The following is a 72,089-nucleotide window of genomic DNA, read 5'->3' as shown; positions in this document are numbered from 1 at the left end:
AGGAGAGCATGGTCAGTCGTCATCTTGGTGAGGACACGGAAATCTTGCCCGTTACCAGTCTGGCACGCATGGCTGACTTTATGTTACGCTGCCTTAACCGTGACCCTCGCGTTGTCAAAATGTTGGGTGACAGTCATTACTGGTTGGTGACACTTGTAGATCCCCGCTACAAGGAGAACTTTCACTCTCTTATTCCTGAGGTGGAGAGGTCTACAAAAATGGGGCAATACCAGAAGGCCCTTGCTGCAGAACTCTTAAAAAAATTCCCATCTGAACACGCTAGCGGCAGAGGTCACAGTTCGTTGCCCAACCAAGGCGTACAGACGAGAGAGATGCAACTCCAATCCAGCAGAGGCAGGGGAACACTGTCAACGTTCTGGGACAGTTTTCTGACACCCGCCCAGCTTACAGGCCCTGAGGCGCGGGGTACTCTCACAAGGAGTGGAAAGTTTCAAAAGATGGTGAGGGAGTACCTTGCCGATCGTACCAGCGTCCTCCGTGATTCCTCTGTGCCTTTTAATTATTGGGTATCCAAGCTGGACACTTGGAATGAACTCGCTCTGTACGCCTTGGAGGTCCTGGCCTGCACTGCCGCTAGCGTGTTATCGGAGCGTGTTTTTAGTGCCGCTGGGGGAATTATAACTGATAAGCGCACTCGCCTGTCAACTGACACTGCTGACAAGCTGACCCTTATCAAAATGAACAAGGGCTGGATTGGGCCATACTTCTCATCACCACCAAATGACAGCAGAGTAACATAAAGTCAAATCCACTGTGTTATTTCGGGAGGTGTATTCACATGCACCGCTTCACACCCACACATGGGTATACGCTTCCTCGTTTCGGCTGTTTAATCTTCTTCTCCTTATCCTCAGCCTCCACCACCACTATACCACCAGGGTGCCAGCATTGCAAGTTCCTCCGTCCTTATTTTTGGCAGCTTTTGCTTGCAAGACATAAGCAAATACTATGGGACACCCACTCCCCAATAATGGGACTTATGTTTGTGACGCACCCCCTGGGCCATATTCTTTTAGGGGGAATATCCGGAGCCGGATCAGATGGGGGTTGTAGTCTTCCGAGCGGCTGTGACCCGGTCCGTGCCCAGGGTGTCAAACTCAGTTGTATGTGGCAGTCCTACAGATGTTATTAAGTTCTTAATGTCGACTACGCCACCCGTTGTATTGCGGTCACTATGGCCGCCGCTGCAGCAGGGTCCGCTGAGGCTGATGGTGTAGGTGCAGCTTGTGATGGTATAACCCCCAACGGGTGGGGTATAGCCTCAGGGGGTCAGGTGCAGAGGATGGGGGTTGTGGTGGTGCAGCATAGGTGTTAAATGAAGACAGAGTCGGGTTGTGCAGTTTAGGGTGTTTACTCACTGCTGATGTTCCGGTCACTCCAGCTTCAAGTGACCACCCGAGCCGTGCTGCATCCACCAGGTCCTGGATCCAGCCAACCCCCAAGCGAGTCCGGAGCGTGACCCTGAGCTCTCCTTCTGTCCTTTCTCTGGCCGTCCCCACTATTGATCCACCCAGGTCCAGCTCCCTCGGGCCTTCTGTTGGGAAACCCTTGGCCTTGGGTTCCCTGACCCTCCACGTGGTATGCCTTCGGGGTGGATGTGGTGGGTGGCCGTGGCAGACGCTGCCCACGGCCTCCGGTCTCTGGCTAGGGTGTGTTTTTGCCCCCACCAGCTTGGGTTCCGGTACCCTGATGCCAACTCTTCACCCGCTGATGGACTTTGGGTTCTCAGAGTTCCTTTTCTGTTTCCCCCTCTGGGTCTTTCTTGCTTTCTCCTCTCTCTCTCTCTCTGGGACTGCTCTGCTCCTCTTCCTCTGACTTCTCTGCAAAGACTCACAGACTGACCCTGTTCTCTGATGGTGCCCACCTTATATACACCCTCTATGTGTGAGCTCAGGTGACCAGCACCCAATGAGCTCCTATCTTTACCCAGGCTGCTCCCCCTATCTGCCCCTACACTACTTGGGATGTTCCACCCCCCTCCCACTCCAGCCAGGAACAGACTCGGTCGTACCTGCACATTTCTAAGTGGGAGTACCGTCGGTCTGCTCCTCGGAAATGGGATGTGTGTAGTGCATGCAGCCTACCGAGCTCAGGTCCACACTCCATCCTTACCCGGGAGTGGAATATCACACCTCTGGGTTGAGGTGCAATACCCCTGTAGCAGCCGAATCCTCAGGGTGCTACATTTGTATTATGCTGTACTGCATGGCTCTTGTAAGGGGCATTGCAAGTTGCTCCGTCCTAATTTTTGGCAGCTTTTGCTTGGAAAGCATAAGCAAATACTATGGGACACCCACTCCCCAATAATGGGACTTATGTTTGTAATATGCTGTACTTCATGGCTCTTGTAAGGGGCATTGCAAGTTGCTCCGTCCTAATTTTTGGCAGCTTTTGCTGGGAAAGCATAAGCAAATACTATGGGACACCCACTCCCCAATAATGGGACTTATGTTTGTAATATGCTGTACTGCATGGCTCTTGTAAGGGGCATTGCAAGTTGCTCCATCCTAATTTTTGGCAGCTTTTGCTTGAAAAGCATAAGCAAATACCATGGGACACCCACTCCCCAATAATGGGACTTATGTTTGTAATATGCTGTACTGCATGTGACGCGCCCCCTGGGCCATGTGTACACGTGTGTGGGAAACCCGGTGCCAGGTCTCTGGGGTCTGTAGTCTCCGTGGCGGTGACCCGGTCCCGTGGCTCAGGCTGGTCAAACCAGTGGCAGTCTTTCTTAGGTTTTGAGGTTAATTGTCCGACTGCGCCACCCGTGGATTGCGGTCAGGGAGTACCACCGCTGCGAGGCAGACCGCTGAGGCTGGTGTTGTGTGCGCAGCATAGAATGGGATAACTCCCCTCGGGAGGAGTATAGCCTCAGGGCAGTGAGTGTGGATGATGGGGGTGATGGTGCACGAGCGCAGCAGGAATGACTCAGAGTCTTTGCAGTGCAGTTCAGGGTCTTTACTGATGATTATAAGGTAGACCCTCCCGGGAGTACTGGCTAGCATAAGAGGCCTGGTCAGTCTGTGAGCAAGCAGGAGTTCCCCTGGCCAGGTGGAGTTGTAGGCCTCCCCGTCTGTCTGCACTCTTCCTGGCTACCTTGCTGTAAGCGGGTAGAAGCAGCCCACGTCCCTGAGTGTACCGTGTAGTGCTCACCCGTATGGCTGGTGACTTGGGGCCTTCTGTTAGCCTCCGCTCCACGACGGCGGTGCTGGTCCCTTGCTTGTGACTGAGCCTCCGGGCTTCTATGGCCAGAGGACCTGAAATCCCCTGCCGGCTGGTTTCTGCTGCTGGATATATAAGTCCTCACAGCTTCGGACTCCTGTGTCCGGTTCCTATTGTCTTCTGCCAGGGCGAGCTCTGCTCAGCTTCCAGCCCCTGGTCTTTAGCTCCTAGCTCCTACAGAGCTCCTTGCTGTTACTTTCCCTTGCTCTCACTCTGACTCTGACTGTTCTCTGACTCACTCAACCCCGCCCTAGATCCAGTTTATAAGGGCAGAATTCTCCCCTCCCAGGATTGGGGCAGGAGGATGTTGCATGTTTAAGGGATTCTGACCAGGAAACCTCCCACTTGCTCTCCGACGTAATATCTCTATTACTGTGGTGACCAGACCCCTGGGGTGCCACACATGGCTCTTGTAAGGGGCATTGCAGTTCCTCATAATTTTTGGAAAGCCTTCCATTCACTGCTTCGGCCAACAGTGCACGGGAGACCCAGTTGCTATAAATGGAAAAAAAGGTTTAGTTAACGCCCTCTGACCTCCATGTCATTTCCAAGGGGCATTGGAGTGGCTCGAAATTTTTGGTAGGCATTGCACTCACTGTATGCCCTATAACTGTGTAGCCGAACCGCTCCTTTTGTTACAGAAACATATCCTACAAGACATATCTGGTTGACTGGCCTGATATTGATGTGAATGGTCCCTGTTCCTCCTGCTCTTTCTCCTTTGCCACTACCTCATCCATCATTTATCACCTGAAGCTTTGTTTTAACGGGAGTCATAGAACTTGGATAGTAGCAGGAAAACATCCAGCAATCCTCGGAGGAGGTAGGATATGCGCCAAAACGCTGACCACCTCAGGCCTAGCCGCTACTACATACATGCGCTTGCATTACAACAAAACAAAGCAGATGCTAACTTCTATCATCCTCATCATGCTCCTCACCTTGGCTCTCTCAACTCCCCTGATGGAGAAGCCAGGTCCCACCGGAGGAGTCTGATAGTCCGGTGGGCTCGGCCAATGCTGCCCTAAAGCAGGCCAGGCTAAGAAAAGTGTGGGAAAGGTTACCGGGACAAATAGGGGTGGCTGGGGACCGAGTATGGACACCCGGCCACCCCCTGGAGGCTGGGGAGCAAGCGGGGACACCCGGCCACCAGGCGGCTGGGGACTGAGTATGGATACCAGGCCGCCGACACAGCCATGGCGTGGTGGCCAGATTCCGCCTCCACATGCCTAAAAGGCCCAATTTAAAGTGCAAGCAAGCAAGCAGTATGGTATTGCAGCCTGGGGGTGGGTGGGTGGCAGGCTGCATACTTGCGCTTGCATTGCAAGGAATGGGAGAGGTACAATTGAACACTGCCTTGGTACAAGGACTTGAATGGGGATAGTTGCAAGTCTGCAACGACAGGTGCAAGGTGGGAGGCATCTTCGCATGTACCATGAACAGGGGTTTGGCATGCACACGCTACAGTGGAATAGGCTCTCCTTCCCACTAAATGCACTGGGGAGGGCTCAGGTAATGTTTTGGTATACACGCTTAATGTTATGTATAAGGCACACCAGGAGAAATATGGGCGGCTGGGGACTGAGTATGGATACCTCGCTGCCGAAGCAGCCATGAGGTAGTGGTCAGCTTCGGCCTCCTCCAAACTAAAAGGCCCCATTTCAAGTGCAAGCTAGCAGTATGGAATTGCAGTCTGGGGGTGGGTGGGTGGCAGGCTGCACACTTACACTTGCATTAAAAGAAAACATTACAGAGGCTAACTTCTGTCATCATCATCATGCTCCTCACCTTGGCTCTCTCAACTCCACCGATGGAGAAGTCAGGGCTAGTGTTGAGCCACCCCCGTAGTGTTCGAGTTCGGTTCGGTTCGTCGAACACCCGTGTGTTCGCCGAACTGTTCGTCGAACTGTTCGTCGAACACCGTTAAAACCAATGGCAGGCAAACAAAAACACATAGAAACACATAGAAAACACCTTCAAAGGTGTCCAAAAGCTGACAAACTGCTCAGAAGACATAACTAACACATGGAAAAGTGACAAGTACATATAGTCATGTGAAAATAAAAGAGGTGGAGGAGTAAAAGGAGGGGGAGACACAGATATAGGCATGTCATGCCCTTCTAAAATCCAAAAAGTAAGAAGCCGACACGGCCAGTCCGCTCCTGCCCGTGCCACCTCCGTGTCGCCGGGTTTGTGCCAGAGCCGCGGTGAACCCTGATGGCCAGCCCCCCTCTCCCAATACTGGTGCCTGTCCGCTGGTGGGTCGAGCGAGCCCCCCTGTGGTGGAGGCAGCTCTAAGCTTTTTAATTTAAATTGTCTCTCTAATTTGAATGAATACACTTTAAATCCATTTACAAGGATCTATTGGAGGGCAAGTCTCATGCCAGCAGCCGCGTAATTCCAGCTCCAGTAGCGTCCACTAAAGCTGCTGCAGTTAAAAAGCTTTTATAAGGATCGAGCTCGGCTGTCCACCGCAAGGCATCCTACTGCCAGTCCCAGCCCCTATGCCTTGGGGTGCCTCCTGATGCTCTTCACTGAGTATCCCATGGTCCCGAAGCATTTCCTTTGAAAAAATTAAGTGTCTAAACTACAGGTGGTGTAGCTTGCTTAACAGCCGGGATAATCCGCTGACTAGCAGACACTGCTACTAGGCACAAAGTATTTCCTGGGCTAGATGCAGTTAAAAATTTCTAATTAGATACTCTCGTTGGATGCTGAGAAAGCATTCCATAGAGTCTCCTGGCACGCCATATATGATTCTCTTAAAAAGCTTGGGGTAGGGGTCTAGGGGACCCTTTTATAGCCAAAATCACGGCCCTGTATCACAATACGTCACCTAGGCTGAAGATAAATGGAACTGTAGCACCCTGAGTGCTCAGTTGCTACAGAGGTATTGCACCTCACCCAGAGGTGTGATATCTCACTCTCAGGTAAGGATGGAGTGTGGATCAGGACCCGACACCTGCATGCATTACACCACATTGCCGTGGGGCAGGGCGACCAATATGCCTCTGAGATGGGTACGACAGTCCCTGTCCCTGGCTGGAGTGGGGGGAGGGAACACTGAGGAAGGGGAACCCTGTAGTGCAGGAGCAGGGAGAAAGCAGTTCCTGGGTGCATTGAGAAGGGAGTATAAAAGGTGGGCACCATCTTAGTTCAGTGCAGAGAAGTCTGAGCAGAAGTGGCAGGGAGCAGGGGCTCTGCATGAGCTCTGCTCCGGAGGCGGGCCTAGTAACAGAGGCCCAGGCCTGGAAGAGGGAGAAGGAAGGAAGAGGAGCGGAGAAGGCTCCAGGAACGAGGAATGAAGGGATCCCAGGGGTGCGGACGGGCTAGTCGCCACCGCACGCCCGAATCCACCTGCGTGGAGGGGTCAGGCCAAAGGGGGAGACCGGTCCCCGAAACTAGTGGAGGCAGGAAACGACCCTCAGCTAGAAACCGGAGGCTGTGACATTTTATGTGGCGCAGCCCCTCGCTACACCCGCTAGGAAGGCACCACATAGGGTCAGGGAAACTGGCACCAAGTTTACCAAGAGGAGGCCCGAGGCAGCCGGACAGAAGGGTTGGTAAGAAAGGCCAGACAAAGGACACACAAAGGGGGTCCTGTGAAGCGCTCCAAAGTTATCTGGGAGTTGTCTGAGCCCCTCACCTGGTGAGCACAGTACGACGTGGGCAGCCGTTACCTGCAGACGTGGTCTGGATAATAAGAACTGTGAGTAAAGGCCCTGGACTGCATCACTGACTCCGTATCGTTACTGCTGCTGACCTGCACCATCACCCCCATCCTCCGCATACACTGCCCTGAGGCTATACTCCTCCCGTGGGGAGTTATGCTACGCTCTGCTGCACCCACAACACCAGCCTCAGCGGTCTGCCCTGCAGCGGCGGTTCACTCTGACCGCAATCCACGGGTGGCGTAGTCGGACATTTAAACATCAAAACCACATAAATAGTTCCGCCACTGGTTTGACCACCCTGAGCCATGGAACCGGGTCGCCGCCACGAAGACTACAACCACCAGCATCCACCAAAAAGGGTCCGGCTCCGGGTGTCCCAAGGCCCAGGGGGTGCATCAGAACATTTTCATCACCTTTCACAATCACCAATGGGACAAGGCAGGGATGTCCTCTGTCCCCTCTCTTATACATCCTAGTGACGGAGCACCTGATCTCATCAATTCGCCATAACCCCAATATTAGGTGGATTGAGGTGGGAGGCACCGAGTACAAGTGCTCTCTATTTGCTGATGATGTCCTAGTATATATCACTCAATCACATATATCCATCCATGCTGTTATGGCTGAAATAGATCACTTTGTTACATGGTCAAATTTTAAAATCAATGCAGCGAAGTCTGAGGCCTTCGATGTCTCCCTCCCCAAATCCATATAGGATTCCATCCAGTCCAACTTTCCCTTTGCCTGGCCCTCACAGGGTATCAAATACTTAGGAATTCCTATTCATAGAGACCTCTCCCATCTATGTTATCTTAATTTTGGGCCCTTTATTGAACAACTCCATACAGACCACGGTTGGCAAGTTAGAACTGTAAGATTCACTACGTGAACCACTGGTGTTTTGTGGAAAAGCACATGTACACTGTGTTCCAAATTATTATGCAAAAAGTGTTTAGGAGTGATAAGGGAAGAATTTGTTTGTTTGTCAGTTAAACTCATTGATGGTGATGTGTGTCAGGGCTCTTTATATCACTGTAAGCAATTGCAGACACCTGTGCTAATTAGTTTGGCAGGTGTGTCCAATGAAAGGCAAGACTACTTAAGAAGGCTCTCTCACATTATTAAGCAGCCTACATTTTCTGCCAAAATGGGAAAGAAAAAGGATGTGTCGGCTGCTGAGAAGCAACAAATTGTGGAGTGTTTAGGTCAAGGCATGACTACAATCAACATTGTGCGATGATCAGGATGAAGTGTCTTGGCAATCAAGAAGTATGTAGCTGATTCACAGTACACACGTGTGCGTGCTGATAAGGGCAAATTGAGGACTCTTTCCTACAGGCAATTACGTCAGGTTGAAAGAGCAGCGGCAAAAAAGCCTTGTCATAGCAGCAGACAAGTTTTTGAAGCTGCTTGTGCCTCCAACGTCCCCCGAACAACAAGATGCAGGGTCCTTCAGAGGTTTGCAGCTGTGCATACGCCATCCTGTCGACCTCCTCTATCCACTTCACACAAGCAGAAATGGCTCCAGTGGGCCAAACATTACATGAAGACTGATTTCAAAACTGTTTTGTTCACGGATGAGTGCCGTGCAGTGCTCGATGGTCCAGATGGATGGAGTGGAGGATGGCTGGTTGATGGACACCCCACGCAAACACGGCTACAGCGCCAACAAGGAGGAAGTGGAGTAATGTTTTGGGCTGGAATCATGGGGAGAGAGATTGTCGGCCCCTTTAGGATCCCTGAAGGCGCTAAAGATGAACTCCATAATGTATGTGGATTTTCTCAAACAGCACTTCCTGCCATGGTTCAAGAAGAAGAACCGTGTATTTCACAGCAAGATCATTTTTCTGCATGATAATGCACCATCTCATGCTGCACATAAAACATCTGCATCTCTGGCTGATATGGGCATAAAAGGGGACAAACTTATGGTGTGACCCCCATGCTCCCCTGACCTTTACCCCATTCAGAACCTTTGGAGCATCATTAAAAGGAGTGTCTATGATGGCGGGAGGCAGTTCACATCTAAGCAACAGCTCTGGGAGGGTATTCTGTCCTCATGCAAAACAATTGAAGCAGAAACCATCCAAAACCTGACAAATTCAATGGACGAGAGAGTTCAGAAGCTCCTTTCGAACAAGGGGTCCTATGTGAAAATGTAACATCACCTAGAATAAAGTTTTGAGTTGTAAACTGTTTGATTTCAGTTTCTAACAACCTGCTAATTGTAACATACCTGGCGGCGTCCTTGCATGGTGGTCCATCTCCCACTGTGCAAGAGCGCGCACTTGATCTCCAGTCCAGAATGTCTCTCTGGCTTCCCTCCTTGCTGTCTGTTTGTCTGTTTTGGCTGCATAGGGCGACGCCCGCTGAACTTCCTGTTTCTTGTACCTGCTGCGGACACGCCCCTGTTGCACCTTCAGCCTATTGCTGTCCATCTTTGGGTATTTATACCACCTTCTTCCTCAAGATGGCGCCTGAGCATTGTGTCCTGTCAGTCGGCTTTTTGTCTCTGACATGCCAGGTCCTATCCTGTTTTCCTGCCTGTTTTCCAGTTCTGTGTCTGAACTGTGGTCTGTTCTTGTGAACACGCTTCTTGCCTGTTCTTTCGCCTTCTAAGGGCCGTATTCCTAGATCTGCCTGTCTGTGCCTTGCGGTATCTGTTCCCGTCTGAACAGAGTCCTGTTTGTGTCTCTGCCTTGTGGTATCTGTTCCCGTCTGAACAGAGTCCTGTTTGTGTCCCTGCCTTGCGGTATCTGTTCCTGTCTGAACTGAGTCCTGTCTATGTCTCCTGCCTTGCGGTGTCAGTTCCCGTGTCTGAACTGAGTCCTGTCTGTGTACTCTTGCCTGCTGCCTTTCCTGGAGGCTGTATTTCCAGGCCTGTCTGAACACGCTCCTAGCCTGTTCCTCCTGCCTTCTAGGGGCCGATTACCTAGATCCGTTCCTGTATCTTGTCTGTCCTGTCTGAACACGCTCCTTGCCTGTTCGTCCCGCCTCTCTGGGGGCCGTATTCCCAGACCCGCTCCTGTATCCCGCTGCAGTGTCGGTCTCTTTCGTACACTCAGTTCCAGTCTGAACTCTCTCCTATCCTTTACCTGTTTTGCCTCTATGTCCGTTCCTTTCCTTTTTCTGCAGAGTCTGAACTCGTACCTAACTCCTGCTTGTTGTCTCTGTACTCCCGTTTGTGAGTTTGTGGTCCACTCGCTACTTCACTGCAAATACCCTGTGGGTATCTGGCTCTGCCTTTCCCTTCCTGTCTGTTCCGTGTGAACAGAGCCCTGTCCGTCCTGCTCTGACTCCTTGCTCACTGCTCCGGCAGCCTTGCTCCGCTCTGACCCTTTTGCTCACTGCTCCGGCAGCCTTGCTCCGCTCTGACCCTTTTGTTCACTGCTCCGGCAGTCCTGTCCTGCCCTGCTTCTGCCCACTGCTCCGGCAGTCCTGTCCTGCCCTGCTTCTGCCCGCTGCTCCGGCAGTCCTGTCCTGCCCTGCTTCTGCCCGCTGCTCCGGCAGTCCTGTCCTGCCCTGCTTCTGCCCGCTGCTCCGGCAGTCCTGTCCTGCCGTGCTTCTGCCCGCTGCTCCGGCAGTCCTGTCCTGCCCTGCTTCTGCCCGCTGCTCCGGCAGTCCTGTCCTGCCCTGCTTCTGCCTGCTGCTCCGGCAGTCCTGTCCTGCCCTGCTTCTGCCCGCTGCTCCGGCAGTCCTGTCCTGCCCTGCTTCTGCCCGCTGCTCCGGCAGTCCTGTCCTGCCCTGCTTCTGCCCGCTGCTCCGGCAGTCCTGTCCTGCCCTGCTTGTGCTCGCTGCTCCTGCAGCCCCGTCCTGCTCTGTTCTTGCCCACCGCTTTGGGCGTTCCCTCTCTGCTGTGGTTGTCTACCGCATCTGCGGTTCTGTGACCCAGTCTGTACTGGGTCTTAACCTTTCTGTGCTCCAGCCCGTCCTTTCGGCCAGTACCTCCCTGCCTGCATACTCGCCTGTATCCACCCATCTGCATACCTGCCGTGTTTGCTTACATCCACCAGTCTGTGCCAGCCTAACCTGCCTGTTCCAGTAATCCCAGTGTGGGTCAACCCCCGTGTCCGGAGTTTGACCTGGAGTAGCACCTGGTCCCTCTGCCCGGTTTCTCCCTGGTGCACTGGCGTCGTATGCCGTCGTGCCACCTTGGTCGGATCGGCCAGATACTTAGTCACGCCCCTCCAGGCACTCTCCGGTCCATGGTCCAGTGGAACCACAACACCCGCACACGCCAGTCAGTCCGGGCGTGTGCATAACAGCATGCTCAGGCCATGGTTCCCGTTGAGCCCCACGGCCTTCGCTCTCTGAGAAGTTTTCCAGCGAATACATGCATTAAATATAAATAAATAAAATTTATTTTTTTTTCTCAGCTGAGTTCCAGGCGAATTACGCACCCGTCCAGATGGATCTATCTGCTCTCGTTCCTGCGGATCCGCCACGTTACTATGGGGATCCAAGACAAAGTCGTGCATTTGTGGAGCAATGCATGCTACACTTCAAGTTCTACCCTCTATGTTTTCCCACCGATCGGGTTAAGGTGGCATTCATTATGTCTTACCTGGCGGGTGATGCCTTGGAATGGATCAACCCCCTATATGAAACACAGGATCCGATCCTCCTGGACCTAATGGCCTTCCTGGTGGCCTTTCTAATGGTCTTCGATGATCCTAACCCGGAGGCTCCTGCTGAAGCTTCACCTCCCAATATCCCGGAGCAGCCCCGATGGGTAATGTGTGTGGGTAGCGCAATAGTCCTCCAGCCCAATGAGACTACTGCCCACCCAGAATCCTCACAGGGTGACTACGCTTTCCGGAATACTTCTCCCAACCTCAAGAGGCAGTCCAGACGTGCTAGACGTAGAGGCAAGCCGTCACGCCAGGGTCTGTCCTCCCTGAGACCTCCTGACCCCTACCTTGAAGTCCCTACTGAAGCTTCATCTCCCTGTATCCCGGAGAAGCCCCAACGGGTAATGTGCGTGGGTAGTGCTCCGGTTCTCCTGCCCGAAGAGACTTCTGCCCATCCAGACTCCACACAGGAGAACTTCCTGCACCCGGCATCAGATGCTTCACCCACTTTAACCGGTGTGCATGTCCAAGGATGCTCCAAAGCTGTGGTTACCTCTGAGTCTGTGCACCTCTACTACCTGGCAGAGGACCCCCTGTTGCCTCCTGAATCCTCTGGGATACCACTCGATGACAAATGGAGAGAGACTTCTCTACACTCGGTACTCGATACTTTGTCCGCTTCGTCCTGTGAGCCTGACAATGGGTACCCCAAAGTGGTAGTTACCCCCGAGTCTCTACACCCCTCCGACCAGGCGGAGGACCTCCAGTTGTCTCCAGAACCCTTCGGGGTGCTACCTGGTAGCGAAAGGACAGAGACTCTCCTATACTCTGTACCTGATACCTCGCTCGCTTCGTCCAGTGAGTCCAACCTAGTGTACTCCGAAGCAGAGGTTACTCCCGAGTCTCTACACCCCTCCGACCAGGCGGAGGACCTCCAGTTATCTCCAGAACCCTTCGGGGTGCTACCTGGTAGCGAAAGGACAGAGACTCTCCTTTACTCTGTACCTGATACCTCGCTCGCTTCGTCCAGTGAGTCCAACCTAGTGTACTCCGAAGCAGAGGTTACTCCCGAGTCTCTACACCCCTCCGACCAGGCGGAGGACCTCCAGTTGTCTCCAGAACCCTTCGGGGTGCCACCTGGTGGTGAATGGACAGAGACTTTCCTATATCCTGGATCTGATACCTCGCTTGCTTCGTCCAGTGAGTCCGACCTTGTGTACTCTGAAGCAGAGGTTACCCTTGAGTCTCTACACCCCTCTGACCAGGCGGAGGACCTCCAGTTGTCTCCAGAACCCTTCGGGGTGCCACCTGGTGGTGAATGGACAGAGACTTTCCTATACTCGGTACCCGATACCTCGCCTGCTTCCTCCAGTGAGTCCGACCTAGTGTACTCTGAAGCAGATGTTTTCTCTGAGCCTCTGCACTCTTCTGACCTGGCGGAGGACCTCCAGTTGTTTCCTGAATTCTCCGGGGTACCACCAGATAATAAAGAGACAGTGACTTTTCCTCATTATGTACCTGATAACCCGTCTATTTCTTCCTGTGAGCTTGACAAGATGTACCTCGAAGCAGAGATTACCCCCAAGTCTCTGTCCCCCTCCAACCCGGTGAGGGACTTCCAGTTGTCTCCTGTACCCTCTGGGGTGCCACCTGAAAATATGTGGAGAGAGACTTCCTTGTGTGCTGTTCCTGGTACTCCACCCGTTTCGTCTGTTGCTAAGGATGGCTGGATAGGAGGTAGCATCCTAGCTAACCAGATGAGATCAATTTTTCCTGTGGACAGTGGAAGTGATCTCCTTGAAGTGAACGACTGGTCCTCGAATTCCCTGCGGAAGATTCTGGCAGGCCTGAAGAAGAGGGGGCGTAAGGGGGGGGGGGGTACTGTAACATACCTGGCGGCGTCCTTGCATGGTGGTCCATCTCCCACTGTGCAAGAGCGCGCACTTGATCTCCAGTCCAGAATGTCTCTCTGGCTTCCCTCCTTGCTGTCTGTTTGTCTGTTTTGGCTGCATAGGGCGACGCCCGCTGAACTTCCTGTTTCTTGTACCTGCTGCGGACACGCCCCTGTTGCACCTTCAGCCTATTGCTGTCCATCTTTGGGTATTTATACCACCTTCTTCCTCAAGATGGCGCCTGAGCATTGTGTCCTGTCAGTCGGCTTTTTGTCTCTGACATGCCAGGTCCTATCCTGTTTTCCTGCCTGTTTTCCAGTTCTGTGTCTGAACTGTGGTCTGTTCTTGTGAACACGCTTCTTGCCTGTTCTTTCGCCTTCTAAGGGCCGTATTCCTAGATCTGCCTGTCTGTGCCTTGCGGTATCTGTTCCCGTCTGAACAGAGTCCTGTTTGTGTCTCTGCCTTGTGGTATCTGTTCCCGTCTGAACAGAGTCCTGTTTGTGTCCCTGCCTTGCGGTATCTGTTCCTGTCTGAACTGAGTCCTGTCTATGTCTCCTGCCTTGCGGTGTCAGTTCCCGTGTCTGAACTGAGTCCTGTCTGTGTACTCTTGCCTGCTGCCTTTCCTGGAGGCTGTATTTCCAGGCCTGTCTGAACACGCTCCTAGCCTGTTCCTCCCGCCTTCTAGGGGCCGATTACCTAGATCCGTTCCTGTATCTTGTCTGTCCTGTCTGAACACGCTCCTTGCCTGTTCGTCCCGCCTCTCTGGGGGCCGTATTCCCAGACCCGCTCCTGTATCCCGCTGCAGTGTCGGTCTCTTTCGTACACTCAGTTCCAGTCTGAACTCTCTCCTATCCTTTACCTGTTTTGCCTCTATGTCCGTTCCTTTCCTTTTTCTGCAGAGTCTGAACTCGTACCTAACTCCTGCTTGTTGTCTCTGTACTCCCGTTTGTGAGTTTGTGGTCCACTCGCTACTTCACTGCAAATACCCTGTGGGTATCTGGCTCTGCCTTTCCCTTCCTGTCTGTTCCGTGTGAACAGAGCCCTGTCCGTCCTGCTCTGACTCCTTGCTCACTGCTCCGGCAGCCTTGCTCCGCTCTGACCCTTTTGCTCACTGCTCCGGCAGCCTTGCTCCGCTCTGACCCTTTTGTTCACTGCTCCGGCAGTCCTGTCCTGCCCTGCTTCTGCCCACTGCTCCGGCAGTCCTGTCCTGCCCTGCTTCTGCCCGCTGCTCCGGCAGTCCTGTCCTGCCCTGCTTCTGCCCGCTGCTCCGGCAGTCCTGTCCTGCCCTGCTTCTGCCCGCTGCTCCGGCAGTCCTGTCCTGCTCTGTTCTTGCCCACCGCTTTGGGCGTTCCCTCTCTGCTGTGGTTGTCTACCGCATCTGCGGTTCTGTGACCCAGTCTGTACTGGGTCTTAACCTTTCTGTGCTCCAGCCCGTCCTTTCGGCCAGTACCTCCCTGCCTGCATACTCGCCTGTATCCACCCATCTGCATACCTGCCGTGTTTGCTTACATCCACCAGTCTGTGCCAGCCTAACCTGCCTGTTCCAGTAATCCCAGTGTGGGTCAACCCCCGTGTCCGGAGTTTGACCTGGAGTAGCACCTGGTCCCTCTGCCCGGTTTCTCCCTGGTGCACTGGCGTCGTATGCCGTCGTGCCACCTTGGTCGGATCGGCCAGATACTTAGTCACGCCCCTCCAGGCACTCTCCGGTCCATGGTCCAGTGGAACCACAACACCCGCACACGCCAGTCAGTCCGGGCGTGTGCATAACACTAATGCTTATAATTTCAAAAATGACCATTTTTTTGGTCTTTATTAAAATGAAAAGGTTGATCGAAAAGTTTGGGGGATCTAAGAGTGTGGCAACCCAGTAGTCATGATTACTTCGAATTCTGACAATATGAGGGTCATGCTGCAGGTAGTGCAGCAAGAAGGCACTTATGTGTCTTGCGCATCTCGGAGCCCCAAAATTATTTTCCGGGCTAGATGCAGCTAAAAATTATTATTAATTTTAAATCTGGTGAAGCTTTAGTATAGATGGCCTAATAGGATCAGTGCTGCACACTGCTACAAAGCCCAAATCATTTTCCAGTCAAGATACAGATAAACATGATTAGTAATTTTAAATCTGGTGGAGCTTATTATAGATGGCCTAATAGAATCAGTGCAGCACACTGCTACAAAGCCCAAATTATTTTCCAGCCAAGATACAGATAAACATGATTAGTAATTTGAAAGCTTAAAACGGTTGGTAGGGTGATTTTAACCAATCATCAAGCTTTTACTCTCCCCAGGATGACACAGGGGTAGAAAAGTCGTTTCGGATCCATGATTTTTTCATCTTTATGAACGTGAGTCTGTCTACATTATCAGTGGAGAGCCGCGTGCGCTTATCTGTCAGCACACCACCAGCAGCGCTGAACACACGTTCAGACAGAACGCTGGCTGCGGGGCATGACAAGATCTCCAAGGCGTAAGTGGCTAGCTCCGGCCATTTATCCAGATTGGAAGCCCAAAAAGAGCAAGGGTTCAGTGACACAGTCGTGGCTTCAATGTTTACTTGGAGATACTCCTGTACCATCGTCTCTAGGCGTTGACTATGTGTCAGACTTCTTGACTCCTGTGGCCTTGCAAAGGATGGGCTAAAAAAGTGGTGAAATGATTCCGCAAAATTGATGTTACCAGCAGATACTGTGGTTCTGTTATGGTTTGAGTGCTGAACACTTGACGGTCCCACGGTTGGCAAGTTGGGACTGTGAGATTCACTACGTGCACCACTGGTGTTTTGTGGAAAAGCACATGTAAGATTCTGCAACAGTCTCTGCTGATACTCCTGCATGCGTGCATCCCTTTCTATGGCAGGAATAATTTCTGCAAATTTACTTTTGTACCGGGGATCTAACAGTGTGGCAACCCAGTAGTCAGGATTATTTCTAATTCTCACAATTCGAGGGTCATGTTGCAGGTAGTGCAGCAAGAAGGCACTCATGTGTTTTGCGCATCCAGGAGCACCAAGTCCCTGTTGTGTTGGTGGCGAGGTAACAATCATGCTTCCTTCCTCTGTCCTCTCCCCCCAACCTCGCACAACAGAAATGTGATCAAGGTCTCCCTCATCTGATGAGTCTTCCATCAGTTCGTCTTCCACTTCTTCCTGGGCTCCTGCACCTTCCTCACTAGTTTGGCTGCTACCATGCGCCCTGGTAAAACCATCTCCCCCACCCTCACATGCCTGCCACCTTGGTGCTGCCGACCGTCTGGACCTTGCAGATGTTAGCCCTTCCGCATACAACTCCTCCTCCTCTACTTCCTCCACCTCCTCTTGTGCCACCACCTGACTCCGAATTCTGTTTAACATGTGCTCCAGCATGTAAATCACCGGAATAGTCATGCTGATAATTGCATCGTCAGCACTAAACATCTTCGTCGCCATTTCAAAACTGTGCAGAAGGGTGCATAGGTCCCTGATCTGAGACCACTCCTCCAGCGTGATTTGCCCCACCTCTGAATCTCGTTGGCCCAGGCTATACGTCAGCACGTATTTCACCAGGGCTTGTCGGTGCTGCCACAGTCGCTGCAACATGTGCAGAGTTGAATTCCACCGGGTAGGCACATCGCATTTTAGCCGGTGAAGTGGCAGGCCCAACGACTTCTGTAGAGATGTAAGTCGCTGAGCTGCGGGATGCGAACGGCGGAAGTGAGCACACAGCGACCGTGCCCTCTGCAGAAGGTCATCTAGTCTGGGATAGTGGGCTAAAAATTGCTGGACAACCAGGTTCAACACGTGAGCCATACAAGGCACGTGTGTGACATTGCCCCGGCGAAGGGCCGCACCCAGGTTTGCAGCATTGTCGCACACGGCCTTCCCTGGTTTCAGGTCCAGTGGAGACAACCATTCATGAAATTGGTTCTCCAGAGCTGACCACAACTCCTCAGCTGTGTGACTCACATTTCCCAGACATTTCAATGTAAAAACCGCCTGATGACGTTGAGCCCTACTGCCAGCATAGTAAGGAGGTGTGCAGGATCCCTTCTGCGCAGTTAGAAAGCTTGTGGCATGACCAGACAGGCTTTGGGTGCAGGTGGAAGACCGAGAGGAGGTTGAGGAGGCAGAAGCAGTGGAGGAACTTTGACATAAAGAGGATTGACGCACAACTCGTGGGGACGGCAAGACTTGGACAGCAGCCCCTTGTCCTGCTGTCACCATAGTTACCCAGTGCCCAGTCAGCGACATGTAACGCCCCTGTCCATGCCTACTCGTCCAAGTGTCTGTGGTGAAATGCACCCTGTCACACACAGAGTTTCTCAAAGAAGCGGTGATGTTGTGTGCGACATGCTGGTGGAGCGCAGGCACACCTTTCTTTGAGAAGTAGTGCCGACTGGGCATCTGGTACTGGGGCACTGCGACGGACAAAAGGTCTCGAAAATCCTCTGTGTCCACCAGGCGGAAAGGCAGCATTTCTGTAGCCAAGAGCTTGCAGATGGTGAAATTCAACCTCTTAGCTTTCTCATGGCTAGGAGGAAATGGTCTTTTACTTGTCCACATCTGAGGGACCGAGGGCTGGCTATTGTGCTTAGACGGGGTTGATAAGGGTGTCCCCGGCAAACTGCCGGTCTGTGAGGAAGATGCAGGCGGACATGTTAGGTTGCCTTGATCCAAAGGTGGTGCTATCGATGTCGGACAGCGCTCAACACCAGCTGGTGTTACCACCTCCAAAGAAAATGATGACCTGCCAATCACGCTGGCTGTTGCGGGTAAAGAGGTGGCAGGTCTGCGCCCCAAAACAGGTGTGACTGCTGTCCCCCCAGTCACAGAGGATGAAGAGGCCACGGATGCACAAGATATGGCAGACGGTGGTTGGCCCGGCCGGCTAGGCCGCATTGTAGCACACTGAGCTTCCCACTGCAACTTATGCTTCATGTCCATGTGCCGGTTCATGCATGAAGTACTCAAACTATGTATTTTTTGGCCCCTACTTAGCTTTTGCTGACAAATGTTACAGATAACACGAGTTGGGTCATCTTTATCGATCTGAAAAAATGCCCAGGCTATGCAAGGCTTAGCACCCATGCGACCTGAAGAGCCACCACGACTTGTGGTGAGAGGCAGAGTTGTGTTTGAGGATGCAGTTGTTGACGTGCTTCCAGTACTACGTCTCTGTCCAGGAAGGCGCAACCTGACCTCGTCGTCACTAGCATCTTTCTCCACCTCCTCTGCTGACCTCATCTCTTGGCTGACTGTGGGTTGACAGTAAGTGGGATCTCCAACCTCATCATCATCACCCTGTGCGTTATCACACCCGTCGTCCTCAGAGCCAACCTGTTCCTGCCCTGACAAAAAACTAAAGTTGTCGCTCCAATCAGGTATTTGAGTCTTATCATCGTCTTCCTCATTGTCTCCACCAACAGGAGTTACAGTTTGGGAATGACGGTCTACATTATGGTCGGAACCTTCTGCCTCTGGTCCTGGATCCGACTCATAAAGATTCTGGGCATCAGTGCAGATCATTTCCTCGTCTGGATTCACAGAAGCGCTGGAGTCGACCTCTGATTCCCAGGCTATAGTATGAGTAAACAGCTCTGCAGACTCAACCATCTGTTCTACCTCATACTCAGACGGGCAGCTGGAGATTTGGGAGCTGTGAGGAAGCAAGTGCGATTGGGGTGATACCTTTGAGGACTGGAGTATTTGTGATGTTGAAGTTGATGTGGAGGAGAGCCCAGTTAAAGGAGCACTTGATATCCGTTGAAGCACCTGCTGTTTTTGTGCCTCATCTGGAATTTGTAGCGATTGGCGTGGCCGTAAGAAAGGGATCTTATCACATTGTACGCTAAAAGAAGTAGACATTTTAGTTTGGCTGGAAGATGGTCTTTCTTCTGCAGATGTTACTGTTGCTTTAACACCTACCCCACGGACACAACCTTTTTTCCCCTTCCCAACACGCCTATTCCCCTTTCCACCAGCAGCAGGCCTTTTTCCACTCATTTTGGTGGTTAACTAATTCACAACTCTGGAGTTGTTTGCACAAAAAAACAATGGATGGGAACCGAGCAGAGCTGAGTGGCCAAACTGTGGTATTAGGCCAAAACTATTGGCTGGGTTAGATGCAGAAAAAAATTATATTCAATTTGCAACCTGATGGAGGTCTGTATAGATGGATTAATAGAACAAGTCCCACACACAGCTAGAAGCCCAATATTTTTTCAGAGGTAGATGCAGAAAAAAATATATTCAGTTTGCAACCTGATGGAGGTCAGTATAGATGGACTAATACAACAAGTCCCACACACAGCTAGAAGCCCAATATTTTTTCAGAGGTAGATGCAGAAAAAAATATATTCAGTTTGCAACCTGATGGAGGTCAGTATAGATGGACTAATACAACAAGTCCCACACACAGCTAGAAGCCCAATATTTTTTCAGAGGTAGATGCAGAAAAAAATATATTCAGTTTTCAACCTGATGGAGGTCTGTATAGATGGATTAATAGAACAAGTCCCAAACACAGCTAGAAGCCCAATAATTTTTCAGAGGTAGATGCAGAAAAAAATATATTCAGTTTGCAACCTGATGGAGGTCTGTATAGATGGATTAATAGAACAAGTCCCACACACAGCTAGAAGCCCAATATTTTTTCAGAGGTAGATGCAGAAAAAAATATATTCAGTTTGCAACCTGATGGAGGTCTGTATAAATGGATTAATAGAACAAGTCCCACACACAGCTAGAAGCCCAATATTTTTTCAGAGGTAGATGCAGAAAAAAATATATTCAGTTTGCAACCTGATGGAGGTCTGTATAGATGGATTAATAGAACAAGTCCCACACACAGCTAGAAGCCCAATATTTTTTCAGAGGTAGATGCAGAAAAAAATATATTCAGTTTGCAACCTGATGGAGGTCTGTATAGATGGATTAATAGAACAAGTCCCACACACAGCTAGAAGCCCAATATTTTTTCAGAGGTAGATGCAGAAAAAAATATATTCAGTTTGCAACCTGATGGAGGTCTGTATAGATGGATTAATAGAACAAGTCCCACACACAGCTAGAAGCCCAATATTTTTTCAGAGGTAGATGCAGAAAAAAATATATTCAGTTTGCAACCTGAAGGAGGTCTGTATAGATGGATTAATAGAACAAGTCCCACACACAGCTAGAAGCCCAATATTTTTTCAGAGGTAGATGCAGAAAAAAATATATTCAGTTTGCAACCTGATGGAGGTCTGTATAGATGGATTAATAGAACAAGTCCCACACACAGCTAGAAGCCCAATATTTTTTCAGAGGTAGATGCAGAAAAAAATATATTCAGTTTGCCACCTGATGGAGGTCTGTATAGATGGATTAATAGAACAAGTCCCACACACAGCTAGAAGCCCAATATTTTTTCAGAGGTAGATGCAGAAAAAAATATATTCAGTTTGCAACCTGATGGAGGTCTGTATAGATGGATTAATAGAACAAGTCCCACACACAGCTAGAAGCCCAATATTTTTTCAGAGGTAGATGCAGAAAAAAATATATTCTGTTTGCAACCTGATGGAGGTCTGTATAGATGGATTAATAGAACAAGTCCCACACACAGCTAGAAGCCCAATATTTTTTCAGAGCTAGATGCAGAAAAAAATATATTCAGTTTGCAACCTGATGGAGGTCTGTATAGATGGATTAATAGAACAAGTCCCACACACAGCTAGAAGCCCAATATTTTTTCAGAGGTAGATGCAGAAAAAAATATATTCAGTTTGCAACCTGATGGAGGTCAGTATAGATGGACTAATACAACAAATCCCACACACAGCTAGAAGCCCAATATTTTTCAGAGGTAGATGCAGAAAAAAATATATTCAGTTTGCAACCTGATGGAGGTCTGTATAGATGGATTAATAGAAAAAGTCCCACACACAGCTAGAAGCCCAATATTTTTTCAGAGCTAGATGCAGAAAAAAAATATTCAGTTTGCAACCTGATGGAGGTCAGTATAGATGGACTAATACAACAAGTCCCACACACAGCTAGAAGCCCAATATTTTTTCAGAGGTAGATGCAGAAAAAAATATATTCAGTTTGCAACCTGATGGAGGTCAGTATAGATGGACTAATACAACAAGTCCCACACACAGCTAGAAGCCCAATATTTTTTCAGAGGTAGATGCAGAAAAAAATATATTCAGTTTGCAACCTGATGGAGGTCTGTATAGATGGATTAATAGAACAAGTCCCACACACAGCTAGAAGCCCAATATTTTTTCAGAGGTAGATGCAGAAAAAAATATATTCAGTTTGCCACCTGATGGAGGTCTGTATTGATGGATTAATAGAACAAGTCCCACACACAGCTAGAAGCCCAATATTTTTTCAGAGGTAGATGCAGAAAAAAATATATTCAGTTTGCAACCTGATGGAGGTCTGTATAGATGGATTAATAGAACAAGTCCCACACACAGCTAGAAGCCCAATATTTTTTCAGAGGTAGATGCAGAAAAAAATATATTCTGTTTGCAACCTGATGGAGGTCTGTATAGATGGATTAATAGAACAAGTCCCACACACAGCTAGAAGCCCAATATTTTTTCAGAGCTAGATGCAGAAAAAAATATATTCAGTTTGCAACCTGATGGAGGTCTGTATAGATGGATTAATAGAACAAGTCCCACACACAGCTAGAAGCCCAATATTTTTTCAGAGGTAGATGCAGAAAAAAATATATTCAGTTTGCAACCTGATGGAGGTCAGTATAGATGGACTAATACAACAAATCCCACACACAGCTAGAAGCCCAATATTTTTCAGAGGTAGATGCAGAAAAAAATATATTCAGTTTGCAACCTGATGGAGGTCTGTATAGATGGATTAATAGAAAAAGTCCCACACACAGCTAGAAGCCCAATATTTTTTCAGAGCTAGATGCAGAAAAAAAATATTCAGTTTGCAACCTGATGGAGGTCAGTATAGATGGACTAATACAACAAGTCCCACACACAGCTAGAAGCCCAATATTTTTTCAGAGGTAGATGCAGAAAAAAATATATTCAGTTTGCAACCTGATGGAGGTCAGTATAGATGGACTAATACAACAAGTCCCACACACAGCTAGAAGCCCAATATTTTTTCAGAGGTAGATGCAGAAAAAAATATATTCAGTTTGCAACCTGATGGAGGTCTGTATAGATGGATTAATAGAACAAGTCCCACACACAGCTAGAAGCCCAATATTTTTTAAGAGGTAGATGCAGAAAAAAATTTATTCAGTTTGCAACCTGATGGAGGTCTGTATAGATGGATTAATAGAACAAGTCCCACACACAGCTAGAAGCCCAATATTTTTTCAGAGCTAGATGCAGAAAAAACATATTCAGTTTGCAACCTGATGGAGGTCTGTATAGATGGATTAATAGAACAAGTCCCACACACAGCTAAAAGTCCAATATTTTTTCAGAGGTAGATGCAGAAAAAAATATATTCAGTTTGCAACCTGATGGAGGACTGTATAGATGGATTAATAGAACAAGTCCCACACACAGCTAGAAGCCCAATATTTTTTCAGAGGTAGATGCAGAAAAAAATATATTCAGTTTGCAACCTGATGGAGGTCTGTATAGATGGATTAATAGAACAATTCCCACACACAGCTAGAAGCCCAATATTTTTTCAGAGCTAGATGCAGAAAAAAATATATTCAGTTTGTAACCTGATGGAGGTCTGTATAGATGTTTTAATAGAACAAGTCCCACACACAGCTAGAAGCCCAATATTTTTTCAGAGGTAGATGCAGAAAAAAATATATTCAGTTTGCAACCTGATGGAGGTCAGTATAGATGGACTAATACAACAAATCCCACACACAGCTAGAAGCCCAATATTTTTTCAGAGGTAGATGCAGAAAAAAATATATTCAGTTTGCAACCTGATGGAGGTCTGTATAGATGGATTAATAGAACAAGTCCCACACACAGCTAGAAGCCCAATATTTTTTCAGAGCTAGATGCAGAAAAAAATATATTCAGTTTGCAACCTGATGGAGGTCAGTATAGATGGACTAATACAACAAGTCCCACACACAGCTAGAAGCCCAATATTTTTTCAGAGGTAGATGCAGAAAAAAATATATTCAGTTTGCAACCTGATGGAGGTCAGTATAGATGGACTAATACAACAAGTCCCACACACAGCTAGAAGCCCAATATTTTTTCAGAGGTAGATGCAGAAAAAAATATATTCAGTTTGCAACCTGATGGAGGTCAGTATAGATGGACTAATACAACAAGTCCCACACACAGCTAGAAGCCCAATATTTTTTCAGAGGTAGATGCAGAAAAAAATATATTCAGTTTGCAACCTGATGGAGGTCTGTATAGATGGATTAATAGAACAAGTCCCACACACAGCTAGAAGCCCAATATTTTTTCAGAGGTAGATGCAGAAAAAAATATATTCAGTTTGCAACCTGATGGAGGTCTGTATAGATTGATTAATAGAACAAGTCCCACACACAGCTAAAAGCCCAATATTTTTTCAGAGGTAGATGCAGAAAAAAATATATTCAGTTTGCAACCTGATGGAGGACTGTATAGATGGATTAATAGAACAAGTCCCACACACAGCTAGAAGCCCAATATTTTTTCAGAGGTAGATGCAGAAAAAAATATATTCAGTTTGCAACCTGATGGAGGTCTGTATAGATGGATTAATAGAACAAGTCCCACACACAGCTAGAAGCCCAATATTTTTTCAGAGCTAGATGCAGAAAAAAATATATTCAGTTTGCAACCTGATGGAGGTCTGTATAGATGGATTAATAGAACAAGTCCCACACACAGCTAGAAGCCCAATATTTTTTCAGAGGTAGATGCAGAAAAAAATATATTCAGTTTGCAACCTGATGGAGGTCAGTATAGATGGACTAATACAACAAATCCCACACACAGCTAGAAGCCCAATATTTTTTCAGAGGTAGATGCAGAAAAAAATATATTCAGTTTGCAACCTGATGGAGGTCTGTATAGATGGATTAATAGAACAAGTCCCACACACAGCTAGAAGCCCAATATTTTTTCAGAGCTAGATGCAGAAAAAATATATTCAGTTTGCAACCTGATGGAGGTCAGTCTAGATGGACTAATACAACAAGTCCCACACACATCTAGAAGCCCAATATTTTTTCAGAGGTAGATGCAGAAAAAAATATATTCAGTTTGCAACCTGATGGAGGTCAGTATAGATGGACTAATACAACAAGTCCCACACACAGCTAGAAGCCCAATATTTTTTCAGAGGTAGATGCAGAAAAAAATATATTCAGTTTGCAACCTGATGGAGGTCTGTATAGATGGATTAATAGAACAAGTCCCACACACAGCTAGAAGCCCAATATTTTTTCAGAGGTAGATGCAGAAAAAATTTTATTCAGTTTGCAACCTGATGGAGGTCTGTATAGATGGATTAATAGAACAAGTCCCACACACAGCTAGAAGCCCAATATTTTTTCAGAGGTAGATGCAGAAAAAAATATATTCAGTTTGCAACCTGATGGAGGTCTGTATAGATGGATTAATAGAACAAGTCTCACACACAGCTAAAAGCCCAATATTTTTTCAGAGGTAGATGCAGAAAAAAATATATTCAGTTTGCAACCTGATGGAGGACTGTATAGATGGATTAATAGAACAAGTCCCACACACAGCTAGAAGCCCAATATTTTTTCAGAGGTAGATGCAGAAAAAAATATATTCAGTTTGCAACCTGATGGAGGTCTGTATAGATGGATTAATAGAACAAGTCCCACACACAGCTAGAAGCCCAATATTTTTTCAGAGGTAGATGCAGAAAAAAATATATTCAGTTTGCAACCTGATGGAGGTCTGTATAGATGGATTAATAGAACAAGTCCCACACACAGCTAGAAGCCCAATATTTTTTCAGAGGTAGATGCAGAAAAAAATATATTCAGTTTGCAACCTGATGGAGGTCTGTATAGATGGATTAATAGAACAAGTCCCACACACAGCTAGAAGCCCAATATTTTTTCAGAGGTAGATGCAGAAAAAAATATATTCAGTTTGCAACCTGATGGAGGTCTGTATAGATGGATTAATAGAACAAGTCCCACACACAGCTAGAAGCCCAATATTTTTTCAGAGGTAGATGCAGAAAAAAATATATTCAGTTTGCAACCTGATGGAGGTCTGTATAGATGGATTAATAGAACAAGTCCCACACACAGCTAGAAGCCCAATATTTTTTCAGAGGTAGATGCAGAAAAAAATATATTCAGTTTGCAACCTGATGGAGGTCTGTATAGATGGATTAATAGAACAAGTCCCACACACAGCTAGAAGCCCAATATTTTTTCAGAGGTAGATGCAGAAAAAAATATATTCAGTTTGCAACCTGATGGAGGTCTGTATAGATGGATTAATAGAACAAGTCCCACACACAGCTAGAAGCCCAATATTTTTTCAGAGCTAGATGCAGAAAAAAATATATTCAGTTTGCAACCTGATGGAGGTCTGTATAGATGGATTAATAGAACAAGTCCCACACACAGCTAGAAGCCCAATATTTTTTCAGAGGTAGATGCAGAAAAAAATATATTCAGTTTGCAACCTGATGGAGGTCAGTATAGATGGACTAATACAACAAGTCCCACACACAGCTAGAAGCCCAATATTTTTTCAGAGGTAGATGCAGAAAAAAATATATTCAGTTTGCAACCTGATGGAGGTCAGTATAGATGGATTAATACAACAAGTCCCACACACAGCTAGAAGCCCAATATTTTTTCAGAGGTAGATGCAGAAATAAATATATTCAGTTTGCAACCTGATGGAGGTCTGTATAGATGAATTAATAGAACAAGTCCCACACACAGCTAGAAGCCCAATATTTTTTCAGAGGTAGATGCAGAAAAAAATATATTCAGTTTGCAACCTGATGGAGGTCTGTATAGATGGATTAATGGAACAAGTCCCACACACAGCTAGAAGCCCAATATTTTTTCAGAGGTAGATGCAGAAAAAAATATATTCAGTTTGCAACCTGATGGAGGTCTGTATAGATGGATTAATAGAACAAGTCCCACACACAGCTAGAAGCCCAATATTTTTTCAGAGGTAGATGCAGAAAAAAATATATTCAGTTTGCAACCTGATGGAGGTCTGTATAGATGGATTAATAGAACAAGTCCCACACACAGCTAGAAGCCCAATATTTTTTCAGAGGTAGATGCAGAAAAAAATATATTCAGTTTGCAACCTGATGGAGGTCTGTATAGATGGATTAATAGAACAAGTCCCACACACAGCTAGAAGCCCAATATTTTTTCAGAGGTAGATGCAGAAAAAAATATATTCAGTTTGCAACCTGATGGAGGTCTGTATAGATGGATTAATAGAACAAGTCCCACACACAGCTAGAAGCCCAATATTTTTTCAGAGCTAGATGCAGAAAAAAATATATTCAGTTTGCAACCTGATGGAGGTCTGTATAGATGGATTAATAGAACAAGTCCCACACACAGCTAGAAGCCCAATATTTTTTCAGAGGTAGATGCAGAAAAAAATATATTCAGTTTGCAACCTGATGGAGGTCAGTATAGATGGACTAATACAACAAGTCCCACACACAGCTAGAAGCCCAATATTTTTTCAGAGGTAGATGCAGAAAAAAATATATTCAGTTTGCAACCTGATGGAGGTCAGTATAGATGGATTAATACAACAAGTCCCACACACAGCTAGAAGCCCAATATTTTTTCAGACGTAGATGCAGAAAAAAATATATTCAGTTTGCAACCTGATGGAGGTCTGTATAGATGAATTAATAGAACAAGTCCCACACACAGCTAGAAGCCCAATATTTTTTCAGAGGTAGATGCAGAAAAAAATATATTCAGTTTGCAACCTGATGGAGGTCTGTATAGATGGATTAATGGAACAAGTCCCACACACAGCTAGAAGCCCAATATTTTTTCAGAGGTAGATGCAGAAAACAATATATTCAGTTTGCAACCTGATGGAGGTCTGTATAGATGGATTAATAGAACAAGTCCCACACACAGCTAGAAGCCCAATATTTTTTCAGAGGTAGATGCAGAAAAAAATATATTCAGTTTGCAACCTGATGGAGGTCTGTATAGATGGATTAATAGAACAAGTCCCACACACAGCTAGAAGCCCAATATTTTTTCAGAGGTAGATGCAGAAAAAAATATATTCAGTTTGCAACCTGATGGAGGTCTGTATAGATGGATTAATAGAACAAGTCCCACACACAGCTAGAAGCCCAATATTTTTTCAGAGCTAGATGCAGAAAAAAATTATATTCAATTTGCAACCTGATGGAGGTCAGTATAGATGGACTAATAGAATGATGCTATGCCCAAAAGATTTTACTTCACTAGGTGCAGTAAAAAAATTGGTATTCTATACACAGGTGGTATATCTTGCAACACAGATAGGCTACTCCACTGACTAACACACTCTGCAATAGGCCAAAAAGGATTAGCTTTGCTAGATTCAGCCAAATGCTGTGAAAAAAACTTGCACAGCACTGGCACAGACCTGCCTGGCAAAAACTGATAGGAACTGATGTAACCTAGTCCTGAAAAGGACTCCAATTACAATTAGTCTTTACTCCCACAATCTATCTATTTAAGAGCACAGACCTGCCTGATAAAAGTCGTAGGAAATGCTGTAACCTAGTCCTTAAAAGGACTGCAATCACAACTATTCCCTACTCCCAAGCTATCTGTAGATTTGTGCGAAAATTGGCTTGAAATTAACAAGGTATAGCGCACACAGCAACAGCGGTGCCGTCTAACACGCAGCTGCAGCAGTGAGAAAATGGTGGCGACGGGGAAAATGGCTGGGTCTTATAGGGCAAGGACATGTGACATACACTGCCAATGACACATGCCCTTGCTTGTGTGAAAAAAAGCACTTCGCTCCATGTGTGCGCTGCTGATAGGCTGACAGTTTGCACCTCCCCACTGTAAATGCGGGAAAGAGAAAAAAAAATGGAGATCTTCATTGTTCCTGCAGAGATCCATCCCCTGCCCCTCCCCCCACCCCGCTGTACACTCAAACTGCGTATTAACATTAATTTTCATCATTACTGAGAAAAAATCCAGTTATGATTTTGGTGCACGAACAGTTATCGAACATAACCTCGAACAGCCGAATTTTTCTCAAATTGTTCGTGTTCGCCGAACGGCTCGAACACCGCCCAAAACAGCTCGAATTTGAGATTGGCGAACAGTTCGAGTAGAACAACGCTCATCTCTAGTCAGGGCCCACCGGAGGAGTCTGGTTCTCTGGTGGGCTCGTCCAATGCTGCCTAAAGCATGCCGGGCTAAGAAAAGTGTGTGGGGGGGATGTTCCAAGGAGAAATAGGGGCGGCTGGGGTCCGTTTATGGACACCCGGCTGCCCCCAGGCGACTGGGGACCGTGTGTGGACACCCGGCCGCGGGGCGGCTGGGGACCGAGTATGGACACCCGGCCGCGGGGCGGCTGGGGATCGATTATGGACACCCGGCCGCCGGGCGGCTGGGGACTGAGTATGGATTCCAGGCCGCCAACACAGCCATGACGTGATGGCCAGATTCGGCCTCCACATGCCTAAAAGGCCCAATTTCAAGTTCAAGCAAGCAAGCAGTATGGTATTGCAGCTTGGGGGTGGGTGGGTGGCAGGCTGCATACTTGAGCTTGTATTGCAAGGAATGGGGGAGGAACAATTGAACACTGCCCTGGGACTAGAACTTGCATGGGGATAGTTGCAAGTCTGCATCTTCTGATGCGGTAAGGATCACTTATGATGGGCACACTTTTAGACAGTGACCTGGGAGTCAGAGATGATTCCAGGGGTCTTCCCCATGCTGTTCCCTTGTCTTTTCAACACTTTATGCATGTGTCACACAGCACATGGCCAGATAAGGTTGTAAAATGTTAAAATGACATTTCACGGTGAATGCATTTGTCATAGTTGAAAGGAATACAAAAGTGCAAAAACGCATAAAAAATGCTACTTGTGAACATAGCCGAAGGTGTAGAGGATTATTTTTGTTTTTGGTCATTTATTTTAACTTATACACAAGTCTTTACCCTGGAAAGGATGTTCCTTAACATATTTCACAGGAAAAAAGTTTCACTTTCGTTTTTGAACGTTTTATTGTGAGCCTGTAAAAGTGGCTTAATACCTCTGACCACGTTGTTGACAGCAGTGACCTGGGGGTCAGAAATGCTTCCTGGGGCGACCCCCATGCTGTCCCCATGTCATTTGAGCACTGTCACTATCGTTTTGGGCACTTGTTAGGCTTTTAAAAGACAGCCGGGGATGCCACCGCAAAAATGCTCGAGTCTCCCATAGACTAACATTGGGCTCGTTGCTCGGGTCGAGCACCCGAGTATCACGGCGAGCTCGGCCCGAGCTTCGAGCACCCGAGCATTTTAGTGCTCGCTCAACACTACTAATTACATGTTTTCCTGTACTGTATTGTTTTTTCTATCTTCTTTTTTTAGTCTATACATTCATCATCCTACATATTAGTCTTTCTCAACTTTCTCAATATCCCTTTTAATTCTTCTGTTTGATATCAAGTGGTATGTTTGGGATTGTATAACAAATAGTTTATTTATGGCCGAGAATAATGATGAATTATAAATTAATATAATGAATTATATAATAGGCCCCAATTCATGATTTGCATCTTTTTAAGTTACTTTTCTATTTTCTTGTAGTGTTTGTAGATAGTTTTGCTCCAAATTCTTCAAAAATGGTCATGAACTCAAAGATGCTCTTTTTTGTCTTTTACCTTTTTTGAGCCTTTATAGAGCAAAAGATATCCGCAAATTTTCAGACGAACAAATAAATGACTCTAGGAGAGACTGGAATAAAATTTGCTACATTTGTAAATATATCATCTGCAAACATCATAGTATTGAAGACTATGCCCATAATGGTTTCCAAAAAAAAAATAAGCCAAAAAGTAGAAAATAGACTTTAGAGTAGATGTATCTTAAAAAAAAGAATATGGCACAAAACAAAAAACATCCAAAAAAATAAGAAAACCTAGGCAAAAAATAGGCACAAATCCAATAATGAATCAGATCCCTTAGTGTATAATACCTGTTATATTTCTGTCTATTACAAGTATATCACGGAGTAAATATGTTTTCAGTTGTGTTGTCATTTTCTGGTAAATTTGGGTTTAGTCACTTCTTCAATAACATTTTGCTTACAGTCAAATTTATTGGTAGTTAATGTGTCTCTTCCTCTTTTGCCGTCTCATGCAATATTAGCAAAAAGAAAATAAGTGTTTGTTATTTCCAGTATTTGTCTATTCTACATTCATCATATTCTAGTTTCCGGTATTATTGATAAATGGTGCAAGGCGACATTTTGTGCTGTAGGATCAGTATTCAGTTTTTTGAATTCTGATCAGTTGTGTATAGTTTTAGGATTCTTTTGGGATGGTAGAATCCTGGAATCTTAAATGGCAGCATGTATTGATTGAAAATGTGATTCCCTCTAGCTTTCGTTTATGACCTATTTTCTAATTTTTCATCAATGTATAGTATATGGTGTTATGTTTAATATTTTTAAATGCCTTTTCCAGTAGATGAAGAATAGAATTTTGCTACATTTTCATTTACAAGTATTTTATATAATAAAAAAAATCTAATTTTTGTGTGTGGATTCTTGCCAGTTGTGTCATTATTAGTGTTGAGCGATACCTTCCGATATCGGGAAATATCGTATTGGATTGGACCGATACCCAAAAAGTATCGGATATCGCCGATTCCGATACCGGAAACCAATGCAAGTCAATGGGACACAAATATCGGAATAAAAATAAACCCTTTCTTTCCTTGTAGATTAATTCTACATGAAGGAAGACAACTAAGAATAATGTAGAATGTATTACATGAAAAGCCGGCAATTCAGCAGCGGCATACACCGGTACCCGACAATTTAGAACAGAAAGAATAGAGCATCACACATAGATTAGATAGATAGAAACATGTCAGTCACATATATATGAAGTACAGTGACAGTGTTGCTTACTGTACTTGTCATTTAGTGTAAAGGATTTATTTAAAAAAATCAGTGTTTTCATGCACAGTCTCTTTAAAAAAGCCGACTGGCAATTCAGCAGCGGTACCCGACAATTTAGAATAGAAAGAATAGAGCATCACACATAGATTAGATATTATATATGTGACTGACATGTTTCTAAGTACAGTGACAGTGTTGATTACTGTACTTGTCATTTAGTGTTAAAATAAAGGATTTATTAAAAAAAATTGGCGTGGGGTTCCCCGTAATTTTAGGCTCTAGCGGAGGTTAAGCAGACAGCTGGGGCAGATGTTTGAAGCCTGGGAAGGGGGTAATACCCACAGAGCTTCCCAGGCTACTAATATCATCCCCCAGCTGAATACCTAGTCGTTACTAGCTATTAAAATGGGGGACCCCCCCAAAAAATGATGTGGGGTCCCCCCTATTTTAATAGCTAGCAAAGGCTAGGCAGACAGCTGGGGGCTGATATTAATAGCCCAGGAAGGGTGCTATGAATATTGGCCCCCTCCCAGGCTAGAAACACCAGCCGTCAGCCGCCCCAGAAATGGAGCATCCATAGGATGCGACAATTCTGGCACTTAGCCTCGCTCTTCCCACTGCCCTGTAGCGGTGGCAGTGGGGTAATAGGGCTGGGGTTGATGTCAGCTTATAATGCCAGCTGACATCAAGCCCAGGTTAGTAATGGAGAGGCATCTATAAGACACCCCCATTACTAACCCCATAGTCAAAGTTAAAAGAAAAACACAAACACCCAGAATAAAGTCCTTTAATTGAAATAAAGACACAATTCTTTATTGTTCTAAACTAAACCATACCTACCATCACGCCCATTCCAGCTGAAGCCAACGATCTCCTGCAATTTAAGTAAAATAATAAAGCAACCTCATCCTTACCTTTCCATGGTTCCCACGACGGCTCCAGCTCTGCTACATTCACATGACAGGCTGGATCGCAGCCGAATGCTGCCATCCAGCTTGCCATGCCGCAGAGACAGAGAAGCGCAGGCATGCTTGCGCTCCTCAGTGTCTTGCTGTGACGGCATCCAGATGAGCCGAGTTCATGTCCAATGAACTCAGCTCACCTCATGCACGTCACTGACAGCGTGGAAAAATTCTCCTGCTCAAGCACTGAGCGCAGGAGAATTTTCCCACACTGTCAGTGACATGCATGAGGTGAGCTGAGTTCATTGGACATGAACTCGGCTCATCTGGATGCCGTCACAGCGAAACACTGAGGAGCGCAAGCAAGCCTGCGCTTCTCAGTGTGTGCGGTATGGCAAGCTGGATGGCAGCGTTCTGTTGCGATCCAGCCTGTCATGTCAATGTAGCAGAGCTGAAGCTGTTGTGGGAACCATGGAAAGGTAAGGATGATGTTGCTTTATTATTTTACTTTTATTGCAGAAGACATTGGCTTCAGCTGGAATAGGCGTGATAGTAAGTATGGTTTAATTTAGAACATTAAAAAATTGTGTGTTTATTTCAATTAAAGGACTTTATTCTGGGTGTTTTTTTTTTTAACTTTGACTATGGGGTTAGTAATGGGGGTGTCTTATAGACACCTCTCCATTACTAACCTGGGTTTGATGTCAGCTGGCATTATAAGCTGACATCAACCCCAGCCCTATTACCCCACTGCCACCGCTACAGGGCAGTGGGAAGAGCGAGGCTAAGTGCCAGAATTGGCGCATCCTATGGATGCGCCATTTCTGGGGCGGCTGACGGCTGGTGTTTCTAGCCTGGGAGGGGGCCAATATTCATAGCACCCTTCCTTGGCTATTAATATCAGCCCCCAGCTGTCTGCTTAGCCTTTGCTAGCTATTAAAATAGGGGGGACCCCACGTCATTTTTTTTTGGGGGGGCCCCATTTTAATAGCTAGTAAAGGCTAGGTATTCAGCTGGGGGCTGATATTTGAAGCCTGGGAAGGGGGTAATACCCACGGAGCTTCCCAGGCTACTAACATCTGCCCCAGCTGTCTGCTTAACCTCCGCTAGAGCCTAAAATTACGGGGAACCCCATGCTAATTTTTTTTTTAATAAATCCTTTATTTTAACACTAAATGACAAGTACAGAAATCAACACTATCACTGTACTTCTTATATATGTGACTGACATGTTTCTATCTAATCTATGTGTGATGCTCTATTCTTTCTATTCTAAATTGTCGGGTACCGCTGCTGAATTGCCGCCGGCTTTTTTAACCCCTTAAGCCCCGAGGGTGGTTTGCGCGTTAATGACCAGGCCAATTTTTACAATTCTGACCACTTTCACTTTATGAAGTAATTACTCTGGAACGCTTCAACGGATCCCCCTGATTCTGAGATTGTTTTTTCATGACATGTTGTACTTCATGATTGTGGTAAAATTTCTTCGATATCACTTGCGTTTATTTGTGAAAAAAAACAGAAATTTGGCAAAAATGTAGAAAATTTTGCAATTTTCAAAATTTGAATTTTTATGCCCTTAAATCAGAGAGATATGTCACACAAAAGAGTTAATAAATAACATTTCCCACATGTCTACTTTACATCAGCACAATTTTGGAACCAAAATTTTTTTTTGTTAGGGAGCTATAAGGGTTAAAATTTGACAAGCGATTTCTCATTTTTCCAACAAAATGTACAAAACCATTTTTTTTAGGGACCACATCACATTTGAAGTCACTTTGAGAGGTCTTTATGACAGAAAATACCCAAAAGTGACACCATTCTAAAAACTGCACCCCTCAAGGTGCTCAAAACCACATTCAAGAACTTTATTAACCCTTCAGGTGCTTCGCAGGAATTTTTTGACTGTGGAAGAAAAAAATGAACATTTAACTTTTTTCACAAAAATGTTACTTTAGACCCAATTTTTTTTATTTTCACAGGGGTAACAAGAAAAAATGGACCCCAAAATTTGTTGTGCAGTTTCCCCTGGGCACGCAGATACCCAATATTTGGAGAAAAAACACTGTTTGGGTGCACGGCAGGGCTCGGAAGGGAAGGAGCGCCATTTCACTTTTTGATTGTAAAATTTGCTTGAATAATTAGCGGACGCCATGTTGTGTTTGGAGAGCCCCTGTGTGCCCAAACATTGGAGCTCCCCCACAAGTGACCCCACTTTGGAAACTAGACCCCCCAAGGCACCTATCTAGATGCATAGTGAGCACATGGAACCCCAGGTGCTTCACAAATTGATTCATAAAAATGAAAAAGTGTTTTTTTTTTTTTTTCACTATTTCATTTTTACAAATCAATTTGTGAAGCACCTGGGGGTTCCAAGTGCTCACTATGCATCTAGATAGGTGCCTTGGGGGGTCTAGTTTCCAAAATGGGGTCACTTGTGGGGGAGCTCCAAAGTTTGGGCACACAGGGGCTCTCCAAACGCAACATGGTGTCCGCTAACAATTTGAGCCGATTTTCCATTCAATTTGTTAGCGGATACCATGTTGCATTTGGAGAGTCCCTGTGTACCCAAACATTGGAGCTCCCCCACAAGTGACCCCATTTTGGAAACTAGACCCCCCAAGGCACCTATCTAGATGCATAGTGAGCACTTGGAACCCCCTAGGTGCTTCACAAATTGATTCGTAAAAATAAAAAAGTGTTTTTTTTTTCATTTTTTCATTTTTGCGAATCAATTTGTGAAGCACCTGGGGTTCCAAGTGCTAACTATGCATCTAGATAGGTGCCTTGGGGGGTCTAGTTTCCAAAATGGGGTCACTTGTGGGGGAGCTCCAATGTTTGGGTACACAGGGACTCTCCAAATGCAACATGGTATCCGCTAACAAATTGAATGGAAAATCGGCTCAAATTGTTAGCGGACACCATGTTGTGTTTGGAGAGCCCCTGTGTGCCCAAACTTTGGAGCTCCCCCACAAGTGACCCCATTTTGGAAACTAGACCCCCCCAAGGCACCTATCTAGATGCATAGTGAGCACTTGGAACCCCCAGGTGCTTCACAAATTGATTTGTAAAAATGAAATAGTGAAAAAAAAAAAAAAAACACTTTTTCATTTTTATGAATCAATTTGTGAAGCACCTGGGGTTCCATGTGCTCACTATGCATCTAGATAGGTGCCTTGGGGGGTCTAGTTTCCAAAGTGGGGTCACTTGTGGGGGAGCTCCAATGTTTGGGCACACAGGGACTCTTCAAATGCAACATGGTGTCCGCTAACAAATTGTTGGCTCAAATTGTTAGCGGACACCATGTTGCGTTTGAAGAGCCCCTGTGTGCCCAAACATTGGAGCTTCCCCACAAGTGACCCCATTTTGGAAACTAGACCCCCCAAGGCACCTATCTAGATGCATAGTGAACACTTGGAACCCCCAGGTGCTTCACAAATTGATTCATAAAAATGAAAATGCGAAAAAAAAACACTTTTTCATTATTATGAATCAATTTGTGAAGCACCTGGGGGTTCCAAGTTCTCACTATGCATCTAGATAGGTGCCTTGGGGGGTCTAGTTTCCAAAATGGGGTCACTTGTGGGGGAGCTCCAATGTTTGGGCACACAGGGGCACTCCAAACGCAACATGGCGTCCGCTAACAATTTGAGACTATTTTCCATTCAATTTGTTAGCGGACACCATGTCGCGTTTGGAGAGCCCGTGATGTGCCTAAACAGTGGAGCTCCCCCACAAGTGACCCCATTTTGGAAACTATACCCCCAAGGATTTTATTAAGGTGTATAGTGAACATTTTGAACCCAGAGGTACAACACAGAATTTGTTTACATTAGGTCATCATATTGAATAAGTTGTCATTATTCTTGAGCGCAAGTGCTCGCTACTTGAGTTTGCATCGGGTACTCAGGTATGCACCATGTACAGCGTGTGCTCGAGTGACATGCTCGAGTCCCTGCTCCGCATGTTTCACGGTTATTAGACACCCAAAAAAAAACATGCGGGGATCGCTCGTGCATGGCAGGCAATCCCCGTAAAGTTTTTTGTCCGCGAAGCATATGGGGCAGAGACTCGAGCATGTCACTCAAATACCCACGATACTCAATGCATACCAGAGCACCCGATGCAAACTCAAGTAGCGAGCACTTGCGCTCAACACTAGTCGCCATATCGTCATCTTTTTTTCTTACTTTTGAAAAACATCCCAACCCCATCACAACCCTAACCCCAACCCTAACCCCAACCCCAGCCCTAACCCTAGCACAACCCTAACCGTAGCACAACCTTAACCCTAGCACAACCCTAGCCCCAAACTCAGCCCTAACCCTAGCCCAATCCTAACCCAAGAGTTTATTTTTGACGCCGTTCCTTGTGCGGTATAAGTGACTAGACGACTTTATTCTTCGGGTCGGTGTGATTACAGCAATACCAGAATCATATGGGGTTTTTATGACTGACAGCTGTCACACACTAAAAGACGCATTTTTTGTAAAATCTAGTTTTTGCATCGCCATATTTTGAGAGCCATAATTTTTCCAGATTTTAGCAGACAGTCATGTGATGGCTCGTTTTTTGCGGGATGACTTGACGTTGTTATTGGTGCCATTTTCAGGCACGTGACATTTTTTGATCGCTTTCTATTCCGATTTTTGGGAGGCAGAATAAACACAAAACAACAATTCAGGAATTGTTTTTTTTGTTTTTTTTTATTCTGTTCCGCGTGTGGTAAAATTGATAAGGTAGCTTTATTCTTCGGGTCAGTACGTTTACAGCGGTACCACATTTATATAGTTTTTTCATGTTTTGCACTTTTACATAAAAGCAATTTTATAGAAAAAAATATTTTTTAGCATCGCTTTATTCTGAGAGCTATAACTTTTTTACTTTTCGGATGATGGAGCTGTATGGTGGCCTGTTTTTTGTGGGACGAGATGACGTTTTCAGCGGTACCATTTTTATTTATATTTGTCTTTTTGATCGCGTGTTATTCCATTTTTTGTTTGGCGGTATGGTGATAAAGCATTGTTTTTTGCTTTGTTTTTTGTTTTTTTTACCGTGTTCACTGAAGGGGTTAACTAGTGGGACAGTTTTATAGGTCAGGTTGTTCCGGACGCGGCGATACCAAATATGTGTACTTTTATTGTTTTTTTTTGTTTTTTTTTATAATAATATTTATTGATGGGTACATTATATTTTTATTTTTGGTGGATTATTTTTTTTATTTTTTTTATATTTTTGCAATTTTTTTTTTTATTTTTTGTTTCACTTTCTGGAAGCTTATATAGTTTATTACTTTGTCCCACTCTGGGACTTTCACTTTTTTTTCTCTGATCGCCTGCATGGCACAGGAATGCAGCACCATCCCTGTGCCATGCAGGCTGTCAGAACCGGACAGGGAGAAGATTGTTTGGAGATGCACTGCGCATGTCCAAACAATCTTCCTGCTGTCTGGTGACCCGGATGTTGTCATGACGACATCGGGTCGTCATGGCAACACCCGGGAAGCCTTTGCAGACAGCTCTGGAAGCCGGAAGAGGAGGTGAGTATCTGCGATCACCTCCTCTTGCCCCCGCAATGCTGCGATCGACTTCGATCGACTTCAATCGCAGCATCGCGGGGGTTAATGTGCTGGGAGCGGTGCAGGACCGCTCCCTGCACATAGTATCGGGTGTCAGCTGTGACAATCAGCTGACACCCGGCGGCGATCGCGCCCGCACAGCCTGTGTGCGTGCGCGATCGCCATGACGTACTAATACGGGTCTGGCTCTTAAGTCCCAGGGCACAGACGCGTATTAGTACGTCAGATGTTGTTAAGGGGTTAAAGAGACTGTGCATGAAAACATTATTATTTTTTAAAATAAATCCTTTACACTAAATGACAAGTACAGTAAGCAACACTGTCACTGTACTTCATATATATGTGACTGACATGTTTCTATCTATCTAATCTATGTGTGATGCTCTATTCTTTCTGTTCTAAATTGTTGGGTACCGGTGTATGCCGCTGCTGAATTGCCAGCCGGCTTTTTTAAAGAGACGGTGCATGAAAACATTATTATTTTTTTTAATAAATCCTTTAACACAAAATGACAAGTACAGTAAGCTGAGCGCTGCCATCCAGCTTGTCATCCTTCAGAAACACTGCAGAGCGTAGGCATTATGGGAACTTCCGATTCCGGTATTCGATATTCTAAAAGTATCGGAACTCAGTATCGGAACTCCGATACCGCGAATATCTGTCGATACCCGATATTTCAGTATCGGAATGCTCAACACTAGTCATTAGATTTATTATGTCCTCTTTCCTTGTCTTTTTAAAAATCTGTTAATGCTAAAGGATTTGGTTTGTAAATATTGTAAGGAGTATGAGTGTAATCTCAAAATCTTCTATCTCAACTAGTTTTTTAACTGGAAATTCTATACAGTGCATTGAAAAAGTATTTATACTCCATGAACTTTTCCACATTTTTTCAGGTTACATTCACAAAGTTAAATGCATTTTATTGGGATTTTATGTGACATAGTAGCAAGTATTTCTGAAGTGTAAAGGAAATTAATGGTTTTCTAATTATTTTAAAACTATAAATCTTAAAATTGTGACATGCTCTGTGTAATCTAATACCCTTAAGTAAAATCTTGAGTAGAGATGAGCGTTGTTCTACTCGAACTGTTCGCCAATCTCAAATTCGAGCTGTTTTGGGCGGCGTTCGAGCCGTTCGGCGAACACGAACGATTTGAGAAAAATTCGGCTGTTCGAGGTTATGTTCGATAACTGTTCATGCACCAAAATCATAACTGGATTTTTTCTCAGTAAGGATGAAAATTAATGTTAATACGCAGTTTGAGTGTACAGCGGGGTGGGGGGAGGGGCAGGGGATGGATCTCTGCAGGAATAATGAAGATCTCCATTTTTTTTTCTCTTTCCCGCATTTGCAGTGGGGAGGTGCAGTCTATCAGCCTATCAGCAGCGCACACACGGAGCGAACTGCTGTTTTTCACACAAGCAAGGGCATGTGTCATTGGCAGTGTATGTCACATGTCCTTGCCCTATAAGACCAAGCCATTTTCCCCGTCGCCACCATTTTCTCACTGCTGCAGCTGCGTGATAGACGGCACCGCTGTTGCTGTGTGCGCAATACCTTGTTAATTTCAAGCCAATTTTCGCACAAATCTACAGATAGCTTGGGAGTAGGGAATAGTTGTGATTGCAGTCCTTTTAAGGACTAGGTTACAGCATTTCCTACGACTTTTATCAGGCAGGTCTGTGCTCTTAAATAGATAGATTGTGGGAGTAAAGACTAATTGTAATTGCAGTCCTTTTCAGGACTAGGTTACATCAGTTCCTATCAGTTTTTGCCAGGCAGGTCTGTGCCAGTGCTGTGCAAGTTTTTTTCACAGCATTTGGCTGAATCTAGCAAAGCTAATCCTTTTTGGCCTATTGCAGAGTGTGTTAGTCAGTGGAGTAGCCTATCTGTGCTGCAAGATATACCACCTGTGTATAGAATACCAATTTTTTTACTGCACCTAGTGAAGTAAAATCTTTTGGGCATAGCATCATTCTATTAGTCCATCTATACTGACCTCCATCAGGTTGCAAATTGAATATAATTTTTTTCTGCATCTAGCTCTGAAAAAAATATTTGGGCTTCTAGCAGTGTGTGGGACTTGTTCTATTAGTCCATCTATACTGACCTCCATCAGGTTGCAAACTGAATATAATTTTTTTCTGCATCTAGCTCTGAAAAAATATTTGGCCTTCTAGCAGTGTGTGGGACTTTCTCTATTAGTCCATCTATACTGACCTCCATCAGGTTGCAAATTAAAAATAATTTTTATCTGCATCTACCTCTGAAAAAATATTGGGCTTCTAGCTGTGTGTGGGACTTGTTCTATTAATCCATCTATACAGACCTCCATCAGGTTGCAAACTGAATATATTTTATTTCTGCATCTACCTCTGAAAAAATATTGGGCTTCTAGCTGTGTGTGGGACTTGTTCTATTAATCCATCTATACAGACCTCCATCAGGTTGCAAACTGAATATAATTTTTTTCTGCATCTAGCTCTGAAAAAATAGTTGGCCTTCTAGCAGTGTGTGGGACTTTCTCTATTAGTCCATCTATACTGACCTCCATCAGGTTGCAAATTAAAAATAATTTTTATCTGCATCTAGCTCTGAAAAAACATTTGGCCTTCTAGCAGTGTGTGGGACTTTCTCTATTAGTCCATCTATACTGACCTCCATCAGGTTGCAAATTAAAAATAATTTTTATCTGCATCTACCTCTGAAAAAATATTTGGGCTTCTAGCTGTGTGTGGGACTTGTTCTATTAGTCCATCTATACTGACCTTCATCAGGTTGCAAACTGAATATAATTTTTTTCTGCATCTAGCTCTGAAAAAATATTTGGCCTTCTAGCAGTGTGTGGGACTTTCTCTATTAGTCCATCTATAATGACCTCCATCGGGTTGCAAACTGAATATATTTTTTTTCTGCATCCACCTCTGAAAAAATATTGGGCTTCTAGCTGTGTGTGGGACTTGTTCTATTAATCCATCTATACAGACCTCCATCAGGTTGCAAACTGAATATATTTTTTTTCTGCATCTACCTCTGAAAAAATATTGGGCTTCTAGCTGTGTGTGGGACTTGTTCTATTAATCCATCTATACAGACCTCCATCAGGTTGCAAACTGAATATAATTTTTTTCTGCATCTAGCTCTGAAAAAATAGTTGGCCTTCTAGCAGTGTGTGGGACTTTCTCTATTAGTCCATCTATACTGACCTCCATCAGGTTGCAAATTAAAAATAATTTTTATCTGCATCTAGCTCTGAAAAAATATTTGGCCTTCTAGCAGTGTGTGGGACTTTCTCTATTAGTCCATCTATACTGACCTCCATCAGGTTGCAAATTAAAAATAATTTTTATCTGCATCTACCTCTGAAAAAATATTTGGGCTTCTAGCTGTGTGTGGGACTTGTTCTATTAGTCCATCTATACTGACCTCCATCAGGTTGCAAACTGAATATAATTTTTTTCTGCATCTAGCTCTGAAAAAATATTTGGCCTTCTAGTAGTGTGTGGGACTTTCTCTATTAGTCCATCTATACTGACCTCCATCAGGTTGCAAATTAAAAATAATTTTTATCTGCATCTAGCTCTGAAAAAATATTTGGCCTTCTAGCAGTGTGTGGGACTTTCTCTATTAGTCCATCTATACTGACCTCCATCAAGTTGCAAACTGAATATAATTTTTTTCTGCATCTAGCTCTGAAAAAATATTTGGCCTTCTAGCAGTGTGTGGGACTTTCTCTATTAGTCCATCTATACTGACCTCCATCAGGTTGCAAACTGAATATAATTTTTTTCTGCATCTAGCTCTGAAAAAATATTTGGCCTTCTAGCAGTGTGTGGGACTTTCTCTATTAGTCCATCTATACTGACCTCCATCAGGTTGCAAACTGAATATATTTTTTTTCTGCATCTACCTCTGAAAAAATATTGGGCTTCTAGCTGTGTGTGGGACTTGTTCTATTAATCCATCTATACAGACCTCCATCAGGTTGCAAACTGAATATAATTTTTTTCTGCATCTAGCTCTGAAAAAATAGTTGGCCTTCTAGCAGTGTGTGGGACTTTCTCTATTAGTCCATCTATACTGACCTCCATCAGGTTGCAAATTAAAAATAATTTTTATCTGCATCTAGCTCTGAAAAAATATTTGGCCTTCTAGCAGAGTGTGGGACATTCTCTATTAGTCCATCTATACTGACCTCCATCAGGTTGCAAATTAAAAATAATTTTTATCTGCATCTAGCTCTGAAAAAATATTTGGCCTTCTAGCAGTGTGTGGGACTTTCTCTATTAGTCCATCTATACTGACCTCCATCAGGTTGCAAATTAAAAATAATTTTTATCTGCATCTACCTCTGAAAAAATATTTGGGCTTCTAGCTGTGTGTGGGACTTGTTCTATTAGTCCATCTATACTGACCTCCATCAGGTTGCAAACTGAATATAATTTTTTTCTGCATCTAGCTCTGAAAAAATATTTGGCCTTCTAGCAGTGTGTGGGACTTGTTCTATTAGTCCACCTATACTGACCTCCATCAGGTTGCAAATTCAAAATAATTTTTTGTCTGCATCTACCTCTGAAAAAATATTTGGCCTTCTAGCAGTGTGTGGGACTTTCTCTATTAGTCCATCTATACTGACCTCCATCAGGTTACAACCTGAATATAATTTTTTTCTGCATCTAGCTCTGAAAAAATATTTGGCCTTCTAGCAGTGTGTGGGACTTGTTCTATTAGTCCACCTATACTGACCTCCATCAGGTTGCAAATTCAAAATCATTTTTTGTCTGCATCTAGCTCTGAAAAAATATTTGGCCTTCTAGCAGTGTGTGGGACTTTCTCTATGAGTCCATCTATACTGACCTCCATCAGGTTGCAAACTGAATATATTTTTTTTCTGCATCTACCTCTGAAAAAATATTTGGGCTTCTAGCTGTGTGTGGGACTTGTTCTATTAGTCCATCTATACTGACCTCCATCAGGTTGCAAATCAAATATAATTTTTTTCTCCATCTAACCCAGCCAATAGTTTTGGCCTCATACCACAGTTTGGCCACTCAGCTCTGCTCGGTTCCCATCCATTGTTTTTTTGTGCAAACAACTCCAGAGTTGTGAATTAGTTAACCACCAAAATGAGTGGAAAAAGGCCTGCTGCTGGTGGATAGGGGAATAGGCATGTTGGGAAGGGGAAAAAAGGTTGTGTCCGTGGGGTAGGTGTTAAAGCAACAGTAACATCTGCAGAAGAAAGACCATCTTCCAGCCAAACTAAAATGTCTACTTCTTTTATCGGACAATGTGATAAGATCCCTTTCTTACGGCCACGCCAATCGCTACAAATTCCAGATGAGGCACAAAAACAGCAGGTTCTTCAACGGATATCCAGTGCTCCTTTAAGTGGGCTCTCCTCCACATCAACTTCAACATCACAAATACTCCAGTCCTCAAAGGTGTCACCCCAATCGCACTTGCTTCCTCACAGCTCCCAAATCTCCAGCTGCCCGTCTGAGTATGAGGTAGAACAGATGGTTGAGTCTGCAGAGCTGTTTACTCATACTATAGCCTGGAAATCAGAGGTCGACTCCAGCGCTTCTGTGAATCCAGACGAGGAAATGATCTGCACTGATGCCCAGAATCTTTATGAGTCGGATCCAGGACCAGACGCAGAAGGTTCTGACCATAATGTAGACCCTCATTCCCAAACTGTAAATCCTGTTGGTGGAGACAATGAGGAAGACGATGATGAGACTCAAATACCTGATTGGAGCGACAACTTTAGTTTTTTGTCAGGGCAGGAACAGGTTGGCTCTGAGGACGACGGGTGTGATAACGCACAGGGTGATGATGATGAGGTTGGAGATCCCACTTACTGTCAACCCACAGTCAGCCAAGAGATGAGGTCAGCAGAGGAGGTGGAGGAAGATGCTAGTGACGACGAGGTCAGGTTGCGCCTTCCTGGACAGAGACGTAGTACTGGAAGCACGTCAACAACTGCATCCTCAAACACAACTCTGCCTCTCACCACAAGTCATGGTGGCTCTTCAGGTCGCATGGGTGCTAAGCCTTGCATAGCCTGGGCATTTTTTTCAGATCGATAAAGATGACCCAACTCGTGTTATCTGTAACATTTGTCAGCAAACGCTAAGTAGAGGCCAAAAAATACATAGTTTGAGTACTTCATGCATGAACCGGCACATGGACATGAAGCATAAGTTGCAGTGGGAAGCTCAGTGTGCTACAATGCGGCCTAGCCGGCAGGGCCAACCACCGTCTGCCATATCTTGTGCATCCGCGGCCTCTTCATCCTCTGTGACTGGGGGGACAGCAGTCACACCTGCTTTGGGGCGCAGACCTGCCACCTCTTTACCCGCAACAGCCAGCGTGATTGGCAGGTCATCATTTTCTTTGGAGGTGGTAACACCAGCTGGTGTTGAGCGCTGTCCGACATCGATAGCACCACCTTTGGATCAAGGCAACCTAACATGTCCGCCTGCATCTTCCTCACAGACCGGCAGTTTGCCGGGGACACCCTTATCAACCCCGTCTAAGCACAATAGCCAGCCCTCGGTCCCTCAGATGTGGACAAGTAAAAGACCATTTCCTCCTAGCCATGAGAAAGCTAAGAGGTTGAATTTCACCATCTGCAAGCTCTTTGCTACAGAAATGCTGCCTTTCTGCCTGGTGGACACAGAGGATTTTCGAGACCTTATGTCCGTCGCAGTGCCCCAGTACCAGATGCCCAGTCGGCACTACTTCTCAAAGAAAGGTGTGCCTGCGCTCCACCAGCATGTCGCACACAACATCACCGCTTCTTTGAGAAACTCTGTGTGTGACAGGGTGCATTTCACCACAGACACTTGGACGAGTAGGCATGGACAGGGGCGTTACATGTCGCTGACTGGGCACTGGGTAACTATGGTGACAGCAGGACAAGGGGCTGCTGTCCAAGTCTTGCCGTCCCCACGAGTTGTGCGTCAATCCTCTTTATGTCAAAGTTCCTCCACTGCTTCTGCCTCCTCAACCTCCTCTCGGTCTTCCACCTGCACCCAAAGCCTGTCTGGTCATGCCACAAGCTTTCTAACTGCGCAGAAGGGATCCTGCACACCTCCTTACTATGCTGGCAGTAGGGCTCAACGTCATCAGGCGGTTTTTACTTTGAAATGTCTGGGAAATGTGAGTCACACAGCTGAGGAGTTGTGGTCAGCTCTGGAGAACCAATTTCATGAATGATTGTCTCCACTGGACCTGAAACCAGGGAAGGCCGTGTGCGACAATGCTGCAAACCTGGGTGCGGCCCTTCGCCGGGGCAATGTCACACACGTGCCTTGTATGGCTCACGTGTTGAACCTGGTTGTCCAGCAATTTTTAGCCCACTATCCCAGACTAGATGGCCTTCTGCAGAGGGTACGGTCGCTGTGTGCTCACTTCCGCCGTTCGCATACCGCAGCTCAGCGACTTACATCTCTACAGAAGTCGTTGGGCCTGCCACTTCACCGGCTAAAATGCGATGTGCCTACCCGGTGGAATTCAACTCTGCACATGTTGCAGCGACTGTGGCAGCACCGACAAGCCCTGGTGCAATACGTTCTGACGTATAGCCTGGGCCAACGAGATCCAGAGGTGGGGCAAATCACGCTGGAGGAGTGGTCTCAGATCAGGGACCTATGCACCCTTCTGCACAGTTTTGAAATGGCGATGAAGATGTTTAGTGCTGACGATGCCATTATCAGCATGACTATTCCGGTGATTTACATGCTGGAGCACATGTTAAACAGAATTCGGAGTCAGGTGGTGGCACAAGAGGAGGTGGAGGAAGTAGAGGAGGAGGAGTTGTATGCGGAAGGGCTAACATCTGCAAGGTCCAGACGGTCGGCAGCACCAAGGCGGCAGGCATGTGAGGGTGGAGGAGATGGTTTTACCAGGGCGCATGGTAGCAGCCAAACTAGTGAGGAAGGTGCAGGAGCCCAGGAAGAAGTGGAGGACGAACTGATGGAAGACTCATCAGATGAGGGAGACCTTGATCACATTTCTGTTGTGCGAGGTTGGGGGGAGAGGACAGAGGAAGGAAGCATGATTGTTACCTCGCCACCAACACAACAGAGACTTGGTGCTCCTGGATGCGCAACACACATGAGTGCCTTCTTGCTGCACTACCTGCAACATGACCCTCGAATTGTGAGAATTAGAAATAATCCTGACTACTGGGTTGCCACACTGTTAGATCCCCGGTACAAAAGTAAATTTGCCGAAATTATTCCTGCCATAGAAAGGGATGCACGCATGCAGGAGTATCAGCAGAGACTGTTGCAGAATCTTACATGTGCTTTTCCACAAAACACCAGTGGTGCACGTAGTGAATCTCACAGTTCCAACTTGCCAACCGTGGGACCGTCAAGTGTTCAGCACTCAAACTGTAACAGAACCACAGTATCTGCTGGTAACATCAATTTTGCGGAATCATTTCACCACTTTTTTAGCCCATCCTTTGCAAGGCCACAGGAGACAAGAAGTCTGACACATAGTCAACGCCTAGAGACGATGGTACAGGAGTATCTCCAAGTAAACATTGAAGCCATGACTGTGTCACTGAACCCTTGCTCTTTTTGGGCTTCCAATCTGGATAAATGGCCGGAGCTAGCCACTTACGCCTTGGAGATCTTGTCATGCCCCGCAGCCAGCGTTCTGTCTGAACGTGTGTTCAGCGCTGCTGGTGGTGTGCTGACAGATAAGCGCACGCGGCTCTCCACTGATAATGTAGACAGACTCACGTTCATAAAGATGAACAAATCATGGATCCGAAACGACTTTTCTACCCCTGTGTCATCCTGGGGAGAGTAAAAGCTTGATGATTAGTTAAAATCACCCTACCAACTGTTTTAAGCTTTCAAATTACTAATCATGTTTATCTGTATCTTGGCTGGAAAATAATTTGGGCTTTGTAGCAGTGTGCAGCACTGATTCTATTAGGCCATCTATAATAAGCTCCACCAGATTTAAAATTACTAATCATGTTTATCTGTATCTTGGCTGGAAAATAATTTGGGCTTTGTAGCAGTGTGCAGCACTGATCCTATTAGGCCATCTATACTAAGCTCCACCAGATTTAAAATTAATAATAATTTTTAGCTGCATCTAGCCCGGAAAATAATTTTGGGGCTCCGAGATGCGCAAGACACATAAGTGCCTTCTTGCTGCACTACCTGCAACATGACCCTCATATTGTCAGAATTCGAAGTAATCATGACTACTGGGTTGCCACACTCTTAGATCCCCCAAACTTTTCGATCAACCTTTTCATTTTAATAAAGACCAAAAAAATGGTCATTTTTGAAATTATAAGCATTAGCAGGTTATTAGAAACTGAAATCAAACAGTTTTCAACTCAAAACTTTATTCTAGGTGATGTTACATTTTCACATAGGACCCCTTGTTCGAAAGGAGCTTCTGAACTCTCTCGTCCATTGAATTTGTCAGGTTTTGGATGTTTTCTGCTTCAATTGTTTTGCATGAGGACAGAATACCCTCCCAGAGGTGTTGCTTAGATGTGAACTGCCTCCCGCCATCATAGACACTCCTTTTGATGATGCTCCAGAGGTTCTGAATGGGGTAGAGGTCAGGGGAGCATGGGGGTCACACCATAAGTTTGTCCCCTTTTATGCCCATATCAGCCAGAGATGCAGATGTTTTATGTGCAGCATGAGATGGTGCATTATCATGCAAAAAAATGATCTTGCTGTGAAATACACGGTTCTTCTTCTTGAACCATGGCAGGAAGTGCTGTTTGAGAAAATCCACATACATTATGGAGTTCATCTTTAGCGCCTTCAGGGATCCTAAAGGGGCCGACAATCTCTCTCCCCATGATTCCAGCCCAAAACATTACTCCACCTCCTCCTTGTTGGCGCTGTAGCCGTGTTTGCGTGGGGTGTCCATCAACCAGCCATCCTCCACTCCATCCATCTGGACCATCTAGCACTGCACGGCACTCATCCGTGAACAAAACAGTTTTGAAATCAGTCTTCATGTAATGTTTAGCCCACTGGAGCCGTTTCTGCTTGTGTGAAGTGGATAGAAGAGGTCGACAGGATGGCGTATGCACAGCTGCAAACCTCTGAAGGACCCTGCATCTTGTTGTTCGGGGGACGTTGGAGGCACCAGCAGCTTCAAAAACTTGTCTGCTGCTATGACAAGGCTTTTTTGCCGCTGCTCTTTTAACCTGACGTAATTGCCTGTAGGAAAGAGTCCTCAATTTGCCCTTATCAGCACGCACACGTGTGTACTGTGAATCAGCTACATACTTCTTGATTGCCAAGACACTTCATCCTGATCATCGCACAATGTTGATTGTAGTCATGCCTTGACCTAAACACTCCACAATTTGTTGCTTCTCAGCAGCCGACACATCCTTTTTCTTTCCCATTTTGGCAGAAAATGTAGGCTGCTTAATAATGTGAGACAGCCTTCTTAAGTAGTCTTGCCTTTCATTGGACACACCTGCCAAACTAATTAGCACAGGTGTCTGCAATTGCTTACATTGATATAAAGAGCCCTGACACACATCACCATCAAAGTAGTTTAACTGACAAACAAACAAATTCTTCCCTTATCACTCCTAAACACTTTTTGCATAATAATTTGGAACACAGTGTACATGTGCTTTTCCACAAAACACCAGTGGTTCACGTAGTGAATCTTACAGTTCTAACTTGCCAACCGTGGTCTGTATGGAGTTGTTCAATAAAGGGCCCAAAATTAAGATAACATAGATGGGAGAGGTCTCTATGAATAGGAATTCCTAAGTATTTAATACCCTGTGAGGGCTAGGCAAAGGGAAAGTTGGACTGGATGGAATCCTATATGGATTTGGGGAGGGAGACATCGAGGGCCTCAGACTTCGCTACATTGATTTTAAAATTTGACCATGTAACAAAGTGATCTATTTCAGCCATAACAGCATGGATGGATATATGTGATTGAGTGATATATAATAGGACATCATCAGCAAATAGAGAGCACTTGTACTCAGTGCCTCCCACCTCAATCCACCTAATATTGGGGTTATGGCGAATTGATGAGAGCAGGTGCTCCGTCACTAGGATGTATAAGAGAGGGGACAGAGGACATCCCTGCCTTGTCCCATTGGTGATTGTGAAAGGTGATGAAAATGTTCTGATGCACCCCCTGGGCCTTGGGACACCCGGAGCCGGACCCTTTTTGGTGGATGCTGGTGGTTGTAGTCTTCGTGGCGGCGACCCGGTTCCGTGGCTCAGGGTCGTCAAACCAGTGGCGGAACTATTTATGTGGTTTTGATGTTTAAATGTCCGACTACGCCACCCGTGGATTGCGGTCAGAGTGAACCGCCGCTGCAGGGCAGACCGCTGAGGCTGGTGTTGTGGGTGCAGCAGAGCGTAGCATAACTCCCCACGGGAGGAGTATAGCCTCAGGGCAGTGTATGCGGAGGATGGGGGTGATGGTGCAGGGCAGCAGCAGTAACGACACGGAGTCAGTGATGCAGTCCAGGGCCTTTACTCACAGTTCTTATTATCCAGACCACGTCTGCAGGTAACGGCTGCCCACGTCGTACTGTGCTCACCAGGTGAGGGGCTCAGACAACTCCCAGATAACTTTGGAGTGCTTCACAGGACCCCCTTTGTGTGTCCTTTGTCTGGCCTTTCTTACCAACCCTTCTGTCCGGCTGCCTCGGGCCTCCTCTTGGTAAACTTGGCGCCAGTTTCCCTGACCCTATGTGGTGCCTTCCTAGCGGGTGTAGCGAGGGGCTGCGCCACATAAAATGTCAGAGCCTCCGGTTTCTATCTGAGGGTCGTTTCCTGCCTCCACTAGTTTCGGGGACCGGTCTCCCCCTTTGGCCTGACGCCTCCACGCAGGTGGATTCGGGCGTGCGGTGGCGACTCGCCCGTCTGCACCCCTGTGATCCCTTCATTCCTCGTTCCTGGAGCCTTCTCCGCTCCTCTTCCTTCCTTCTCCCTCTTCCAGGCCTGGGTCTCTGTTACTAGGCCCGCCTCCGGAGCAGAGCTCATGCAGAGCCCCTGCTCCCTGCCACTTCTGCTCAGACTTCTCTGCACTGAACTAAGATGGTGCCCACCTTTTATACTCCCTTCTCAATGCACCCAGGAACTGCTTCCTCCCTGCTCCTGCACTACAGGGTTCCCCTTCCTCAGTGTTCCCTCCCCCCACTCCAGCCAGGGACAGGGACTGTCGTGCCCATCTCAGAGGCATATTGGTCGCCCTGCCCCACGGCAATGTGGTGTAATGCATGCAGGTGTCGGGTCCTGATCCACACTCCATCCTTACCTGAGAGTGAGATATCACACCTCTGCGTGAGGTGCAATACCTCTGTAGCAACCGAGCCCTCAGGGTGCTACAGTTCCATTTATCTTCAGCCTAGGTGACGTATTGTGATACAGGGCCGTGATTTTGGCTATAAAAGGGTCCCCTAGACCCCTACCCCAAGCTTTTTAAGAGAATCATATATGGCGTGCCAGGAGACTCTATGGAATGCTTTCTCAGCATCCAACGAGAGTATCTAATTACAAATTTTTAACTGCATCTAGCCCAGAAAATACTTTGTGCCTAGTAGCAGTGTCTGCTAATCAGCGGATTATCCCGGCTGTTAAGCAAGCTACACCACCTGTAGTTTGGACACTTAATTTTTTCAAAGGAAATGCTTCGGGACCACGGGATACTCAGTGAAGAGCATCAGGAGGCACCCCAAGGCATAGGGGCTGGGACTGGCAGTAGGATGCCTTGCGGTGGACAGCCGAGCTCAATCCTTATAAAAGCTTTTTAACTGCAGCAGCTTTAGTGGACGCTACTGGAGCTGGAATTACGCGGCTGCTGGCATGAGACTTGCCCTCCAATAGATCCTTGTAAATGGATTTAAAGTGTATTCATTCAAATTAGAGAGACAATTTAAATTAAAAAGCTTAGAGCTGCCTCCACCACAGGGGGGCTCGCTCGATCCACCAGCGGACAGGCACCAGTATTGGGAGAGGGGGGCTGGCCGTCAGGGTTCACCGCGGCTCTGGCACAAACCCGGCGACACGGAGGTGGCACGGGCAGGAGCGGACTGAACGTGTCGGCTTCTCACTTTTTGGATTTTAGAAGGGCATGACATGCCTATATTTGTGTCTCCCCCTCCTTTTACTCCTCCACCTCTTTTCTTTTCGCATGACTATATGTACTTGTCACTTTTCCATGTGTTAGTTGTGTCTTTTGAGCAGTTTGTCAGCTTTTGGACACCTTTGAAGGTGTTTTCTATGTGTTTCTATGTGTTTTTGTTTGCCTGCCATTGGTTTTAACGGTGTTCGAAGGTGTTCAACGAACAGTTCGACGAACAGTTCGGCGAACACACGGGTGTTCGACGAACCGAAGCGAACTCGAACACTACGGGGGTGGCTCAACACTAATCTTGAGTGACCAACTGCCTCCAGAAGTCACATAATTAGTAAATTGAGTCCACTTGTGTGTAGTTTATTCTCAGTATAACTACAGCTGTTCTGAGAGGTTAGAAATCAAACTGTATCATATAAAACAAGGAACACACCAGACAGGTCAGGGATAAAGTTGTGGAGAAGAGTAAAGCAGGGTTTGGTTATAAAAAAAAATAGCCCAAGCTCTGAACATCTCACGGAGCACTGTTGAATCCATCATCCAAAAATGGAAGGAGTATGGCACAACTGCAAACCTACCAAGATATGGCCATCCACCTAAACTCTCATCCCAAGCAAACAGAGCACTAATTATAGAAGCAGCTAAGAGGCCTATGGTCACTCTGGAGGAATCTGAAGAGATCCACAGCTCAGGTGGGAGAATCTGTCCACAGGACTACTGTTAGTTGTATACTCCACAAATCTGGCCTTTGTGGAATAGTGGCAAGAAGTCATTTTTGAAAGCAAGCCATATGAAGTCCCAGTTACAGTTTGCAAAAAGCCATGTAGGGGACACAGCTAGCATGTGGAAAAAGGTGCTCTGGTCAGATAAGCAAAAGTAGAACACTGTGAGCTTAATGCAAAATGCTTTGTGTGGTGGAACACCAACACTGAACATCACCCTGCAAACACTATCCCCAATGTCAAACATGGTGGTGGCAGAATCATGCTGGAGATAGAGATGCTTTTCTTCAGCAGGGACAGCGAAGTTGGTCAGAGTTGATGGAAAGATGCTTTGAGATAAATACAGGGCAATTCTGGAGGAAAAGCTGCTAGAGGCTGCAAAAGACTTGAGACTGTTGAGTAGGTTTACCTTCCAGCAGGACAACGACCATAAACATATTGCCACAGCTACAATGGAACGGTTTAGATCAAAGCATATTCATTTGTATGACTGGCCCAGTCAAAGTGCAAACTTAAATCCCATTGAAAATCTGTGACAAGACATGAAAATTGCTGATCACAGATTCCACAATCCAATCTCACTGAGCTAGAGATAGTTTGCAAAGTAGAATAAGCAACATTTTCATCCTCAAGATGTGAAAAGCTGGTAGAGAAATACCCCAAAAGACTTGTAGCAGTAATTTCAGCGAAAAGTACTCTTGCAAAGTATTGATTAACTGGATGCTGAATACAAATGCACGTCCCAATTTTCAGATTTAGATTTTTGAAAAGTTAGAAAACCATGTATCATTTTCTTTACACTTCACAAATTCTTGCTACTTTGTGTTGGTATATCACATAAAATCCAAAAAAAACCTTTATGTTTGTGGGTGTAACACGAAAAAATCTGTAAAAGTTCACTGGGTATGAATACTTTTTCAAAGCACTGTATAATCTTCCATGTCATTGTCACTTCTTTTCATTAAAGGGAACATTTTACATGTTTTTGTAGTGACTATAGTTTCAGGGCCAATGTCAGGGGTAGTGTTGAGCGAATTTGTTTGGCATTTCAAATTCGTGTTCGTGGCCGATTTTTTTTTTTTGCGCGAACAAGCCGGAACCCCGAACACGAATTTGAAATGCCGAACAAATTCGCTCAACACTAGTCCAGGAGGAGAAAACTTGGCAATTGCCTAGGCCCCTCATTCCCAAAGAAGCCCCCTGCAAAACCCTACACTGCTACAGGTTTGATGGTCCCTGGACAATCTGCCTGAATAAAAAACAGAAACTGCACTGAAAATGGCAGTTCTGCATTAATGCTACACTTTTTGTAGTTACGATACAGGATATTTGATCCTAACAAATAAAAGAAATATCATACTCATAAGACTAAAGATCCTTTACCATGTGGGAGTTTGGCATGTTCGATGAATTTCCTAAAACTCAACACACATTCAATTTGATTACTGTCTAAAAGGTGATTCTATGTTGTTTTGTTTGTTTAGTGGCCAGTCTGAACATGTGCCCACAAATTGCATGCATACCAATTTATATTCCAGTTCATCTCTTTAGGTTTTTGTTTCAGGTTTTTGCATTCTGTGCAAATAAGGGCGTGACCTCTCTTTTCTTTGAGCTGGACATTATGTTTTTATAGCTTCCCATGGCTGGGTGTCCATTAATCAGGATTTCGGTCCTGCTCGGCCCTTGTTCATATTTAATTCATTTGATATCTGGTATGGTTTTAATACTAAAGGTTAGGACCATCCCATATAGGGTCACCAATAATCAGTGTGAATAAACCCAAGCTTACATTGAGTTTTTGAAACAGAAACTGAGCAGAAACTCAACCAAATCCTCCTCATAATCTCAAAACTAAGTTTTGAGGATTTTTATCATGAAGCCCGTTATGGATTGCAATGTGTGTGCAAGATCAGAACCACCATCTCTACATGAATGCATCACCAGAACAACCGTCATTACATGAATACAGCCCCAGAACCACGATCAGTACATGAATATATCACTGGGATCCCTTTCCAAACACCATCCACACTGCTCATCTTCAAAATATCATTCTCACGCTGCTGCTCATCACCAAAATAACCCCAACACCATCCCTCTCCAAAATATCCCCCCCACACTGCCCTCTTCCATAATATTACCCCCACAATGCCCCTCCCCATAATGTCTTCCTACACTGTTCCTATCCATAATATCCTCCACACTGCCCCCTCCATAATGTTCCTCCCATTCCACCCCTCTCCAAAATATCCCCCACTTTGCCCCTCTGCATAATGTCCCCCCACTGCCCCTCTCTATACTGTGCCCCATTCACAATTTCCCTCCAATTTTCCATAATTGCCACAGTACCAATACCCCCCTATAATACCCAGTATATTTAATCTTTGGCTCCTCGATGGAGCTCATACTGTTTCCCGCCATGTTCTCGCCACCTCTGCGGCACCGGCATAGTGGTGAGGTCAGAAGTTTAATGACCTCATCACACCACTGCACACTGATGTCAGGGCTGCCATGTGCTGCTCTGCCCCTGTTCCGACATCAAAATGTTCAAATGTATTCACATCTGATTATACAAAGATGAGAACCTGCATCTCCCAGTTCTCCGCTGGTAGTAAAATATCCTTTGGTGGGTTGCATGACGCCCACAACTCATATGTTGTGCAGGCCTGATCTGAAAGTTCTGGCATATTCTTCTCAACATTTTCTCACATGTTGAGCGTATTCCTATGATAAAGTACTTTGGCATGTTGTATGTCTTAATGATGATGATAGTATTAACTTGTACACCTACATTTTTCTAATATCAGTAGCTAATACAAGAGTTTGAATGAGAGCAGCAATTAAAGAGAAGACATTTATTACGTTATTTACCACCATTCATAGATTTGTCTATGTAAATTGGCTTAGGGTCCACATGCACATACCATGCTCCACAAACAATAGCAATACAACATACTCTTAAGCTTTCTAAAACAGGGGTGTCAAATTCATTCACTGAGGGCCATATCAGCATTATGGTTGTCTTAAAAGGGTCACTTGAAATTGTAAAGGCTCATACATGTGTTCGTGCAACATGATACGAACACGGACTGAAATGTAAGGACTGGCCATGGGCTATAAGAAAGCTGTCCCTGGGTAGTAGGGCTATAAGAAAGCTGTCCCTGGGTAGTAGGGCTATAAGGGAGCTGTCCCTGAGTACTACTAAGCGACTATAAAATAAACTGTCCTGGGTAGTAGGGCTATAAGAGAGCTGTCCCTGGGTAGTAGAGCTAAGAGCGCTGTCCCTTGGTAGTAAGGCTAAGAGAGCTGTACTTGGGTATTATGGCTAAGAGCCCTATCCCTCGGTAGTAGGGCTAAGAGTGCTGTCCCTCGGTAGTAGGAATAAGAGAGGTGTTCCTGGGTAGTAGGGCTAATAGAGAGCTGTTCTTGGGTAGTATGGTTAATAGCCCTATCACTCGATAGTAGGGCTTAGAGTGCTGTCCCTGGGTAGTAGGAATAAGAGAGGTGTTCCTGGGCAGTACAGCTAATAGAGAGCTGTTCTTGGGTAGAGAGCTATGCCAGACCTCAGAGTCCAAGATGGACTGCTCCCTATGCTAAGTACTGACTGTGTCTGCTTAGATTCAAAGCTGGAACCACACAAAAGTGCTGGCTGACCGCGTTCACTTTTTGTGCTCTCTGAGTGCGTTTGACGCGCCCCCTGGGCCGTGGGGTACTCGGTAGCCGGGCTGGTCGGCGTTGGGGATGTCACGGTGGCAGTGACCCGGTCCGTGACCCAGGGCGGTCAATTAAAGGGGAAAGTTAAAGGGGAATAAAGTTTTTATAGAGGTAATGTTACTGACACCACCTGTGGTATGCGGCTATATGGGGCAGCCGCTGTGGTGCAGATCCTCTGGATCTGATGGTGATACAGCAGAGTTGGTTCAGCTCTCCACAGGCAGAGCTGAGCTCCAGGGCAGTATATGTAGAATTGTAGAAGTAGATGTTGTTGGTGCTGTGTAGTGCAGGGCCGGTGATGGCGCAGCAATAATTTAAGGACACGGTGGGGTGCAGTCTTCAGGTTTTACTCACAGTTGTTCAATTCTCCAGGTTACAAGGGCCAGTGTATAACCTCCCACGTCGTCCTGTGTCCTCCGGGGAAGGGGTTCAGCAATCTCTCAAGTCTCTCAGGAATACTTAAACAGGACCCCATTCCCGGTCGTCTTCCCTGCGCTGGCTCTCGCCCTCCTGCCCTGCGCCTCACAATCAGTGTCCCAAGCCAGTAGCCTCGGGTCTTGTCAGGCGACCTGCAGTCCCCTGGACCCTATATGGCCACCTTTTCGGCAATGCAATTGTGGTTGTTGGCTTCAGCACCTTGAAAATTCAGCAGCCTCCGGTTATCTAGCTGAGCATGATTATTCTCCACTAGTTAGGGGCCGGTCCCCTCTGCAGCCTGATCCCTCTACGTCCGTGTGAATTCGGGCGCTCGGGTGGCTTCCTTCACTCACCATGCCCCTGGGATCCCCTCTGTCTCTAGAGCCTTCCTTCTGCTGCCATCCTCTATCACTCTCTCTCCTGGGCCTCTCAGACTAGGCCCGACTCCTCTCTCTCTACTCAACTCCTGCTCCCAGCACTGGAGCCAGGAGCCTGGACCCTCCTACACTGCTCTCCTGAGCAGGACTGGACTCTTCTAGATGTTTCTATCTCTCTTTTATACTCCTACTCACGGTGCTCCCCTGATCTACCTCCTCCACCCACACTCACTACATGGTTCCCCGACTCTTGGTCCTCCCCCTTCCAACCAGGGACAGGGCTCAGCAGTGGATAAGTGCATCTTGCCCCTCCTGCTGGTCTGGAATGGTGTAGCGTTGGATGTGGGTGTTTGGGTCCCTGGTAGTACTCCCTCCTTACCTGAGAGTGGGGTACCACACATCTGGGTGAGATGCAGTACCTTTGTAGTGACTGAACCCGCAGGGGCGCCACACGTTCATTCGCTCACTTGTTCACTCACAAAGATGGCACCCGCCTCTTCTTCTGGCTTTGCCCCCTCTGCTAAACGCTGGCTGTTTTGACATGGCATGCAACCAGTTCTTAGTAGAGGGGGTGACACAAGCACAAGGGGCGGATTTTGAGCTGCAGCACACACCTCCACACTGCTCGGACTAGCTCTCCGTACTGGGAAAGTGGAGAGCCGATCCTTCTGAGTCCTGTCCTCACAGGCCACATGAAAAAGCGTAGCAGGCCGGATTTAGCTCATGGGCCTTGAATTTAACACATCTGGTATTGGATATGCCTGCTCAACCCATTGAGCTTACAGATGGCAAGTAAGACAGTCTCTTGGTTCTTCAGCTGTTCATTCCTTTCTCTTGCACCATTTCCTCCTCAGATACAAGAAAACCCTCCTTGTTTCTTAGACAGTTCACAGATCTGGACAGTTGAGATAATTCCTTCAAGCAAATATGGAAAATTACACTATAGATATTTTTGTCTTTGATGGACCATATACATAGGATGGTGTGATGCAAATACTTAAAGCATTATTTTGCAGTCACACTGACGAGGCTGTATTTTATCTGTGAGACAGCTTTGCAAGGACAGAGATGTATTGCATTAAATGTTACAGCAGATAAAAAAAGAAATAAAAAGCAACATATAAGCATCTTACTGCATAATGCTGCAATCCAAATTCATTTTGGCATTAAAGATAATTAGGTATAATCATATACTATGTTTCTGATCTACGCAGCTCTGGTTTGTAAATCTCTGGCCCTTGCCACTGTCTGCATCTGCCGGAGAGCGCGTATGAGCTCAGAATTTTAAACACCCCTGAATGAGCTTGGTCTTTCATTTCGAAGCCGAACTGTTATTTCTTCTTTTCTACATTTTTTACCTCTTGACATCTATAGTACGCTGCAGCACATTTTCTTTGCTCTTTCAAGCAAAATTGTTATTTCTTTTATTTTCAAGCCTTCTTTGGTAATTTCAGGAAAAGCTTAGTCTTCTATTCATTTTCCAAAAACACAAGATTTATTTAGAGAACAGGTGAAATCTGGGCTGTCAACATTCCTACATCTATTGTTAATCTGGAGACGATTATTCTATAGTGCGGAACAATCCTACATCACCGAAGCTTGGCACTTCGGGGACACATACCTCCCCTCCACGACCTGTCCGGCAGTCACTTTACATACCCCCCACCTTCCCAAAGCCGGGGGTCTTGGCACCTTCTGTCACCATACAATAAACTCTTGACAAGGCATCAGCATTCCCATGTTGTTTCCCAGGCCTATGCTTTACCCGGAAACTAAAATCTTGTAGAACCAAGAACCACATAGTCACTCTGGCATTGTTCCCCTTCTTTTCTCGCATCCACCTCAGTGGGGCATGGTCTGACACTAACCTGAACCTTCTACCTAGCAGGTAATACCTCAGAGTGTCTAACGCCCACTTAATGGCCAAACATTCTTTTCCTACAATGGAGTTGTTCTTCTCACAAGTGGAGAGCTTCCGACTGAGGTATATTACATTACATATATTCTTCTCCGTTAATCTCCTGGGACAAGACTGCTCCCAGCCCGACATCTGATGCATCCGTCTGGACCACAAACTCCTTGGAGAAGTTGGGCGCTACCAAGACTGGCTGTTTACAGAGGACCAGTTTCAATTCCTGGAAGGCCGCTTCTGCTTCCGGGGACCACTTGGCCATAGCAGACTCCGTCCCTTTCAGAAGATCCATCAGCGGGGCTGCTATCAAAGGCATGCAGTGATGGTATGCCTCATCTTGTGCCCCTACTTCTACCTAGAGATAATTGAATCTGCTAAGATTTGAATTAGCCAAATCACATTGATTTTATTGGAAGATTCGATTCACGGTAAATTTATTCTTCACAAATTGAATGTTCATTATTACGCTCTGGGGTCTCTCTAGCTTCAAAGCATGGTGGCAGTGTGACGCCCAGCTGCGCTTGGAATCACAGATCCTAGAAGGGTGTATTGATGGATTCCTCCACAAGAGGCCCCCATAACCATTCACACATCTCCACCTTCCACCTCAGACCAGCAGAGGGAGCCCGTTAGGGATATAAAGAAGGGAAGGTGGTGCCAGGCAGTCAGTTCCTGCAGAGTGAGACACAGAAACAGGTCAGTCTGCAGTGGAGGTCAGTGATTCAGCAGTTCCTCTGGAGAAGTCAGTTAGTATACATCTGAATACAGAGTCGAGTTCTGTTGAGTCGTAGCTCAGAGAAGTGAGCTTTAGGTGTGCCGGCGCCATAAGATCGGTGAAGCGCGGCAAGCTGCCGTTAGTGTGAGTAGCCTAGTGAGGGCCCGAGTAGGCCGAAGGCGAGTGGAGAGTTAGTACATAGGGGGCAGAGGAGCTTAACTAGCTCACCCCGAAACAGTTACCGGACACCGGGTCCGAAGCTTACCGGGATCTCTATGACCCAGTAAGATATAACCGGAATCCCTGGAGAACTACAAGTTCCAGGATCGCTAAAGTGCTGATACGTAACAGAGCCAGGAGACACATAGGCCCGCAGCTAAGGTGCATGTACTCCAAGAAAAGGCCCTACCACAAGGTCAGCCAGCGCAGGACAGAGACAAAGTTAGGCCTAGCTCCAGGCAGCTCAGAAACTTACTACGCAGAGGCAAGAAACAGGAGGCCCTACACCCGCTCATTGGGGAGGATCCTGACGTGCACCCTTCACCCTACAGTGCTCCCGGATGTGCCTAAATTTCCATCAGTAAAAGGTACTGAAGTGACTATCGTGTCTGTCCCTGTTCTTGCTCTGACCCAGCTGGATCGCGCCTGTCCTGCATCCCCCTTCATACACTGCCCTGAGGCCTAGCTCCACCTGTGGGGAGCTATACCATCAAGCTGCCTTATCACCGGCCTCAGTGGACTGCGCAGCGCTGGTGATTCTCACCAGAAGCCACAGGTGGCGTCACAAACTCTTTTATAAACTTAACAAATTATCCACCCTTTTTAAAGGAGCGACCCCAGGGTACGGGCCCGGTAGCCGACCACCGCGACATCCCTAAAGGTCAGGCTAAAGGCCCGGGTACCGAGTCATCCCCATTCCCCTGGGCGAGTCATCAGCTCAACTCTGCGGCTATCCTTGTTGCTTGTTATCCGCTATCTGGTCCTCTGAGAGTCTTTTTACCTCTGTCTTTTCAAACCTGTTTGGGAATTCTATGACATCATAACTTTATGATAAGTATGCACTATGGAATTCTATGGTATCATAACTTTATGATAAGCAGTGTCTTGGGTCTGCTCACATCTGGAAATCCCAAACTAGAAGAAGCCCAGGGTTTCAGTGTGTCATGTTGGTAAAGAGGACCAGACGGGGGACAGAGAGCAGTGGAGGTGAGTGGTAATATGAGTATTACTTTTTTCTTTAACCTTTTGACAGCCTCTACGATTCAGTAAAATGGTTGCCAGCTGGAACAGATTGAAAAAAATTAGTGTTCTGTAAAATATGGATTTTGAGTGGAATTCAATTGAACTTGAATATACTTGTCCATCACAACTTCTCACTCATCTCTTTATCATTGAATCTAGTCAGGGTTGGTTCAAGGGGTTGGTAAAGTTACAATAAATAAAAGTTGGGTATAATTTATTGGAGCACAGTGGACCACCTTTGCCTTGGACATCCAAAAGTCTGGATCCGTAGGCCTCATTCAAAAGTCAGTGACTGTACGCAAATTGATTTTCATTACTGTTTTGGATACAATTTTCATCAATGGATCCAATTTTCAGCAATGATTTTCTCATATAATAAATAAATATATTTCAAACCTTTTCCTATCATCATTGTATTAACTAACTTAAGATGGTGCCAATGCTAGATACGAAACTGAAACATCCAAATATGCAGAGAAAAGAGATCACCAGTGTTGAATAATTTTGGGTCACTAGTTATTTCTTTGAGCAGCCATGACTAAAACCCCAAATATATTCATCTTTGGGGTAACCTATTCATACAATTATTTCACTTCATTTACTACCCTGCTGATGCAATTTGGGATACTGAGCAATTTGTTCTTTTTTGCTTATGCAAAAAAAATGCACAGAGTCTGTATTCTTAAAAACACTAAACTGTATCACATTTTTCTTATGAGAAAAGATAAAAAAAGAAATGAATTTAAATAGCTGCCATCTTTATAGAAGTTAAATTATTTATTACAGTTAAATTTTAAACAAGAGCTGTATACGCTTTACATTACATTTATGCATTATTCATAAGGAGCTAAATCCTACAACCGTCATCAAAATGCCGACAGAAAATGCTTCTTTTGCGGATCACTTGGGGCCGCTTTATGATTGTGTGTAGGTTCAGTGTACAGGCGCAGTCTTCACTCATAGAGTAGCATTATACATTTACTTCCTTATTTTAATTTGGGGAATAAAAGCCACACTACCCATGACAGATAAATCAGATGATGTATTTATAATACACCATCTGGAGTCACATCACATCCAATTGAGCAATAACAATGTTCCAAACTAGAAAGGAATCTTCTCCAACAGAGACGTGTACTGTTGTATTCATCTGTCCAAATCCTGTTTATCCTGCCATGATTCTCCCACTCAGAAACATATTGCTCCCTCTCATGTAGACATTAGTCTGTATTGAAGCTGTATTTATTAAGTGTGTACCCATGGGACTGGATGAAAAATTAGACTCTCCCTTCTTTCTATTATAGCAGAAAGCCAACTAACCTTGGATGATAACAACTTCAGCATTTAGTGTAAGCGTGTCAGATTATACCAATGATCATTCCCTCTATGACGTCTATGTGATTTATAAAGAAAATTGCAATAATAAATTGTTTATATAGCTTTTTGTGTCTACATCTCCTATGCAGACTAATATTTCTTCCTGGTAACTGGCTGTGGAATCTAATCCTGCAGTCATAATCTCTTCATCTACAAAAAAAACTCCAAAATAGGGCAGCCCACCTTTAGTATTAACTTATACAGGTGCACAAATACGCTATGTGGCCAAAATACAAACATATACATACACAATGCACACTGCAATTAATGAATACAAGAACTCCAATATTGCTTGGGTTCAAATCCCAGCAAGGACAACATCTGCAAGGAGTCTGTATGTTCTCCCCGTGTTTGCGTGGGTTTCCTCCGGGTTCTCCGGTTTCCTTACACACTCCAAAGACATGTTGATAAGGAATGTAGATTGTGAACCCCAATAGGGACAGTGATGATGATGTCTGTAAAGCACTGTGGAATATGAAATATTATCAGAAAAGGATCACCTGTTCTTTGTTCCCATGATAGGTTTCATTTCCCACACCAAATTTAACAATTTATAATCTAGTAGTGATCTGCAGTTTCAAGGGCCAGGAGAAGTGGTACACAAAAGTAGCCTAAGGTGCCATCTAAACTTAAATGTTAGGGGGCAAAAATTATTTTAAAACTGCCTCTTTAAAATCCTCCTCCACCTGCTTCTCATTACATATGTGCTGGTAGCATAGTGATGATGACGGTGATGTTGGGAATGTAATGACCATGCCTCCTTCATTAAAGGAAAGCAATCATTGGTTCTAGAGCAGCACCTACTACAGCTTGTAACTATAATAGTATACTGCTTTTACCAAGTTGATACTTCCCTTAGTGCCGAGTGAAGTAACTAGGCATGAGCGAACATTTCAATGTTTGGTTCGGAAAAGTTCGCCGAACAAATTGATATTCGCCGAAAGTTTGTCGAACATTTCTGAATCCCATTGGAGTCAATCCGGGGACCAAAAAATGCACATACAACACCTAGAAATGGAACCAAAAGCTGCCAAAACACATCAAATTAGGTGTAGACACCAGGGAAGTGCTATCAATTGACCCTGAGTACAAGTACTATAATTATTATTACTGTGACAGCGACATTTATTCAGTTGTGCTTTACATGTCAAAAGGGGTCACCGACTGGTACAACAGAAGAGAGGACACTGCCTGCGAGGGCGCACTGTCACGGATGTGATGGGTGGAACCACTGTGCCACGGACCCCAGGGAGCCTGGAGGGGCGTGACTAAGCGAGCACTGGACTGTTCACTAGAGCCTCTGATGGTGAGGTTAGACTTGGCTCCTGATGAACACCAGGTGCCACTCCAGGACAGACCAACGGATGCGCAGCAGCTGGACCCAGTAGAACAGACTAGATGGTGCAGCAGGCAGAGTCTGTATCAGAATGCAGCAGGCAGAGTCTGTATCAGAATGCAGCAGGCAGAGTCTGTATCAGAATGTGACGTGCCCAGGGGATGGGGACGACTCGGCGCCCGGGCCTTGTTGTTGCCTGATCTTGGGGGATGTCACGGTGGTCGGCTCCCAGGCCCGTACCCTGAGGTCACTCTTAAAAGAAGGGGGGAAGTTGTATGGGATAGGGATGTTCGTGACGCCACTTGTGGTGTCTGGTGGGGATCACCAGCGCTGCGACAGACCTCTGAGGCCGGTGTTTAGGCAGCTTAGTTGGTACGACTCCCCACAGGTGGAGTGGGGCCTCAGGGCAGTGTAGGTGAAGGGATGCAGGACAGAGGTGACCCAGCCGGGTCGGAGGAAGGATAGGCACACACACACACAACAGTTCACTTCAGTACCACCTTCAGTGGTGTTTCTGGCACGGTCCAGGGTACTTCAGGGTGAAGGGTGCATATCAGGACTCTCCCCAGTGAGCGGGTGTGGGGCCTCCTGTTCCTTGCCTTTCCTTGATAAGTTTCTGACATGCCTGGAGCTAGGCCTAACTTGGTCTCTGTCTTGCACCTGCTGATCTGGTGGTAGGGTCTTCTATTGGAGATCACACTCCCTGGTCTCTTGGGCCTCCGTAACTCCTGACCCTGGTACGTAATCAGCTTTTGGTGTTCCTGGGACATATAGTTCGCCAGGGGTCCCAGTTGTTTCTGCTGGATGTAAGGAATCCCTGCAGACACGGAATTGATGTCAGGTAAATGGTTTTGGGGTGAGCTGATTAAGCTCCTCTGCCCCCTATGTTGCTTGCTTATGTGGCACCCCAGGGGGTCTGGTCGCCACAGTGGTATCAATACCATGTCTGAGAGCAGGCAGGAGTTTCCTGGTCAGGAGTGCTTTACAAGCATCACCTCCGGCCCCAGGACAGGAAGGGGAGGATCCTGCCCTTTATATACTGGATCTGGGGCGGGGTTAGAGGAATATTTCCAGAGGCAGGGACAGAGCAGCAAAGCAAGGAGCTCTGTAGGCAAGACAGGAGCATAGAGCCAGGGACTGGAGCGATTAGAGCTCGTCCTGGCCGGAGACACCACGAACCGGACACCGGAGTCCGAGGCTGTGGGGATTCTACACCCAGCAGCAGAAACCACACGGCAGGGGATTTCAGGTCCTCTGGCCATAGGAAGCATGGAGGCTCAGTCACACGAAGGGGGCCTGTACCGCCACAGAGGAGCGAGGAATACCAAGGGCCCATGTCACCAGCCATACGGGTGAGCACCACACGGTACACTCAGGGACCTGGGCTACCACACGACTACAGCAGGGTGGCCAGAAAGAGTACAGTCAGAACGGCAGGCCTACAACTTCGCCTGGCCAGCAGAACTCTTAGTTTGTTCTCAGACCGGCCAGGCCTTCACTGCTAGCCAGTGCTCCCGGCTGAGCCTTAATAATTGCCATCAGTAAAGGCCCTGAACTGCACTGCCAAGACTCTGAGTCGTTACTACTGCTCCCGCGCCCAACCACCACCATCATTCACCTGCGCTGCCCTGAAGCTACACTCTTCCTGTGGGGAGTTATACTACACTTGCTGCACATATCACCAGCTTCAGTGGACTGCTCTGCAGTGGCGGTTCTTCATAACCGCAATCCACAGGTGGCGTAGTCGGACTATATAAACCTATACACATAGACTGCCACTGGTTTGACCGCCCTGGGTCACGGACTGGGTCGCCGCCACGGTGACTACAACTCCCAGCCATAGCCATATACAAGCCCGGCTCCGGGTTCCTCCGCACTGCCCAGGGGGCGCGTCAACTTTGGCGTAGTCGGCAGGATTACGTGCCCGCTACCACCCGGTACTGCGCGCCTTCACAGACCTACCGTGGTGAAGATTTCCCGCCATCTGTCGCCGTTTTCCCGCCATTGTCCACCATTTTCGGGTCGCCGCGCGAGAAGAAGAGGGGCGTGATCACTGAAAACACGCGAAGTTCAAAGCCCCGCCCCACGCACTGATGCAGCGCCAGGTCCTGGAAGGAGCCACAGCGCACGCTGACGTCAGACGCGTGTGACGCCAGGTTCTCGACGGAGACCATCGCCTGCGGAACTGCGTTCTACGGAAGGAAGGAGAAAGAAGGTAGGCCACGGTTCACTAGGGGGGAAAGAAGACGCCAGATATGGAGGGACCTTCCACCGCCAGCGTGGCCGCTGCCGCAGTGATGCCATTCACAATGCCCTATATCCCGGGAGCGGCGTGGCTGCCCCAGTACTCAGGAGAGGCGCACACCCTGAGTCACTTCAAAGAGAGACTAAGCAGCCTGTTTAAGATATATCCCCTGTCCGAGGAGCAGAAAGTGAGCATCCTTATAGGCCAGTTGACTGGTGCAGCCCAGAGAGAGGTAAAATCCTGGTCAGCAAGGTACTGCCAGCCTAAAGGACACTTTTGGCACCCGCACCACCGCAGAGATAAAAATGAAGTTTTATGGGTGCAAACAACGGGCACAAGACAGTGTACGGGACTATGCTTTAAATCTGCAGGAGGCGCTGAGGGCCATCAAACAGGTAGACCCTGACAGTGTGCGTGATGAGAACAGACTGTTAACTGAGCAATTTAGTGAGGGTTTACTGTCCAGCGCCCACCGAACCCAGCTGCGCATAATGGCTCTGCAAAACCCTGACTTGGACTTTGCTCAGTTTAAGGACAGGGCCATCCGGGTGCTACAAGAACCAGCACCAGGTGGCACTACAGCTCACCGGCGCCCAGCTATCACCTACCACCAGGAGGTGGCACCCTTTTCCCCGGAGCCTGTAGGAACTGATGCGCAAACTCTGGACAGTGCCCCGTCAACAGACCTGCACCATCAGGTCCAAGAGCTAACTAAAAGTGTAGCAGCAGTAACCAAAACTGTGCAGTCCTTGCAGGTGTCCCCCAAAGGAAGGATACAGCTGGCTTCCAGTCCGGAGGACGTCCCGTGGCGCCGACAGAAGAGGATTCCACCATCGAGAGGGAGGAACAGCGACCGCTACGACCAGGACGGACAACCCATCTGCCAACGCTGCAAACAGCCAGGACATTATGCAAGGTACTGTCATTTAAACGAGCAAAACCTGGGGCAGAGGGCCAACCCCCAGGCATAAGACCACCAGGCCCACCAAGCTGGTGAGACAAATATGTGGGAGGACGACCGGTCCTACCTGTCATGCTGGACGGCTTTCCAATGAGCGCGTTGCTGGACACTGGATCCCAGGTGACCACCATCCCCTACATTCTTTGTAAGCGGTACTGGAATGACTCTGATATTACCCGCCATCCAGATGAACATTTGAGCATTTATGCCAGCAACGGTCAACCCGTGCCTCAGGTGGGGTTCAAGGAAGTGACCATAAAAGTTTGCAAAGTCGAGCTGCCAGCACAAGGACTGATAATTGTTGACATTGATCGTCGTGAAAGTCATCCCATGATAACTTTAGGCACTAATGTTATTGAAAATTGTCTTGCAGAGATAATTGTCTTATTGCAGCAGGTTGTGGAAACCGCCAGTTCCAGCCAGCAACGGGTTCTACAAAGTGAGATCAGAACCCTGATGAAAAGGCAACCGGTAGAACTGTCTGGTGGTGAAATTGGTAATGTGAAGATGAGTGACTCATTCCCTATCGCCATGCCCCCAAAAAGTGAAATGATGATTTGGTGCCGGGCAGCTATAGGCCTAAGGGGTAGAGATTACCAAGCCATGGTGGAACCCGTCTACTCAGACAGTAGGCCTACCATTTTGACAGCCCGGGGGGTGGTTGATGTCCGCCATGGGAGGGTACCCGTCCGCATCCTGAACATTGGGGAAAGAGAGGTACATTTACACCGCTATGCCACCCTAGCCAAACTGTTCACCGTCAACCAAGACTCTGTAAAAGCAGTGGAACCCTTGCCTCCATCTCAACCAGAGGAGGATAACGGCTCCAAGAAACAAATGGAGGACTGGTGTCAGAGGCTGACTCCACTCCCCCACACCAGAGGCAGGGAGTCTACCGGGTGGTTCAGGAGTACGAAAGAGTCTTTAGTAAACACCCACTTGACTTTGGGCGAGTAAAGGGGGTAGAAAACCATATCCCCACGGGAGACCATCCACCCATCAAGGAAAGATACCGACCTGTTCCCCCTGCACACTACCAAAATGCCAAGGGAATGTTACAAGAAATGAAGGAGGGTGGGGTAATAAGAGACAGCTGTAGCCCCTGGGCGGCTCCACTAGTTCTTGTAAAGAAGAAAGATGGCACCATGAGAATGTGCGTAGATTACAGGAAGGTCAACCGCATAACACACAAAGATGCATACCCGTTACCTAGAATAGAAGAGTCCTTAGCGGCATTAAAAACTGCTAACTTCTTTTCCACTTTGGACCTTACTAGCGGGTACTGTCAGGTTCCTGTAGCAGAGGCAGACAAGGAGAAAACTGCATTCACCACCCCGATGGGCCTCAGCGAATTTAACTGTATGCCGTTCGGACTCAGCAATGCCCCAGGGACCTTCCAGCGGCTGATGGAGTGCTGTCTGGGACATCGGAATTTCGAGACGGTCCTGCTATACCTCGACGATGTCATCGTGTATTCCAAAACATACGAGGATCATCTGAAGCACCTGGCAGAAGTGTTTGATGCCCTGGCAGGCTTTGGTCTAAAGGTGAAGCCTTCAAAATGTCATCTAATGAAACCAAAGGTACAGTACCTGGGACACGTGGTGAGTGCTGACGGAGTGGCTCACGACCCCGATAAAATTACAGTGATTAAGGACTGGCCGAGACCCTCCAGCATAAAGGAAGTGCGGCAGTTCCTCGGGTTGGTAGGCTACTACCGAAGGTTCATCCCCAGTTTCACCAAAATGGCAGCTCCCATGCAGGACCTCCTGATAGGCCTGTCCAGGAAGGCCAAAAACCAGAAGCCACCCTTCAAATGGGACAAGCTGGAGGATGAGTCTTTCCGCCAGCTAAAGATGGCCCTCACGGGGGATGAAATCCTTGCGTACCCTAATTACCGCCAGCCTTTTATTCTCCACACGGACGCGAGCAACATCGGGCTCGGGGCAGTGCTGTCCCAGATCCAACAGGGCAGAGAACGTGTAATCGCTTATGCCAGCAGGAAGCTCCGGCCTACAGAGAGAAACCCTGAAAATTATAGCTCCATCATGCTAGAGTTCCTGGCAGTGGTGTGGGCAGTTACAGAAAGCTTTAAACATTACCTTGCCTCTTCCAAGTTCACCGTGTACATGGACAACAACCCATTGACACACCTGGACACTGCAAAACTTGGTGCCCTGGAGCAGAGACGGATGGCCCGCCTATCCAACTATGAATTCACCATCAAGTACCGGGCTGGGTGCAAGAATGCCAACACAGACACGCTGTCCAGAATGCCCCACTTGCCGGACAGGGGGGGGGGGATCCGGAAGAGCTGGAAGAGATAGAGATCCCTGCCTTCCACCGTCATGGGATCACTCAGTGCTCCCACTGCGTGAAGGACAAACACTTTGCCGCCAAAGAAGTTACGTTTAATCCCTTGCCCCATCACGGCTGGGCAGAGACGCAAGACAGTGACCCGGCCATCCGCCTGATGAAAGAGTTACTGACACAGGCTGATGCCCGCCTTGATCCAGATGCTCCAGAGGAGGCCAAACAGCTGTGGAAGGAAAAGAGCAAGCTGTTCATCTATGAAGGGAAGCTGTGTCGGAGAAATGTTAATTCCCGGACACACAAGCTGGTCTGGCAGGTGGTGGTCCCAAGGCGGGACGCGGCTATGGTCTTGGAAGCGTACCACGATGGAGCGGGACACTTCGGATTGAAAAAGCTAGAGGTCCTGCTGCGTGAGCGGTTCTATTGGGTTGGCATGAGAGGAGCCATTGAGAGGTGGTGTCGGGACTGCGGCCCATGCAACCTGAGGAGAAAAGACCGTACCAGCCAGAGGGCTCCCCTGCAGCCCATCATCACCAAGCAGCCACTTGAACTGGTAGCCCTGGACCATGTGAAGCTGTCTCCAAGCAGGTCAGGCTACGTCTACGCCCTCACCATCGTAGACCACTACTCCAGGTTCCTGGTGGTAGTGCCGGTCAAGGACCAAGCGGCTCAGACAGCGGCCAAAGCGTTCCAGCAGCATTTCTGCCATCCACACGGGTACCCAGAACGTGTGCTGACTGATCAAGATCCAGCATTTGAAGCGGAGGTCTTCCAGGAATTCTGCAACCTGTATGGCTGCAAGAAGATAAGGACAACGCCCTATCACCCCCAAACCAACGGGCTGTGTGAAAAGATGAACCAGGTAGTGATAGACCTGCTGAAGACGTTGCCCTTGGAAGAACGCAGTCTGTGGCCTGAAAAGTTGCCGGACCTAGTGGACCTGTACAACCACATCCCTGTGAATTCCACCAACTGCACGCCTGCTTACCTGATGAGGTCAAGGCCTGGTAAGCTGGCCATTGACCTGGATATGGGAGTCCTGACACCAGAGGATGCCTCACCAGATGCAGACTGGGATACTGAACGACAACAGCAGTGCCGCAAAGTACAGGAAAGTGTTGAGAGGAGTCTGTCTAAAGCAAGACAAAGGCAAGAGAGGGCCTACAATCACCATGCACCTGCTGTTCCCCTGGCACCTAGAGAGCAAGTCCTCAAGAGATAAAGGCGGCTCCATAAGTTGGATGACCAGTGGGAGAAAGAACCATACACCGTACTACCATCAAGTCACGAAAACCCTAAGGTGTACCTTATAAGTAAGGATGGAGGGGAGATGACAGCAACAGTCTCCAGAGACCACCTGAAGAAATGTCCCAAGCAGCTGCAAAGTGCTGAAGAAGACCAAGATAGCCCTCAACCCACAGAGGAAAGGGAAGAGATGGTCAGTACAGTACTCGGAGAATTTCCCCGGTCCTGGACACAAGTAAATAATGCCATTGTTGTGCCCGTCCTTACATTTCTCCAGCCAACCCCTCAAGAGCCTACAGAGGATTCGGTAGAGTTGGAAGAGCAATTGGCCCCAGAGGCAGAAGATTCCTCGACAGCAGACCAGGAGAATCAACCCTCTGCTAGTAGTGAACCTGTCGTGCCCATGGTAAGTCAAAGGACACGTAGGAAGCTGCCCAACCTACCAGTAATACCTCAAAATACCTGTAGTGCAGACACTAGTGAGCCCACTACACAAGGGGTAGAAACGAGGAACCCAGAAAGGACACAAACAGGCAGTGTGTTGCGTAGGTCCACCAGGAGCACCAGGGGCCAAATACCCGCCCGCTGGAGAATTTAAATGTGGTATATATACCTGTGTATTGCCACTGTTGAAATGTTCAACGTTTGCTGCCTGAATACTAATTGTGTTATTCTAGTTACCCGACAGGGTTCATGGACTGGCAGGTTATGGACAATGAATAACTGGAACTGTACTTTGTAAATAGTTGCACCTGTAAAGTGCCCCTTTTGTGCCAGACCACAGAACAAAAACCTGTGGAGGTGGCTGAAGACGTGGTCCAACTCCGGATCATCAATGCCCTGTAGCCACCCCAGGGCCTACGTTGAGAGTTTGGGATGGGTCCCTCAAAGTGCACCTTGTTGGGTGGAAGGACACCTGGTTACGGATGATACCGTGACCTCAAGGACTAAAAACTGCCTGTAAATATGTTGATATGTTGATGTTCTTGCTTATTACCTGTATGTCTTATAAAATGTGTTTAGTCCTAGAGTACTAAAATTTACTAGGGGGGAGTGTGGCACCCCAGGGGGTCTGGTCGCCACAGTGGTAGCAATACCATGTCTGAGAGCAGGCAGGAGTTTCCTGGTCAGGAGTGTTTACATGCATCACCTCCTGCCCTAGGCCAGGAAGGGGAGGATCCTGCCCTTTATAAACTGGATCTGGGGCGGGGTTAGAGGAGTAGTTCCAGAGGCAGGGACAGAGCAGCAAAGCAAGGAGCCCTGTAGGCAAGACAGGAGCATAGAGCCAGGGACTGGAACGATTAAAGCTCGTCCTGGACGGAGACACCACAAACCGAACACCGGAGTCCGAGGCTGTGGGGATTCTACACCCAGCAGCAGAAACCACAGGGCAGGGGATTTCAGGTCCTCTGGCCATAGGAAGCCTGGAGGCTCAGCCACACGAAGGGGGCCAGTACCGCCACAGAGGAGCGAGGAATACCAAGGGTCCAAGTCGCCAGCCATACGGGTGAGCACCATACGGTACACTGAGGGACGTGGGCTACCACACGACTACAGAAGGGTAGCCAGAAAGAGTACAGTCAGAACGACAGGCCTACAACTTCACCTGGCCAGCAGAACTCTTAGTTTGCTCTCAGACCGGCCCGGCTTCCACTGCTAGCCAGTGCTCCCGGCTGGGCCTTAATAATTACCCTCATTAAAGGCCCTGAACTGCACTGCCAAGACTTTGAGTCGTTACTACCGCAACCGCGCCCAACCACCACCATCATTCACCTGCACTGCTCTGAAGCTACACTCTTCCTGTGAGGATTTATACTGCACTTGCTGCACATATCACCAGCTTCAGTGGACTGCTCTGCAGTGGCGGTTCTTCATAACCGCAATCCACAGGTGGCGTAGTCGGACTATATAAACCTATACACATAGACTGCCACTGGTTTGACCCCCCTGGGTCACGGACCGGGTCGCCGCCACGGTGACTACAACTCCCAGCCATATACAGGCCCGGCTATGGGGTCCCCCGCACTGCCCAGGGGGCGCGTCACTTACTCCACTCGCCTTCGGCCACGCTCTAGGCCCTATCTAGGCTTCAGACGGGCAGTAGGCCTCGCTATTCTTCATCACTCTTTTGGCGTCGGCACGACCTAGGCTCACTAACTCGAGCTCTCTGAGTCTGGACTGAACTGACTGAGCTCCACTGCAGGCTAGCTTCTGCAGGAGCTCCTCAACAGACTGACTGCCTAACTCCACCCTCCAGTATATATATCCCTATCCGGGCTCCCTCTGGTGGTCTGAGGTGGTAGGGTGGAGGTGTGTGAATGCTATGAGGGCCTCTTGTGGAGAAGTCCATCCATGCACCCCTCTGGGATCTGTGGCACCAATGCCCAGCAGGGCGCCACAAATGCAGCAGGCAGAGTCTGTATCAGGAGTGCAGCACGCAGAGTCTGTATCAGGAGTGCAGCAGGCAGA

Source organism: Phyllobates terribilis, unplaced genomic scaffold, assembly GCF_046119375.1.
Source record: "Phyllobates terribilis strain yellow unplaced genomic scaffold, ASM4611937v1 Scaffold_7__3_contigs__length_470593459, whole genome shotgun sequence".
NCBI classification, from domain to species: domain Eukaryota; kingdom Metazoa; phylum Chordata; class Amphibia; order Anura; family Dendrobatidae; genus Phyllobates; species Phyllobates terribilis.
The sequence above is the reverse complement of the archived record's forward strand: the minus strand, read 5'-3'. Positions refer to the sequence as shown.